The sequence below is a fragment of the Myxocyprinus asiaticus genome, chromosome 18, assembly GCF_019703515.2.
Source record: "Myxocyprinus asiaticus isolate MX2 ecotype Aquarium Trade chromosome 18, UBuf_Myxa_2, whole genome shotgun sequence".
Taxonomy (NCBI): Eukaryota; Metazoa; Chordata; class Actinopteri; order Cypriniformes; family Catostomidae; genus Myxocyprinus; species Myxocyprinus asiaticus.
Window position 1 is genome coordinate 15,509,477 of NC_059361.1, and position 70,524 is coordinate 15,580,000.

Sequence of the window (70,524 nt, forward strand, 5' to 3'; positions counted from 1 at the left end):
TTGAATGACTCACTGCCAGTGCTGTGGCATGGTGAGTTGTGCCAGCAAGAGGCTCTCTAGAGACAGCTGGACTCTGATTAAGAAGTGGCATGTGTTCTGTATCTCCTCTCTGTTTTTAGCAATAAGAGCTTTAGATACGTTTCTATGTTAGATCACATTATATTTATAACAGGAGTCATAGAACAGTTACCGGTACTTGAAAGTGAACAGGTCTCTGTGGCTAAAGATCATTTGCATAAATTGTGTATTTACAGCATCTGAGAGTTTTTCTTCGGGCGATTCTAGGATTTCAGCCTTTATCTGTGTCCAAACCAGACATGCTGTGACAAGTTTCCACACTTTAAAAAGTGCTTAATGTGCAATTGTTTCCTTATATTTATCTCAACCTCTTGCAACCCTGCGTCCACATGGCCTCGCTATATGCAACGCATGATTTAAATTAATTTAAACCGACTGATCTCAGTTCAGGAGACTCTGTGCTGTCAGTCAAGGGTTGAACTTTCGACGTATGGAGTCATGTGACAAAACAACATGCTGCAGATCACAGTGAAGTTTGTCTTTGGGAGAAACATCAACAAAACTACACCTGGTAAGAAACCTAATTAATTGTTTATATCAAAACCTGTTTGAGTCTACACAAAGATTAAAGTCTCTGAGCAATTGTGAGCAATGTGAGCGATTTATCACAAAACGTCACACTCCTAAAAACAATGTACATTATAGTGGACAATAGCGCTAGTTAGAAATCCTATATTTACTGTGCATTTTCACATTGAGAAAAAAAAATGCTTTTAGGCTTTGTATGGAGTTAGGATGAAAATAAGGTGCATTTTGAACTTTTCTGAGACCAGTGCAGACAGACAGCACGCTGGAGGTTAAGTCATTCACAACTAAGGGGCAAGGGAGCATGCTATAGCTTTCCTATGCAGCCAAGTGCATTCACTCCTAACGTTCAACCAAAAGTTAAGTTTCAGGCTTCAGATGATGTTTGTTTGGCAGACATGGGACAATGGTAATAAATACATTCAGATGCAACCGGTTCAGAATTTATCATGTATAATTGTATTTTAACATGGTTGGCAGTGATTGGATTATGATGGCCATTAATTTGAATCAGAATTATTTATGCTACTTTCTGGTTGGTAAAATGCTTCAGCACTGGCTATTACTGATTTGCTAGACAGAGCAAAGAGAGAACATTGAGATTTTATTGCCAAAGTAAAAAAAAAAAAAACATTGTAACACAAAAGTCAAATCAAGTCAAATTATTTTTATTTGTATAGTTTTTTTGTGCTTTTTCCAGTAGACATTGTTCAAAAGCAGTTTTATAGAAATTCAGCTGTAATGTCTGTAACGTCGCAAAAACATAAATAACCAACACTCCTTGAAACATAATAAACAATTTGATTTAAAAAATAATCTGACTTTCTATAGCTTGGTATTGTTTAAAATTTCCCAAATTAGTCTTGCTGTCCCCATATGAGGACATTTTTATTTTATTTGCTCTAGAAAAAAAACAACATTTTGGCATGTTTATTAGATGCTACTGCTTACAAATCAAAAAGGGAAATGGAAAGTGCAAACAGCAATCAGGTTCGGGTCTCAGGAGGTTAAAATTACATTAGTTGGTGTAACCTATAGTCAAACTGATTTAGTAGATTAAGCAAGTTAATTTAACATGTTTGTCTTCAATAAAACTAGATTTAGCTCAAACACATTTTTATGTTTCAACAACAACTAATTTATCTGTCTAAATGTGGTAATGTTGCACAATGCAACACAATCATGGCCAGTAAGAAGATATTTTATGTTTAATTTACTGTTGTGAAAAGTGGGATTATTGACCAGTGGGATTTTGCAGTGGAGAAACCAAGCAATCGGGAAAACACTAAACGCTATCACTCTTCATTTGTCACAGTTAGGACAAAATAACAGATTTAAATGAGAGATATCACTTGCAGCTTATTCTTCATGCTCGATTCTGATTAGCCTACTAATAGTCTATTGACACTTTTTTAACACAGAGATTTCTCGCACACATGCAACTGCATTATGCATTAATGTGTGTTATGCTAGTGATGGAGTGGTCGATCAGATTGATCTTGGGGTGAGAGAGAGCCCCAAAGCTCTGACTTTCAAAAAAAATAAAAAATAAAAAATAAAAAATAAAAAATAAATAAATAAATAAATAAAATGAAATAGCTACACAAACAACTGCTTTCATTTTTAAAAAAAATAACAACTGATATTCAGTATTGCAAAAACTGGGTTATTTAGTGTTATTTTGTATACCTGAGGCTCTCATATACTAATAATGAAGATGCCAGAAGAAAATTGCTTCTTGTTTGTTTTATGGATTACTCTCTGGGTTTCGGTAGACACCTCTGCATCTTTTGCTTACAGCAGGTAGAAAATTTTACTTGGACCATTTCTTAAAAAAAAAAAAAAACTTTTGTGGATTTGAGATGATATATGTCACTCTCTCTATCTATTTCTCTGTGAATTTCTTCAGGTACAGAAATAGCTCCATTAATGACAAGTGGAGAGGAACATATGGTGTCCAAGTTCACAGTGTCACAGTGTAGCAGATAGCATTTTCCACCGTTATTCAAACTGCTGTGGAGATGGAGAGAGTTACCATGGTGATTCAAAACAGGAAGCAGCTGGTAATCTGAAGCCCTTAGAGCGCATGACAAATTTAATTTTGTTCTACCTGTGCAACAGACAGAGCTCACTCCATACCTAACACAGGGCCAAGCACAAACCTCAAGAGAATCTGGCAGAACCGTCAGTTATGACTACATTTTGGTACTCTTTGTTAGTATTGTAAACTCTTAAAAAGTGCTCTATTTGCATACATTTTTGAAGGGGCTCTAAACAGTCCATTAAGTGGCTCACTGCAGGGTAGCTACTAATGAGATGAAAATCATTTGCACAAGCTATCACTCTGAAGTTAAACACCAGAGGTCTGTTTTAACAAACCTATTATCATTCACAGCAAGACTTATGGACAAATTGTTTAACAAACATGGCAAAATGGGCTTTTTTACTCTTGCCGAGGTGAGATACATTTTAAGACTGGACACCTTCCAGAAGCTAAGGAAACAGGCAGGTAATTCACCTCAAGATTGAAAAGACAAAGTAGTCAGAGTGACTTGAAGGATAAAACACAATGTAACTCAACTGAAGGACGATACCTGAGTCTCAATGCCAGGCTTTAATACCATACCCTAATTGGATCAATAAGTTCAAAATTATGTCAAGATCAAGACTGACAGAAATTTGCAGCACACATTAGAATCTGTGGTGTAATTTATACCTTTCTGTACTGAGGACAGCCAAAATCTTTAGAATCCCTAACCATAAAGTGATAAGGATAGTCCATCCAAAAATGAAAATTATATCATCATTCTGTGGAAAACAAAGGTACATATTAGGCAGAATGTTACAGACTTCAGTTTCATTGTTTGGAAATAAGATGCAATGAAAGTGTGTGAGGCTTTTAAGCCTCAACATTCTACCTAATACACTATCTCCTTTTGTGTTCCACACAGGAAACTCAAATGGGTTTGAAACAACATGAGGGTAAATGATAACAGAATTTTCATTTTTAGGTGAACTATCCCTTTAATTTCACTGTCGTATGCTAGTGACAATGATATGCGGATGAAATAATTTCTGATCCTTTCAACCCCCAAGTTCATACAGGGTTCAGTTGACTCAAATTCTCTGAGGAGACCATTCCTCTGCTAATCTATTTCCTCATTAAATTATTTGCTTCTCCATCTGCTTGCATGAACTTCAACAAACCAGGGATTGAGATTTTGACTTTGTCATTACATTTTATACTGCAATTTCTCTTGTGAGTGTTTTACATTAGATGGAATTATTGACAGTTTAATTATATAATTGTTTTATATATAATATTGTCCTATAATATTGGCTGCTACTATTGGACTTATAAAGATGCAGACACTATTGAACCATCTGAGCTTCGGAGATTCTTAAAATGTCCATAATATTTTCTGTATGGTGGACTGAGTGTGACTTTAGTTCAGTTTTGAACATTATAAAACATGTACAGCTGGTCATTGGTATTTTGTCCCCTTTCCTTAAAATGATTTACATACAACATGTCCCAGGAACAACATTATTTATCTTCGATTGCAACACATTACAACGACTGTCCACTGATTTTAGCATTAGGGCTATGATTTCTTGCAACAAATGCTGTTCTAGAAACAGCACATGAGATTAATCCAGGAGAATGTCCCACTTGTATAAATCATTCTTATACTCTGTTTAAAAATGATTTCATTTTACATTCTCTTTTAAGACTTCTATTCCCTGTCTTTGACCCCTACTTCCATCATGCCAGTCCTTGTAAAAATGCACTTACCCAGCACTAACTGTCTCCATATAGGGATTCTGTCACCTTTTTAACAAAGATAAATTACCTTTGTGAATCCAAGTAATGTGTAAAAATTTTACTGGTTGTATTAGAATTTCTAATAACCTCTTGTTGATTCTGAATGTTCTGCATGATTGTGGTGAATATGACAATAAAATGTTGTGCTGAATTCTCTCTCGAAATGGAAGGCCGTAAAATACTTCATGAAGTCTTTCTAGAACACCCTTAAGATTAAAGATTTTGAACTTCATCACTGGATATTTCCAGCTGTGATAGAACTGATTTGTTTTATAAGAGCGTCATTTAATTCAGAACAAAGGAAGCAAAGAAACCAAAACAGTGAAATTCGTATTTAACCTTAAAATGCAACTGTGTCATTTTATGGTAAAATATTTTCTTCTATCCCAGCTAAATTAGCAGGGACAACTGTAAGTAAGCCATTTGCTGATTAATTTTCCCAAAAAGTGAAAACATTGTGGCTCTGTGATGCTCTCAAAATAGCAGAACAACATTGGCTCAACCAATAGCGTGAGTTTGGGGTGGGACTATCTATTTTTTCTGCAGAACAAAAATGGGCTTTTCCCAATCAGTGGGCATTTTCAAACCAGAATGGGCATTTTTCAATCACTTTACATGATTTGCCTACTACACTGAGATAACCAAATTTCATTGGATAGTTGAGCAACATCCATTTTAGTTTAGAAATGCCCTCTGATTACTACTGTACATTGAGATTCCCTACTTTAATGAGATAGTTGAAAAATGCTCATCCTAGTTTGAAAATGCCCACAGATTGGGAAACACCAATTAATGAGGAAGGAGGGAGCTATAAGAGATCTGTCTTAAATGAACGGATGGGGGCGTACGAATATTTTTAAAATAGAAATTGAGGGGGTAACCCACCCCACCATCAACATTACACATTCATCTCACTCTGACAGGCAGGATGCTATTAGAGAGTGTGGTTAAACTGAGCCAATTTTATATGTCTGTCTGCATGTTTGTCAAATAATCTCTCTTACTTTCAATTACCATTTAAATCAAGTCAATACAACCCTCATGCAACAAATAATTTGGACAGGAAATGAATGACTCATAAACACCTCACACAATTATCACTGCCACTATACATTGGATGGGCCAGGCTCCCTCTGTGGAGTCGGGCCTGACCCTAGTGAAAAAATTATATACTTAAGAACACTTTATTCATGGGTGCTTCAGTATACTAAAGTGTATTGGTGGAAGGCTATAAATTGGTATACTTAAAGTCTGGAACAACTAATTTTGAACTTAATGCACTTTAGTTTGCTGAAAGCAGTGCTGTGGTGTAACTAAAGATGTGTAATTTGGTTGTGCTAAAATGGAACTATTTCAAGTATACTTAAGTACACTTTAAATATCTACCCTTGTATTTAATTTTTGAAATACACAGAATTGACTCAGTGTAAGCTTATAATTTATTTTGGTGACATTACAATTGCAACATTACACTGTTAGAGCGCTGGACATCCATTAATGTTATACTGATAATACACTGCTGGCCCATACCACAACTGAATTTTGTCTGGCATTAATATATTGACTTGTGGTGATTGCATTCAAAGTATTACAGAATGGGTATTACTGGGGAAAAAAAGATTCAGCACAAAGCATAGTGAGTTTTAAACCACTGTTAAGTAAAGAATATAAAAAACTAAAAAATTGAATCAAATCTTTCCTTACGTCAGACAGCATCAAACTTATCTCAAAGCAACACTAATCTTACCCAGGGTAATCAAAAAAAAAAAAAAAAAAAATAACCCCTTTTCATAACATAACACAACATATTTATCATTAAGCTAAAATCGAAACAACTATAACCCCAAATTACTTTTAAATGCTAGTTAATAAAACCCCCAAACAGTCCCCAAAACCTAAACAGACCTGCCTCATTAATTATGCAAACACAACAGCCAATAGCAAGTCCCCAAGCAGAAACATCAACAGACATTACATTTTATTTCTGGAAAGGACTATAAACTTATGTCGTTTTAACACATAGTATGTTTATATAGATAGTTATAACTTATATGATATGAATTGTGTGATAGTTGTAGAATGACCATATGCTGTTAGCACAACGTTAATAAGCAAATTAACAGTTTTACATTACATTTACTGTTGGTTTTGTGTTTATTCTTCTTTCAAGAGGGAAATTTGTCTTAATTCAAAGTAAGACAAGATTGAACAGACAAGCAGCATTAGACAAAGTAAGTTAATGAAAAGATATTGCTTTGTAACCTTGGGGATGAGGAAATTACTTTAATCCTTACCTCTTCGAGTCACACAATATCGAATGCAATATGCTGCTTTAAAAATGGAAAAATCACAGGGCATACTGTACTTGTGTAATGTTGTTGAATGCAGTCACAAACAACAAAAGACAGTCTAATTTAGACTTTAATATATACATAAAGAGGAGGAACCCATCCACAAGATTCCGCAGTTGAACCAATTCAGTGTTCCAGTAGTATCATCATCGATGGCTTAACAGACAGCATTTCGTTTTGTTGAAAAAAATAAAAAATAAAATGTTGAGCAGTGGTTTTTGTGAACTGATAATAATAAGCACATAGCCAGTCTCTCTCTGCGGAAGCAGATTTAAATCTTTTTAGTTTGATTGCATCAACATTCAAACTGTGTAAGTGGACAGTTTTTGACTAATATTTACATAGATAAATAACTAATCACCATGGTTTTGACAATTTTGGAAGCAGGTCTGGTATTAATTGAGTGTACAACACACTTTGCATACGGACTACTTAATGTTGTTGTGATGATGTCACAACCAGCCCCCCCACTTCAAAACTGGTTCTGGCACGTGACTGTTGTACACCCATGTAAATTTAGTATCAGTCTTGTGTGTAGTAATGTGCATTGTGCAATTTAAAAAAGTACTCAAAATAATGTTTTAATTATCATTTTTAAATTACTAGGTTCCCGGCATTAGTAACCTCTTGTTATATAAGACATCCGAGTTATAAGACAGACAAATAAAGAGTTTGTTCTCTGTTACTATGATAACAGTATGTTGAAATGCAAATGAAATATGCACTCTTAAAAGTTCTCAGAACAGACATGGCATAATTTAAAATATACAGTATACAGTATATATGTTGGGAAAATATTTTTAAATCATATTACTAATATTTATTTGTGCTTGAAGAACATTATTGTCAGTTGCTTTTAACACAGTTCAATCAAGTTGTAGAATCATGAGATGGAAACAAGTACCTAACCAGTGTACTTTCTTAAAGTACACTATATTTGAACTTTATGTATACTTCCCCTAATTGAATTTATTAAAGCTATACTACTTTACCACTTCATTTGTTGTGTAAAGTCTATTACCAATGAAGATGGCGCCAGCGTGTTTCTCGGCAAGCCGTCAGCTTCTGTCTGTGTTACCTGTTGTGTGTCTCCGCGTCCTGTTCATGTGTTTGCCGGTACAAAAAGTCACTTCAGCTCTTGTTTATGATCGACAAATTCTGCTTGACATTCAGGCTTCTGTTGTAGATCTCTGCACTTGAAACCCAGGGGGGCAAAAGTTCTCTGATCCTCCACTTCATTCGCTGCTACCGGCAGGGATGCTATAGAAAACAGGGCAAGCGAGATGGAGTTTTAGTCCGATTGAGGAAGCGCTTTAGCAACTCAGAGACTCTCGACTACGGAGCATTTTAGTTCCCGCCATCTAAACGGTTGGCCCTCTTCTCAACGTTCATTACACCCAAGGCATTCCTAGCTTGTTCCAGTTTTTCCGGAGTCGTCAAATTCGACATTCACCTGTATATTAAAAAAGTAATAATTTTAAAAAATCATTTTAAATGTCAATCGTTATCTGCAGAGAGCTTTACTAGTATTGAGGTGCAGTTGTGTAGGTAATTTTGAGTAATCCTGTTTTCTGTGCTCTCATCTATATACCTATAGATAGTTTTTCTTAAAGAATTTTCAGATTTTTTATCTTCAGTTGTGCCAAATGTTGATAGACTTTTAGTTCTTGGTGATTTTAATATTCATGTTTGCTTTTCTGATAAGCCATTAGTTTCAGAATTTTTACAAATTGTTGATTCTTTTAATCTTACTCAGTCTGTCATGAGCGCTACACATATGCAAGGCCAAACAATTGATTTGTTCTGTCTTTTGGATTTCCTCTACATAATGTTCAGATTGAAGATCTCTGTTTGTCTGATCACAAGCCGATTACTTTTAACACCTCTCTGTCCTAGCCAGTGAATCCAAGGCCATCCAGCCATTGTATTCGCTCTTTTAATTCAGTGACACCTATGCAGTTTACTGATACTTTTGTCTCTTCTCAACTTACTAGTAATTTTGAGTCTCTCTCCTCTAGTTTGGACTCAGAAGAGTTGGTTTCCCATTTGAATCATATTTGTGGTAATATTCTGGAATCTATTGCTCCTTTTAAAATGAAATATCCTAAACCTTGAGTTCAGCCCTGGCTCAATAGTGACACTCGTGTTTTAAGACAAAAATGCAGGAAGGCCAAGAGAAAATGGAAAAAGGATAGCTATTCTAAGAGATTGTATGGCTACCTATCAGCATTCTGTTAAGCTGTTATACAAAATATTTCTCTGACCTCATTTCTAATAATGCCAGTAGACCAAAAATCTTATTTAGCACTATTAATAAAGTACTAAACCCTATTATCATCACATTTCCTGATGCATCTCCCACAGTTTGTGATGATTTTTTTAAGAGTTTTTTATCAGTAAGATCTATAATATTACTAATGGCTCTGTTCCGTCCTGTTTTAAACATGCAGTAGTGCAGCCCTTGCTTAAAAAGTCCAACCTTGATCCGTAAGTTTTAGCCAATTATCGTCCTATTTCTAAACTTCCTTTTCTCTCCAAGGTATTGGAGAAAGTTGTTTTCTATCAACTTTCTTGTTTTTTGAAGGAGAATGATATTTTGGATAGGTACCAGTCTGGATTTAGTGTACAACATTGCACAGAATCTTCTCTTCTGAAAGTATTAAATGATCTGTTGCTATTTGCTGACTCTGGGAATTGTGTTATTTTAGTTCTTCTGGATCTCAGTGCGGCATTTGACACTATTGATCATTTAATTCTGTTGAAACGCCTTGAGCAGTGGGTTGGTATTAGGGAATTTGCATTAAATTGATTCACATCCAGTCTCAAGGGGAGAACTTTCTCAGTAGACACTGGAATTTTCTCCTCTTCATCAGAAGCCATCAACTGTGGGGTGCCGCAAGGTTCTATTTTGGGCCCTGTTTTGTTTTCTTTGTATATGCTCCCATTAGCCACCATTTTTCAAAAATATCAGATTTCCTACCATAGTTATGCAGATGATACCCAGCTTTATCATCCGTTAAAATCATGTGATAGCACTGCCCTGCAATCACTGTTCGACTGTCTTAGAGATGTCAAAAGTTGGATGCCGGACAATTTTCTTCATACAGTTCACTCGGACAAATGAAAATACAAGGTTCCTTTCAAATGAATTGGCATGGACCTCATCAGACCATTTGAACGGACAGCACGTGGGCATTGTTTGCATTAGTCCTGGTGGATTAAGCAATGCGATATCCGGAAGCAGTACCGCTGTGCAACATCTCAGCAAGTAGCTTGCGGAGGCACACTTCAAAATTATCTCCCGAGTGGGGATTCTGAAAGAAATCCTCACTGATCAGGGCATGGCTTTTATGTCACGTACACTACGCGAGCTGAATTATTGGGTATTAAATCGATTCAGACAAGCGTGTACCATCCACAAACAAATGGCTTTGTCGAACGATTTAATAAGACCTTAAAGAATATGATTCATAAGTTCATGCACGAAGATGCTTGGAACTTTGATAAGTGGCTCGAACCCCGGTTATTTGCAGTGCGAGAGGTCCCACAAGCCTTCACAGGGTTTTCCCCATTTTAATTGTTATATGGGTGTAAGCCCTGTGGCATGTCAGATGTAATGAAGGAAAATTGGAAGGAGAGAACTTCACAGAGCAAAAATGAAATTCAATATGTTCTTGACCTGAGAGCAAAACTCCACATACTGGGGCGACTATCACAGGAGAATTTGCTACAGGCACAAGAATGTCAGTCCCAGCTGTATAACATGCTCGATATGGGGGTAATAGAAGAATCCCACAGTGATTGGGCCAGCCCGGTGGTTCTGGTACCTAAGAGCGATGGCTCGGTCTGGTTCTGTGTGGATTACAGGAAAGTTAACACGGTGGCGAAACTTGATGCTTATCCAATGCCTCGTGTTGACAAACTGCTCGATCGGTTGGGCATGGCTTGCTTTTATTCAACATCAGATTTAACAAAGGGATATTGGCAGAGTCCCTTAACGCAGATGTCCAGTGAAAAAAATGGACTTCTCCACACCATTTGGTTTACACCAATTTGTGACCCTTCCATTCGGTTTGTTTGGGGCCCCGGCTATGTTTTAGCGTGTTATGGACAGGGTCCTCAGACCGCACACTGCATATGCTGCTGCCTATTTGGATGGCCGTTCTGAGATCACTGCGATGAGCGGGGCTCACAGCAAACCCGAATCAGTGCGCAATTGGGCGGGTGGAGGTATGGTATCTGGGGTTCCACTTTGGTCATGGTCAGGTGCAGCGCCAAATTGATAAAACCACAGTGATTGCGACCTGCCCGAGACCCAAGACCAAAAAGGAGGTGAGACAGTTCCTGGAGCTGGCTGGCTATTATCAAAGGTTTGTGCCTAATTATTCGGATGTCACTAGCCCACTGACTGATCTCACTAAAAAGGGTGCTCCAGACCCGGTCCAGTGGATGGAGCCGTGCCAAAGCATTCATGCAGGTAAAAGATGCACTTTGTGGCGGGCCGCTTCTGTATTCCCCTGGCTTCTCTATTCCTTTTGTTTTGCAGACAGACGCATCGCACAGGAGGCTGGGTGCGGTACTGTCCCAAGTGGTAGAGGGGGAGGAGCACCCGGTGCTGTACATTAGTTGGAAGCTCTCTGTGAGGGAGACGGAGTACAGCACCATAGAGAAGGAGTGCTTGGCCATTAAGTGGGCAGTCCTCACTACTATTTGTTGGTATGATCATTCACCCTCTGTTCGGACCATGCCCCGCATCAATGGCTCCACCGCATGAAGGATACCAATGCCCAGATCACCCGTTGGTATCTGGCACTCCAGATGTATAAGTTCGAGGTGATCCACAGGCCGGAGGTGCAGATGGCTGTCACGGATGTCCTCTCCAGAAAGTGTGGGGGGGGGGGGGGGGGGTGAGTGGGAAGGCCAGACAGTTCCCCCTGCCTGAGTCGGGCGGTTGGGGTATGTGGAGGCAAGGGCGTGGTTGAGCGCTTGTTTGGGGGAGAGAGGAAGTGGTGAGGGTTTTCACCTGAGATGAATTGCTGGTAATTGCTAATTCTTTGTTCACAGTAAGAGACGGGGGAAATAAAAAGGGGCCAGACCTCAGAGTGAGAGTGAGAGAGAGAGCCCAGCTGAAGTTTCAAGTGTGTTGGCAGCTGCCAGACCCACTAAATATAGCATTTGAGAGTTTATATGAAGCTTTACCGTTACGCAGTCAAGCGAACGTGTTTTTGTGTGAAGAAAAAAATTACCTTTGAGTTGGATTCACCATCTCCTGCTTCCTCATTCCTCGAACCTGTTACATATACTTATCATGAAATAAATATATTTTAAATACAATTTGGTATATTACATTTTCACGAAGGAAATATTGTCTTTATTGATCAGATAATCTATTTTCTCTTCATAAACACTGTCACATCATCTACTACCCTTAATTTCTTCCCCTCTCCTTGAGAGTCATAAAGTTCTGTATGCACACAGAGACAGTCAAGATCCTCTGTACGTGTCTAGTCCATACTGTGAGTGGATACTCCTCTCCATGTGCAGATGCTCAGGGTAGAATCAATAGCTCAGTATATGCCTGCTGCCTCTCTGCTATAGGAGCCAAGCACTTGAGGTAATGAACTGCCCATTTGATATATCTACCCCTGAATGTCGACACAGCAACATAGCTCTGCGACAGCAGCAGTTTTTGATTAGTTATTTCTCTTCCATCACCCTCCATCCATTCTTCTATAATCCCTCCATCCCAAATCACACATTGCAAAATCACATGAGCAGCTCTGATGTACAGTACACACACAGGATATGGGTGGACCTTGAATTTGGTGTTGTGAAGGGTACTTGAGCCTTACTGATAAGGCTGTGAGGCTAAATAAGACAAGGAAAAAGTTGGAAACACTGGTCTAAAAATATAAATAACCAGCATGTAAGTATAAACATTGGATTGATTTGTTGTGCCATTTTGTTGATCAATGGAAAAAATGTGCTTCATGTGGTAAAATCTATTTTAACTGTTTAACTGTATTCAAGTCAAACTTTAACATGATTTAACAAAATTGATCTTACCTGAATATGTTAAGTTACACCTAGCCATTTTAAGGGTTAGATCAGGTAGAAATAGCTCATTAAGGTTACAATTACCACTTTTTACAGTGTGGAACTTTAGGATGTTTGTGTTGGACTAGGCAATAATTTGTGATCTAAATAATTTATAAACAATATAAAATCCAGAAAAAACTACTAGACATAAATTATGAACAACAGAGGAAACAATACACCCTTCCATGACTTCTGAATTTCCATGTCTAAAATGGCAGCTAAAATTAATAGGATGGCACAGCGTTGTATTTGACAAGAAATAATTATGTATAAATAAGGAAAGTAAGCATATTTTTCCCAGACACAGCAAAATGCTCAATGGGGAAAAAAAAAATGTTTTAAGAAATAAAATCCTGCTTTACCTAAAGAGGTACTCATGGACAGAGCACTATACATCTTGGCACAGTCTTTGAGTCTTGGCTGATTCAATACGCAAGGCAAGGTTCATCTGCACTATGGACCTCGAGAAGCTGTATTGGCAGGTGCGCCTCAGTCCCTATGCCAGAAATGATGCCATTTAGTTTATGTGGGCACCTTCGACTTTCCGGCATATTCTCATGCAATCATACCATCAGTTAGCCAGCAATGCCAGCAAACCACAACAAATAAACAATTAATAATGGCAAAAGCACTTGCTTTCCACCATCTTTCTTGTGCACACACTCTTCCAACATCACAACTCGACAACTCATCAAAAAGATGAGAGGAAAAAAATTGCACGTGTTTGAAATGAGTTTTCTTAACTTTATTTTTTGTTTTTATTTTTTGGATTTTTCCCCTTTTTCACCCAATTTGGAATGCCCCATCAACCTGCGCATCTTATCACGTGGCTTGTTGAGCGTGTCGCCATGGAGACATAGCACGTGTGGTGGATCCACTGCGGCATCCACGTTCAACTTACCACGCGCCCCACCGAGAATGAACCACATTATAGCGACCACGAGGAGGTTACCCCATGTGACTCTACCCTCCCTAGCAACCGGGCCAATTTGGTTGCTTAGGAGACCTGGCTGGAGTCACTCAGCATGCCCTGGGATTTGAACTAGCGAACTCCAGGGGTGGTAGCCAGTGTCATTTACCACTGAGCTACCCAGGCCCAAGTTTTCTTAACTTAAAATTACTGTGTAATCTCAACACAAACACTTTGTTTATAAAGAACCTGGCTCTATTGGGTAAACCCACCAAAATTAGATGTCAATGAAACTCAAATAAATCTCTTCTTTATGTACTAAATTAATGCTGGTTGGCAGCTTTTCAGAGTGTAGTTTAGTAACTATAGTAGAACAGCAATTACTCAACGAAGCAAGCAATCAATTTTATGTGTGACATCTAATGTACCTGCCCTCATCATTAGCTTAAGCTCCACTTTTCACCGTAATGGTAACCCCAAAACTCCAACATAACAGAAACTTATCTAAATCTCAATATAACAAAACATTAAACACTAACAAGTATTCCCCTTTATATTCAGCTTACAAAAAAAAACATATAAAATAACTATTAATTTGATCATTTTCCCTCCCTATCGAGTCCCATGCAAAGCATGCTGTGAAATGGAAATCCCCTGCCCAGTTTCATCAATGCTACATTAACTCCACAAAAAGTATTCATGTAGTCCCAACTCAAATGTTTTAAGTAAGCTTCCATTTTACAAATTTACGTAAATGGATAGAATGCAATGAAATCAAGTTGTAACAAAATGTTCTAGAATTGCATTGCTTTCATCATTTTGATAAAGTAAATGGCACAAACAGCAAAAATTATCTTTTTGGGTGAAGTAAATGTTGCTTTGCTTGTTCATTCATGTGCACATGTACACAACTCATAATTATATTTCCAACTCCATTTGAAAGCCACATTTCTTCATGGTTGAAGGTTCAGTCTGATCACTTTTCTGGATAATTATGGTTTCTTGTGCCCCAGAGACTACTTCTTTATGTTTAAATACTCAGCAGGAATAGTCAACTGCAATGCAGACAAACTAAAGGAATGCCAGGTCTATTCCAATATATCAGGTCTTGCGAGAACATTGCACTTATGCATAGTCTGTGCATCATCCCTCCACCTGAAATGAGAGATTACAGTATTCTAGGAAAACATCTCATAACACTCTATAACAGCAACACATTCCATTATTCTCCAACAACTAAAATGTCTACCAAAATGACCCTGTTTAAAGCCAATTCCACCCATTTTTTAACTCACCAAATTTTCACATTTCTCTATGTAAATACAAAGCTTAATCTGTACATTTAAGAGTTAACTCACTGAAGTATTATATAGAGATAATTCCAAATGTTTGAAAAATGTCAAGAAATAGTAATATACAGTAAGTTATGTATCTTAGCGAACACATGCACCTGATTCAAATTAAAGAACCGATGTGTTCACAAATACACAGTAGTTATCTCACATACTCTTAATCTAAAAACATGCTCTCTTAATTAAAAATCAGTAGCAGCCCCATCACATACAGTTGAAGAGCATCTACTCTTAGGTTAATAAACTACCCCCATTAACAGTTAATGTGGCACTTTTTATTGACTCAAACTGACTACATGGGATTTATGCTACAATTACTCTTACCCAAAACATAACTCTAAAGAAATACACTCTCTTTGGTGTTTTTAATTTCTAAATCAAGATGGGAAAATCCGTGGTACCGACACATTGACTAAACCACCTCAGAATCTGAGGTTTTTAACTAATGTCCATTTTAAATGATGACTAAAGGTACGGTCACAAAGTAGCATTCAAGTTGAAGTGTGTAATTTCTGCACTCCTAGAGTCACCAAACAGAATTGGAAAAATAAACAGACTCTTTTCAAACAGGTTTCCTGAACACTCCCCCCATATGCCAATGATTAGACAAACAGATAGTCCCACCCAAACTCACACCATTGGTTGATCCAGTGTTACTGTGTCAGGCTGGTCATATGTTCAAACAGAGCACCAGTGTTTACACTTTTCGAGGGAACCAACGAATGGCTTAATTTTTTGACTCTGCATATTAAGCAGGGATATGAGAATGTATTTTAATATAAAAAAAGACTAATTTTACCTTTAAGTATGCAAAATCACGTCTGACCCCGCAACGAATATGGGCAACAGGTTTTAATTTTTAATATATATTAATTTATAAATATAATTAGAATTAATATAATAAGTTATAAATAACAAATTATAAACTAATTAAAAAAAATTATCAACTCCACATTTAGATCTAATGGTAAAATGTATTTTCACTCTACAATTATGCACGTTCACTAAACTACACCTTTTGGTACTTGCATGAATGGAAATGGAACAGTCTATATTGACCACACCTTAATTCATGTCAGTGCAGTAGATCAGGATATTATCAAATGTCTGAAAATACCTTACTATTATTTGGGAGAGTGAGGGAAGGTATCAGAGGCAGAGAACAAGATTTATATAGACTAATTAAACTGCAGTTGTTTACACATATCCTGCTTCAAACTTGCCTGTTTTGCTCATCCCCTCCACCACTGATTCAATTATGTTTCTTAAAGGTGTGGTGGAGTGATAAATCAGTGTCTCTGTGATTGGATGGTGACAGAGTTGTTTAAATCTCGCTGCACCACAAACACAGATATTTATCACAGACAAGACCTTGGGAGTGTCCTTGTAGACCCAACAGCCTGACCCTGTAAATTATCTGGCTCATTATGGGTACAGGATTGGATGAAGAGGTTGGATTGCTTAGACAGCAATCAAAGAGAGAAGATAATTAGCAGTGATTATATGAGGTGATCTTGAGGCTGTGATCTGTGGCAAAGGAACAGAGAAAAAAAGGAAGAGATTATACAAATTTATATGTAACCTCCTTTAAAACAGAGAATGTTTCTGAGTTCAAGAGCCCCCAAGTGGAGAGTCAAGTTTATGGATCTGAACACAGAAAGAGAATACTTACAAGCGGCATCTAGACATTTTTGCATCAGTTCAAATGTGTTTACTTTTTCATGTGATGTGATTAATAGCCATGACGAGCACGATTCTAAGGTTGCATTTTTTCTGCTAACATTTTTACTCCAACTTCAGTGATGGTTAGGATTATGGTTGGAATTTGGGGGTAAAGTTAGTAAAATATGCATTTCTGTTGACTGTATTACATCATTTACAGCTAAAAACTCACATTTGGCACCACTCTCTGGCCATTTGACTCAGAATCTGCAGCTCACATTTGCCCATACGTTCAAAAACACTTTCCTCTTCGGCCACTAAGGGCAGTGCTTTGAATCTCAGCAAGCAAAGGCCGATTTCTGATGAAGAATTTTTGACCCATTGTCACCGAATTCACAGGTTAGTCTGGAATGTTAAGGACTTATAGTGTCACTAATTGTTGAAGTAGGATCCAAACCCAGGAGGCAAGTGAAAAAGGGCTTTATTTAAAATAATGAAAAAACAGAAACGCTCTCACAAGGGGGAAAATAACACAAACAGGATAAATCAAAAGAAAGACAAGGACTGACCAAGGAGTACCAGAACCGACTGAAAACCCAGAGCGGCAAACTCATGAACACACAAAACAATCTAGCAGAGACATGAGGAAAGAGGGCACAATATATAGAAGGAACACACATGAGGAACAGGTGAAACTAATTAACATAACAAGGACTAAACAAGGGAGAGTGATGAGGAAATGAGGAGGCGGAGTCAGGGACGCACATAGCAATAAAAACACAAAGCCATGCGCAAACATACAAGACTTAACAGACACAAGTGCACATGGTGATGAAGAATCAAACACAGCCATGTGCACTCACAACACACAAGACATGCACAAATATAACCAATGGGTGGAGGAGACTGTCATGATCCCGCCACAACCAGAATAAACTAAGACTAAAGTAGCAGAATCATGACACATAGCCTCAGTCACCATTTAATTTCATTGCATCTCAGTCACCATTTACTTTCACTGCATCTTTGTTCCATCCAATAAAAGCGAATGGCGACTGAAATGAAAGCCTAACATCTACCTAACATCTTTTGTGTACCACAGAATAAAGTGTTTAGGAAACTTTTTGGACCCCCTTGCGAACAGCTATTTTTACACCGATAAAATGGGATGCATTTGACCAAAATTCCATTATCTTCAGCAAGCTAACACTACACTACAGCTGAGGAATATAGTTAAAAAGCTTAGCTTTACTGTTCATCTCTGCTTGGGATTCGCGACAGACGCAGGTAATCGCATACGCTCAATCTCTCTCTCTCTCTCTCTCAAACATACAAATATACACACACACATCCATGTTTCTCCAATAACTTGTTAGAAACAGCCCAAGCCTACATGACTAGTTCTAAAGTGACATTTTTGAATTAGTAACGGAGGCTTGGGCGCATCTTTTGAACTAGCAACGGCAGATCCTGATCTGTGGTGTAAGTACTTCCATCCTGTTTTTTTCTGTGACATTCCTTAGTTTTTCCTCATTTTTTAAATGTATTTCTTCATTGAACTGTTGTATAAAAGCAATATCACACTCCCATAAATCAGCACGGCTGTGATTACCTATGGCTGAATCACACAGCAGTGCTGATAAAGCACCATACAGCACTCTTGCTTGTGTGATATTGCTTTAATAAATTTACTTAGTCCAATTAAATTTTATAGTCACCCACCATCATTTAAATTCTGTTAAGTAACATTAGTTTATTTCAGTTATTTCTTCTGTTTTGCTTTTGTTCCAGAGACTAGAATTAAAACGCGATCTCAGACAGTGGGATAGTTATGGAAAGGGAGGGAAGTGATAAAGAAAACAGACAGGCGTGATATATGGAGGTCAGACTGAGTGCACTGCCCTCACACCCTGTGCCTTGACCTGTCCTGACACCACTCACTGCCATATGCTCTTAGAGTGCAACACACACATGTTCCCGATTATTGCCGTAAAACATCAGCTCTGATCAGGGCAAGATTTGCGGGACAGATTTAAGGTGTGAAGTAGATTTGGTTAAGACTACAAGTGTTTGTTTAAACTATAGAGACACACGTATTACTTTGCTCATGTTATAACTGTGGTGCGAGGCGCAGTGCGATGCGTAAGTTGCGAGGCGCTGTGCGTAATTTGCGGTGCGTTGCGTAAATTGCGAGGCCCGGCGCGAGCGTGAGGCGAAAGTGCTTGCGCAAGGCGATAGCTGTGTTCCGCGACTGCTACCGGGTCCTTGAATAACTTTGAACGTGCGAGTAAGGGCAGGGGGCAACCAATAATCCTCTCAGGAGGATTAATAGGCTATGGTATTCACTTTTTAGTTATATTTTAGTAAAAGATTAAGGGTAAACAAGGGAACATAAACTTCAAAACAAGGTTTTTCATAAATGTCAGTCCAGGGCAGGTTAATTCCTGTGGTTTTAAGTCAAGTCAAGTCATTTTTATTTGTATAGCGCTTTTCTCAACACACATCGTTTCAAAGCAGCTTGACAGGAAATCATGCATTAAAAAATAAAAATAAAAAAATAAAAATAACTGTAATATCTATAAAGTATTAAGTTTTAAATGCTGAAATTGTACAAAGTTAATTTCTGTTAGCCAAAACAATACGTTTATATGTGTATATGGTACTGACATTTTTGCAGTTTCATGAATTGTGCTTCATAATTGTTTATCTGTTTAAATTTAGCTAAATATGCTATTTAATGGTTCCCATTTGAACAATTTACCTCAGTGTGACAACTTAATTTGACCTTGTATATTCAGAAATTGACTTTCCAAGACAATCCTACCCTGTGGAATATTCGCTGGTGTCTCAACTAACCCGGTTTCACCTCAGAGGAACAGAAGTATTGAAGAGGAAACGCATGGCGGTGAGTGAGTGTCTATGCCGGTAGAAGAGGAGGGGGAGTCGCTGGATACTTCGCTCGTTTAACGCTCGCACAAGGGAGACGCTGCGCGTTGCAGAGGCGGCAAGTGCGACGCTCATCACTGAATTAACAACACTCCCGTTACCTCTTCTGAACTAGCGGACTGAGTTCCCGTCAGGTACAGGTTCTGCACGGCGATGCGTTGAGGCGTTATGGGACTGGAGAGGACGCTTGTACACAAGCTTGACCATGAAACGGACACTGACCATTCTCGTTTGCGTTTTTACTCTCGTCCAAAGTAAGTGAAATAACTATTAACCCGCTATCGTTATTTTAGCTTTCATGCTTTACTTCGTGGAAAAACGTAAATTAAAAGGCAAAGTTTAAAGTTGAAATTTAGAACTGCCGTTTGTTGGTTATCTGATGTAGTTTTGCCGTTGAAATCTGGAACAACCTGATGGCTGATGTGAGACTGTGAGGCATTTAAATGACTGTCCCGTATTAGAATTCAAACCGTTAATAAATGAATGTTACCTAATCAAAGGCTTCTTTTTAGGCTACTTACAAATTACACAGTCTTCTATGTTTATTTGACTAGCTGCATTACCTACAAACCTTTACATGGCTGAACAATTTTATATGTCAGTGACACCAACTACTAAGGCACTAATGCATGAAAGTAAGAGAGCCATTCATTCATCACACGTTTTGTCCATTCACTGTTCACTGGCCATTTGAGGCGATGTCTTTGTGTGGGTGCAGTCCCTGTTCTAAAGCACAAGACAGCCTGTGGTCAACAAAACACTTTTTTTTTTCTTTCTTTTTTTTTTTTTTTAAACAACAAACAGATCACATAATGGTACAAGGCACAGCCAGGGGCTAAAAATAAAATAACAATAAAAATAACAATAATAACAATAAAAATAAATAAAGATAAGCAATATAAAAAACAATAAAATAAGAATGAAATAAAAAAATAATAAATAACTGAAAATCTTCAATAAAGACAAGTGTTTTCAGAATACTGTTTAAATTAGTTAAGAAACGCTAAAAAATATGGTTGGTGATTTAAGATTAACACTTATGTATATGAAACTTGACTAAAAGTAATAAAAGATTAATGAAATAAAACTGTTTTTCATTTTCTTTATCTTTTTATTTTAGATACTGTAAAAACCAAACAGCACATCTTTCCAGCATAATGAAAATTGAGGGTACGCATGATCACTGTCTCAATGTAAAATTTGCATTTCTTTAGGAAACTATTTGCTGGGTAGAATCTGTGGACTAATTTGAAATACACTTCGGTCAACAAAGCACTTAATTGTTCTTACAGTGGGTCAATTACACTAGCTTCTTTTTGAAAGGAACCACAAAGAATGTGTGGATTCACATCTAGTTTATCATTGTGCCTTGGCAATGGTTGTTGTTGGTTTGAACCAGGCCTGTAACCATTATAGATAGTATTTGTCCTCCACCCAACCACCCTTTCCAGTCCTGAAAATATGGTTACACACTTGGTCTAAACTGGTGATAAATAAACTCAGCAAAAAAAGAAACGTCCTCTCACTTTCAACTGCTTTTATTTTCAGCAAACTTAACATGTGTAAATATTTGTATGAACATAAAAAGATTCAACAACTAAGACATAATCTGAACAAGTTTCACAGATATGTCACTTACAGAAATGGAATAATGTGTCCCTGAACAAAAAGGGGGGGGGAGGGGGGGTCAAAATCAGAAGTAACAGTCAGTATCTGGTGTGGTCACCAGCTGCATTAAGTACTGCAGTGCATCTCCTCTTCATGGACTGCACCAGATTTGCCAGTTCTTGCTGTGAGAAGTTACCCCACTCGTCCACCAAGGCACTTACAAGTTCCTGGACATTTCTGGGGGGAATGGCCCTAGCCCTCACCCTCCAATCCAACGGCTCTTCGGGCTCTTTACTGGCCATGGCAGAACACTGACATTCCTGTCTTGCAGGAAATCACGTACAGAACGAGCAGTATGGCTGGTGACATTGTCATGCTGGAGGTTCATGTCAGGATGAGCCTGCAAGAAGAGCACCACATGAGGGAGGAGGATTCTTTCCTGTAATGCACAGCATTGAGATTGCCTGCAATGACAACACACTCAGTCCGATGATGCTGTGACACACCGCCCCAGACCATGACGGACCCGCCACCTCCAAATCGATCCCACTCCAGAGTACAGGCCTCAGTGTAACGCTCATTCCTTCGACGATAAACGCGAGTCCGACCATCACCTCTGGTGAGACAAAACCGTGACTCATCAGTGAAGAGCACTTTTTGCCAGTCCCATCTGGTCCAGCGAAGGTGGGTTTGTGCCCATATGCGACGTTGTTGCCGGTGATGTCTGTTAAGGACCTGTTTTACAACAGGCCTACAAGCCCTCAGTCCAGCCTCTCTTTGTTTAAACACTTCACAACAAAGATCTGTAAAGTTATTTGGATTTTTACAAAATTATCTTTAAAATACAGTGTCCTGAAAAAGGGATGTTTCTTTTTTTGCTGAGTTTATAAATTAGTAAATTGGTTCTGTAATCTGAGCACAATAAGTTGTGTACAACATAGTACATGCATGCATGACATTGCCAATGACAGTGCCCTGTGGTTGCTCATGGGAAGATGGAACAGCCAGTAGGATCTCTTTCATCCTGAGCTGTCCTTCACCTCCTGGTAAGGAGAATAGATTTTGACAGGTAAGACCCAGTATGTTGTCTGTGTACCATCTGCTATAGTAAGATGGGTAAAGTTCTCTTCTTTAGAGATTGCACTGCTAATTGACCAACAGCGGGCTTTCCCATCAGGCTTGAATTCATGGTTCAAGGTGACTCTGGATGGAAATGAAAAGCTAGAGAGAAGCAATTGATCCCAATTAGGTATGTGACGGTATCAAATTTTTACATCACGATAACTGCTGAAACTTTTATCAGGGTATACAGTATTATCATGTTATTGAATAACTTTACAAAAACGGGTTGAATGATAAACTAACTTTATTGTTGTTCTCTTTAAAACAAGTTTATTTACTTTTTCAGTACCAAACTGGCCTTTTTAAATTGACAGATAAAAAAGAACTTTGAAAAGAACCCTGAACATTAAAAAACTGTGAACAACACAAAATTGGCTACATTAATAGTATGCATATTTTTTTCTGAATACCAAGCCACTAGCTAATATATAGCTAAGCGCTTGCTACAAATTTTATAACCGCAAATTCACTAACACTCTATGGCAACGTACGCTTGCATTGCGTTCCAACTTGAACTTAATATTGAAATCATCCATATGCTACATTGCCATTATTAATTACAGTACTTAGTATTAGCTGATTACAACTGCATTTTAGCTGTTACTACAAAACGCAAACGTTACTGTGTAGCTAGCGGAGTTTTAGCGAACCGCTCTTTGGCCAATTGAAAGCAAGCTACACATTCTGCAAATGGCAACAACAGTTCACCTTCTTTGTCGTCTTAGTTGTCACATAATGTAGCTAGTTGTTTCTTAGAGTTTTGTCTCTCAGTTTTCAAAAAGAGTTTTAAAAACAAGCAGAACTTTCACAAGTTACCTTAAACGGGTAGTTCACCCAAAAATGAACATTCTCTTATTATTCACTTACCTTGATGCCAGGAGTTGTGTGGATTACTTTATTGCTGCCTAAATATAACTTTTGGACTGTCAAAGTGCTGGCACCCATGTACATCAATTATAAGGACCTGACAGAGCTCTATTTTCTTCTAAAAATCTTAATTTGTGTTCTGGTGAAGAAAGACAGTCACACATCTGGGATGGCATCAGGGTAAGTGAATAATGAGAGAATTTTCATTTTGGGGTGAACTATTCCTTTAATTTTGCTGAATTGCTCGGGATGATTGTCACGCAGATGAGCCAACATGTTGGAGGTGTTAGTTTTTCACCGCCAATATTCTGCCACGTGTTTTACACAAAGCAAAACCATATTCAACCAAAAATCCCTCTGCATTTTTATGGAACACAAAATACTTCCACACTTCCAACTTAACCATTTTAGAAGGCAGATGAAGGGCCAGCTGCATTTCTCCTTCAGCCGGCTTCTCATCCACGTTGGTTTTGTTTACATCAGAGTGCGCATGTGTCATTTGTGCCGCATACATTTCGATTTGTTGATGGAAAAAAAATACTGTGTTATCAGAAAAATCTTTGGCTAAAAGGTTATCTAGAATTATTTAGGTATTTTGAAGTGCCCACGATAACAATATTGTGCATGTTAATTACAGTGATATACTGTATTACCGAATACTGACAAATGCCTAATTCCAATTGGGTCACTGGAGTATGAGCAGTATAACCTGTATCTATATTTTACATGCATGTTTATTTATTTGGGAGCATGCATGGATCAATTCACACCCATTTTCAATCACAGCAAGCTAGTCACCCTGTCACCAGTGCATGACCACCTACGGTCAGTTTTTTTTTTTTTTTTTATTGATGGCAATTCAAAAGTAGCCCTGTTTTCAGATTTTTATTTTATTTATTTATTTATTTGCAAGCAACATAGTAATGACGTTTTTTTTCATTATATTATAGTACATGTTTTACCTTGGACTTGCTGCCTTTGACAACACAGCTCAGTATAGTCGCTAGTGAAGGGCTTGGGTCTGTGCATGTACTTGTTGTGCCATCAGCCAATCAGTGTTGTCAGAACGTAATTTCTCTGTGACTTAAGAGTATTTGGTGAAATTACATTCTGTCTCAGGTGATTGGATCTAAAACATGTTTCCGGAACTAAGTGCCTATAAAGCAAATATAGCAGCATGCAGGTCAGGTACTTCAGGAACTGCATACACATTAGCCGAGCACCTGCTATTGACATGATTGGAAATGCTAAAAGATCTATTTAGCTATTACAGACCTCCTGGATGACCACCCAGAGATGAAAAAGTCTCAATGAATAATCTCTGTCATCCCATATGTGTCAAGTCTTTGTTCACAAGTGATAATTACTGACCTAATTAAGTGCAAGTGTTTCTTGTTGCATTCAGTTTCTCCTAGTGCTGAATACCATCTTCTTGAGTGCCAAAGTTCTATGCTGCCTGTTTATTCCTTAGGGCTTAGTGTTAATTTGTTATGCCCTGTATATCTTCAATCAGTATTACGAAAGGAGTGCTTACAGTGTAGCTCTGGGTGTCTCTAATTAACGCTGATCAGTGCTCATTACTCATCATGGTTTGTTTATTTTTCTCTATCGTAATACAAGTTGTATGTTTTTGTATGAACAAACTCATAAGATTTCTCATGATTTTGCCATCTCGTTTATTATTTTGTATTACTTACTCTTACTTGTTATTAGACTGGGTTGGCCATTCTCACTCTATGGTAGCTCTCTCCTCAACTGCTCATGTTGAGAGCTGGCTGGCTGATGAACTCTGAAAGCAACTCTGTTTTGAAGTACACAGGTGCTGACTCAGCAACAAGTCTTCCAGCAGGGTAATAAACTATAGGCTATGCTTCTACAATCAACACAGACAAAAAAGGCAAGGTAGAGTTCTCTAAAACCATGAGACGAGACCTAAGCTGTCAGCAAGGCACTAACAGAAAAATTCTAATGAATGCTTGTTTTCTCTTTTCATATCATCAGGATTTTAATGTTTTTGATGGACAGAATGCTTTACCATTATTGTATTTTTAGGAATTACATGTTGCTTACATGATAATAATTGTAATTATTATTATTGTACTTAAAGCTGAAGTATGTAATTTATGCGACACTAGTGCCACTGAATGTATTTGCAAAAATAAACGTTTTCAAAACAGCTTTCTGAATACGACCCTTGTCTGCTGTTGTCCAAACCGTCAGATAGTCCCACCCCCAACTCACACCATTGATTGAGTAACGTTGTTGGGGCGGGTCTAAGTGGGCCCCTCAAAACAAACAGAGGAATTAACCTTTGAAAACACAGTGTTTACAGTTTTCGAGAAAATTAACCTATGCATGGTTTACTTATAGTTGTCTTTGCATATTAAGCTGAGATAAAAGAAAGTATTTTAACGGTCAAAAGATTACATACTTCAGCTTTAAATTAAAAGCTGCCATTCTTTGGGTTTGTAACAAGGTTTAAAATGGGCAAGGCGGGAACCGGACAAACCATCAAAATAATGTTTAATGAAAACTTAAAAAGACACAAACATAAACACAAACGGCAGCTGCGTGTGGCTCTCTCTCTCCCGAACTGCCACATCCGGCTCGGCCTTATCCCTCTTATCCCTCTCCTCGGCTGATTAGCCCGATTGGGGGCTGGCCATGCGGACTCACGGCCCGGCCCCACCTTCCTCCTCATCACAGGGTTTTTTTGAGCACTTTTGGTGCAAAATGCAATGTTTCTTCCAAATCATTAAAACCCTTAGCTTTACCAATATTAAAGGTAAGAGTACCTGTTCGTTACCTTCAGTGTTAAACAGTACATATTTGTTATGAATCATAGACATAGACCTTGTTATTTCGCACATTTAGCATTAGAATCTTTTATATCCACACAACCCGGGCTGTTGGAATTTATTAGCCGTAAATTTCACACAATGTCATCATTGAACGTCAATGAATTTATGACAGGGACAATCACCCAGGCTTACTCAAGGTTCAGTGGTGATGGCTTCTGTCTCATTTCTTGTGGGCCTCAAACCAGCAACCTTCTTGTTGCCGATCGTAATCCAGCAGGATTACTGCAACGCCTTATAAGTGGGTTTGTCTCAGTCTTTTTTTTCATGTCTGCAAGTAGTCCAAAATGCAGCAGCTAGACTTCTAACGGGTACTGAGAAAAGAGAGCATATGACCCCTGTTCACGCTTCCCTACATTGGCTTCCAGTTAGTTACAGAGTTAAATTTAAGGTTCTGCTGTATGTTTTAAGGCCTTGCATGGTCTAGCCCCTCAGTACATTGCTGATCTACTTCAACCACATTCTGCACCTAGGTCTCTTCGATCATCAAATCAGTTACTCCTCTCTGTTCCTCGTTCCCTTTTGAAAACCAAAGGTGATTGGGTGTTTGTAGTTGCGGCCCCCAGGATGTGGAATGCACTTCCATTTGTTGTTAGGTCTTCTTCCTCATTGGCCATATTTAAATCTAGATTGTAGACACATTTTTTCTCTATAGCCTATGACGTTGTTTGAGAAGTATAGGGGTTTTTATTTGTATGTTTTACAAAGTTTTTATTAGTTTGTTCTTTTAACACTTTGAAAATTCTATTTAATTCTGGTATTAATGTTTTTTTATTTTTTATGTTTTATTTATTTTTTTTATTGTACAGCACTTTGGTTACAACATTTGTTGTTTTCAAATGTGCTTTATAAATAAACTTGAACTTGAACTTGAACTTAACTACTACACAACGCAACCCCTCATTAAAGGTTCTGAACTTATTTAAGACATGCTATTAGTAATGATCAACTATTGCCTTCAAGTGAAAGTCAGTGTCCAATACTCCTGAATAATGTCCCCATCTTTATGAGAAACAAAACTAATTGCTGAAGCTTTGATTCAGATATTAATGATTATAGTCTTACTGGTCTGATCTTTCTTTTTTGCACATCTGCAGGTGGGGTCTGTGCAGACTCAGAAGAGCGCTTGATGAATTGGCTTCTTGGTAAACAGCGCTATAATAAGCTTATCAGGCCGGCTGTGAACAGGACGGAGAGAGTGACGGTTGTCCTACAGGTTTCTCTGGCCCAGCTGATCAGCGTGGTGAGTGAAAACTTTTGTCATTGGACCTGTACCTGTATTGAGTCCAAGATTTAAAAAACATACCACCATCTTACTTTGGCAGTGCTTAATGTAGTCTATTTTAATTGGCAATGACTTCACGGTTCAAAGTTGCGTCAGAGGTTTAAAAAAAAAAAAACAGCAGTTTTCAAGAAGATGTGTTGTGAGCTCTGTACAGATAGAGATTTACATTTTTGTCTACATTACAAACTAGACACTAAAAATAATGATATCTGACAAATAAAGGGCACTTTTCAGACCACAGTATTATTGAATATCTCCCTTGAAATGTCATATTGTGTTTGTAAGATTATCAGTCACTCTGAGAATAATCCTAACTGTATACTGACATACCTGTTTATGCTGTATTGCACCTCTCTGACAAACCTGAGATTATACTTATTGAATTTAAAAGTGTTGCTCTAGGATCAATATTTGCTTTTCATAACCCAATAATTACATTTACAAGGACACAGTGGAGTTTATCTTGCACAAGCATTATAACTCAGAAAAATTTCATTCATACTGGCCCTTGAATTACTTTAGTGTTAAAGGCTGTCATAAACATGCACTGTTATAGTATTCAGAGCCCCTCTGCTAATACATAGATGCTCATACTGTACATATTGGTGTCCACAGAGGAACATTGCTGTGAAATTGTTTTTCACAACCATCATCTGACAAACCTGAACCGAGTGTGCAAAGCTAGTATATACTTAAAGGTGAAGTGTGTAGTTACTGCGGCACTGCTATCACCAAATGCAACTCCAAAAATATTGGTTGTTTTCAAACAGGTTTCCAGAATACTCCCCTAACTTCCATTGGTCAATTAACAGATAGTCCCACACCCAACTCCCATCATTGGTTGAGCCAATGCTGCTGTGTTTGGCTGGTTGGGATTTGATTATGAGTATTTTAAAGGGATAGTTCACCCAAAAATAAATATTCTCTCAACATTTACTCATCCTCATGTCATCCCAGATGTGTATGACTTTCTTTATTCTGCTGAACACAAATTAAATTTTTATAAGAATATCTCAGCTCTGTAGGTCCTTACAATGCAAGTGAATGGTGGCCAGACCTATGAAGCTCCAAAAATCACATAAAGGAAACATACAAGTAATCCATATGACTCCAGTGGTTAAATCCATATCTTCAGAAGCGATATGAAAGGTTTATATTTTGTTTAAATAAAATCATTTATTTATCTCATTCCTGCAAATTGTGTGACAATAATATGCTCCTGTTACCCTCTGTTATTATATTTTATGATGAATTGTGTGAAAAGAATCCACGTTATGATCATGAAAAAGGTTTTTTTCTAGATCACTTGCCCACTGTCTCAGACACTCATTTTTTCTACTCCAATAACAGAACTAGTAAAGGAAGTATGGGCTGTTTCTATGAAGCATGCTTAAACAGTGGTATAAAAGTTGTTCTACACATAACAGAGTTTTATGGGCAAAACCCTGAAAACTGTTTGAATTAAAACCATGTAGATGTTGTACACTCATCATAGCAGTATCTTACCTTCTGTTCTCTTTTAAAAAAAAGATAAAATATTTTCTTGAACTGATCTCTTGGTCATTTTTGAAAGTGCACAGAACTTTTGAAAACTTGTCTTACCTTCAGTGGTGTAAGTTTCATATGAACACTAGGAAGGACATGTCAACCCATCGCTAAACTCCGACATACCTATTTAGCAGTGTTTTCAGAAAACCAGCAACTTTTTGAAGAGGAGAGAGAGCTTGCTTGCTCAAGGTTGCCAGATTGCATGACTAAAGTGTCTCCCTGGCAGAATATTTCCAAACTGTACAACTGTCCAGATCTAATTGGGGGACTTCACCTATAGAAATCTGGCAACCCCTCACGTTGAAATCTAATTCTGACCGGCAAATGGCCCTTATTTAAAATCTGTTATTTATCAAACTTAGAAAATTTCATATTTTATTTGCATGATTAGTTCTAAGTAATCCATGACACAATTGATCTAAACGGGATGGTAAGGGTGGATGGTGGTTTTAAAAGGGGGATGCTTTTTGGTATTTCTTGCCACAAGAGCGATGGCATCCCCTCGCATCCCCCCTCAACTCGAGCCCTACCCACACCTATAATATTGCTTCTGAAGATATAGATTTAACCACTGAATTCATAAGGATTACTTTTATGTTTAATAAAGTGTTTGTTCGTTTTTGGAGCTACAAAGGGCTGGTCACAATTCATTTGCAACTAAAGGACCTACAGAGCTGAGATATTCTTCTAAAAATCTTTGTGTTCTGCTGAAGAAAGAAACTCATACACATCTGGGATGGCATGAGGGTGAGTAAATGATGAGAGAATTTTCATTTTGGGTGAACTATCCCTTTAACATTGAAAAAATTTAACATTTTACCTAACAAAAGATCTTTTTATAATTTTTATTAATTTACTATAACATACATACAATAATTTATAACTAGTCAATAAAACATAAAACAATATATTTTGCCATTCAGTGCATAAAAATGAAAAGTCACAGACAAGTAAATTTCAATGTAAGATTTGTAATTCAGTAAAATGAGAAAATGAGCCCTTATTGCTCTCCATTTGCCATCTAATTTCTTTTTCAATCATCAATTTGTTGCAAAGCAGGTAGCAATGACCTGTAAAGTCTTTAAATGCTTTACTACTATGTTGACTGGCAGTTTGCTTAACTGAGTCAAAAAGGTAATTATTTTTGTCCTGTTGTTGTGAAAAATACATTTCTATATAATTTGAAAATATCTACAATCTCATTCTTAACAATTACTGTGTGTGTGCATTTCTCTTTGCTTCCAGAACGAAAGAGAACAGATCATGACAACAAACGTCTGGCTCACTCAGGTAAGCGTAAATGGCCTATCACATTCCAATTATTACAAAATTAAGACCAACATCAACTCTGATGTCCTTGCAGTTGATCTTGAATTTACCCATAGACTGTCCTCTACAGTAATCAGTGCCACTCACTTCCATTCATTAGACTGGTAATGAAGTGTGTAATTGTGGGAAGTCTGACTGCACGAAAGCTCATATTTGAAATGAAAAGACAATTGCAATTTTATATGCAGAACTGGAATGATTATAGACTATCCTGGGATCCAGCCGAGTATGAGGGGATTGACAAGCTCCGGATTCCCTCCAGACACATCTGGCTGCCTGATATTGTGCTGTACAACAAGTGAGTGGAGTGAAATTCATGTTTTACAATATTTTGAGAAGAGTAACCCAGACAGTGCATGCTGTGATTGAAGTGGTTGTCGTGGCTGAATCTCATAGCCAGAAACTGGAAGGTTGCTGGTTCAAGAAACGAACTGTCACTATTGTGCCCTTGAGCAAAGAACCCAAGCACCCCAGATGCTCCAGGTAATAAGGGTAATATAGTTTTGGATTAAAGTGTCTACTAAATGGCTACTTACCTACAATGCATTGAATCTCCATTCACAGATTGATGTTATACAGTATCTAAGAAGAAATGGGTGATTGTTGTGCTTATTATAAAAATAAATAAATTAACCCTATGTTCTTTTGAGATTGACTTTACTCTTTTCCCACTGAACCCAATGATGTACATGTAATGGTAGTTTTGAAATTAACCTCTTATTTTCCTTAAAATTATATTCATAACTTTATCTGACCTAATCAAAACCCATTTGATACATTTTATTGAAGCTTCTCTCTGTTTTTTGAAAAAGTAGAAAAACTTTCAGAAAATATCCATTCTTTAACATTGTTTCTGTTTGGAGTCAGTTTGAAAAATGCAATCAAAAGGAAATAAACATAAACTGCTAGCAGGATTGTATCCTCTTTTTACCTCAAGGACCTATTTCTACTTGACCCATAAAGATTACTTTAGTTGGTGTAACCTAACTTTTTTTGTTGGTAAATTTAGTCCAATTAAATAACATTTTAAGTTAGATTTTAACAAATTAAGCAAATGTTTTACATTGAAAAAACAACTGCATCTGAAAGCTGTAAAATGCTGCCTCCAGAGGCTGTATACAGAGATAGGATGAAAACAACTTGCCTTTCTGAGACCAGTTTCCTTGAATGGTCCATTCATACAAAAACGCTGTTGGTTAAGCCAAGGGTTTTCAAACTGGGGTCTGGGGACTCCCAGGAGGCCACAGTGGGGTTCTAGGGGGTACACAAAAATAATATTTTAAATATCTTTTGGCTTAGGTACAATGACAATATAAAAGCTAATTATTTATTTTCACTAACATGTTTTCTTTATAACATCATACAAACTATTGAGTCTTTATACATAAAAATATAAAGCTGCCTTTTTAATTTTAGAAAGGGGTCCCTCGCAAGAATATCATCATATTTTGGGGTCCTTAGCATCGCAAGTTTGAAAACCACAGGGTTAAGCCATTAACTAATTAGGCAAAAAAGGCACCAAGTCAGCTGCCTTAGCTTCCGAATGCATCCATGTGCTTTATGTGGTAACATCTAAATTAACTAGTTTGGTTTGATTAAAGTCAAAAATATAATTCAACATCACTGAATCAACCTGAATACATTGGGCTACACCAACAAAACTAATTTTAAGGATATTTATTTCTATCAATCAGATAGAAATAGCTCCATGAGGTTATTATTGTAGGTTACCCGACAGTTCTTTTTTACAGTGTACATTGTGTACACCAGTCAGAGAATCAGAGAGCATGTGAAAATGAATTGCATTTTTTTCCATGTTTTATATGTGGAGTCTTTTATAAGTGTAGTACCCCAAACATTAGTAATGTACAATAACATTGTACATGGAGGACAGCTAAATCTTTTGAGTTTTGTTTATAATCCGTTCTCATAATATTCAGAAAAGTCATGAAGTAGCAGCTAGATACTTCAATGTCACATGTATTTTGTTAATAATAGCCATTCATTTGGCCTGAACATGAGGGTTGATAATACATTGTTGGCACAAATACCTTATAATAACATGGAACATTCTATCTACTCCATAGTGCTGATGGTACATATGAGGTAACAGTCTTCACCAATGCCATTGTCCTGTTTAATGGAAGCATTGCCTGGCTCCCCCCTGCCATATATAAGAGCGCCTGTAAGATTGAGGTCAAACACTTCCCCTTCGACCAGCAGAACTGCACGCTTAAATTCCGCTCCTGGACATACGATCACACTGAGATTGACCTTGTGTTAAAATCAGAGGTGGCCAGCATGGATGACTTCACTCCCAGTGGTGAATGGGACATCTTAGCTCTTCCAGGGAGGAGGACGGTCAACCCTCTTGACCCCACTTATGTTGACCTGACATATGACTTCATAATCAAACGCAAACCGCTGTTCTACACCATAAATCTCATCATACCCTGCGTGCTCATCACCTCACTGGCCATTCTGGTCTTCTATCTACCTTCAGACTGTGGCGAGAAGATGACTCTATGTATTTCTGTTCTTCTCGCACTCACTGTCTTCCTTCTTCTGATTTCTAAGATTGTGCCACCCACTTCATTGGATGTACCCCTGATTGGAAAGTACCTGATGTTTACCATGGTGTTGGTAACATTTTCCATCATCACAAGTGTGTGTGTGCTCAACGTGCACCATCGCTCTCCCAGTACACACACCATGCCGGCTTGGGTGAAACTAGTTTTCCTTGTAAAACTTCCAGCATTGCTTTTCATGCAAAGGCCTCAAGGGAACTCGGCTAGACAGCGGCTGCGACAGAAAAGGCGTTTCCGTGACCCAAGGTTACTGTTGGACCTTGGTTACTCAGCTCCTCACAAATCCACAATCTCCTCCTCTGCCTCTGTACTGCTGGCTGCATCGTCAGCTTCCGCTCTCTCTTCACCAGGACACTTTTACAACAGGGGAGCACCTCTCAACCTCAGCTACGGCTCTCGGAAAGGAGATTTGCGTCCCACAGAATTCCTGCCCAATGGCCAAAACTCAACTCAGGACCTGAGGGGGTGCAGGCGGGCCTCAGACTGGGGTGCTGACATTCATGAGGCTGTGGATGGCGTTCGCTATGTAGCCGACCACATGATGGGGAATGATGATGATCAAAGTGTGAGTGAAATTACTGTATATGTGCTTTATGGCTGTAAAAATTATTTGAGGCGCCATTTGGGGTTCCTCAGATTCCACACAGGTGGAACACTCTGGAGATCCTCCAGACACCATTTAAAGGAGCCTCAAATATCCTACTTATGTACTTCCAAGAGCCTCAAAGCCTTTTCCATATGATGGGGTTACTGAAGGAACCGTTCACAGTTTTAAGAGTTTTTTAAAGTTCTTGCAAAAATTTAAGAGTTAGGTCACATTCACACTAATCCCTTTTTATTTGAAAACACATTGATTTTACTGTTTATGCCTGCACCAACTTTAAAAAAAATGCTTTCCAAAACCACATACATTGGTAAATGATGGTGTTAAAGGAATATTCAGGGTTCAATACAAGTTAAGCTCAATCCACAGCATTTGCGGCATAATGTTGATATCCAGAAAAAAATAATTTCGACTCATTTCTCCTTTTCTTAAAAAAAAAAAGCAAAAATCAAGATTACAGTGAGGCACTTACAATGGAAGTGAATGGGGCCAATTTTTGGAGGGCTTAAAGGCAGAAATCTGAAGCTTATAATTTTATATAAGCATTTACATTAATTCTTCTGTTAAAAGTTGTGTATAATTTGAGCATTAAATTTGTTTAAATTGTGATTTTTTTTTTAGTCATTTTAGGGTTTAAGGGTTTATGGCATTACGTCATCATGGCAACGAAGCTGTAAAATTTACACAAAATGTACACTTTACACAAAAAAGATTAGTAAGTGATTTTATCAGACTAAATCATGTTAACACGCATATTGTTTAAGTTTTGTGCCTATACTTTTGAAACAGTAAGCATTTTAACATTTACAGATTGGCCCTAATAACTTCCATTGCTTTTTTTTTTTTTTTGTTAAGAAATTTTATTTTTATACTTTATAATTTAGGCAATGCCTTAAATTCCCAGATATGAAACCAAGTCCCAATCTAAATGGGATATCAAAGCAGAAGACCAGTATAATTCAAGATTTGGCTTAATTGACTTGGAATCTGGCCATGTGTCAGATAGGTTAACACAAATTAAAAGTAGTTTCAAGCCATCCGAAAAGTCTTAAGTGGATTAATGGCACAAAGGCTTATAGAACTTAGACTTTTATGGTTTCACTAGTAAATCACAAGTCATAACTCCTATAACCATTAACAATAAGATGTGGAATAAGATCATCCTTACATTTCTGTATCTAGTAATCTAGTTAAATACTAACTGGACCTTATTGTCCATGGGTTCAAAGCATGTTAGATTTAACTAGATAGGTACATTTCCTTAAGAAAATGTGAGTGGTGCTTGGCGTGACAAATTTCATCACCACAATGTTCCACCAACAGCCCCAAGTTGAAAGAGGCCACCCCCACGACTGTAAGATGTTTTGGTGCAGAGATATTGGTGTTGTTCCACAGTTTTTAGGGAGTTCCATCTGGTTGCTAGGCAGTTGCCAGGATAATAATAAAAAGGCTGCTTTCTATCTCGAGTCAAATGAGACTACCCGGAAGTCTCTACAATGTTCTGGTGCAGAGATATGTGTTTTGCTACTCAGTTGCTAGGGTGACCCCTTCTGGTTGCTAGACAGTTACCAGGGTTATACTAGCAAGGCTCCTTGCTAGCATGAGTCAAATGAGCCAAACTGGAAGTCTGTACGATGTTCTGGCGCAGAGATATTTGTTTTGCTACTTGGTTGCTACGGTGAGCTCATTTGGTTGCTAGGCAATTACCAGGGTGACACTCAAAAGTCTACTTGCTAGCCTGAGTCATATGAGCCAACCCAGAAGTCTCTATGATGTTCTGGTGCAGACATATATCTTTTGCTACTTGGTTGCTAGGGTGAGCTCGTTTGGTTGCTAGGCAGTTGCCAGGGTGATACTATCAAGGCTGCTTGTTAGTATCACCCTGGTGAGACATATGAGCCAACAATGAAGTCTCTATGACATTCAGATCTGGAGATATCCTTCTATGGAAGACAATGGGGTTGGTTGCTAGGGTTTTATAAATGGTTGCTAGGGCATGGCTAAGTAGTTTCCAAGGGGATACTCGAAGACTGCTTGCTTACCCAAGTAAAACAAGCCAACTCTCATGTCTCGATGACATTCTAATCCGAAGATATCCCTCTAAGCCATTCTGAATGGAAGTCAGTTGGGTTTGTTGCTAGGGTGCTCTAAATGGTTAATAGGGTGTGGCTAAGTAGTTTACAAGGGGATATTCAAAGACTGCTTGCTAACCCGAGTAAAACAAACCAACCCCGAAATCTCTACAATCAATGTAGTCAATGGGATTTTTGGGGGCCGTTTTTTGCCCCAGGGTTACATCATACCCCCAATCGCTTAGAAAATTTATAGCACACATCTCCTCAATAAGCTGGTCGAATTGACACCTCACTGAAGGGTGTACGACAAACGGTGCAGGATGAGTTAGGTGCCAAAGTTTTGTCCGGAAGAATAATAATAAGTATGTGAGATAATAATAGTGATGCCTTGCTACGCAAGCACCAATAATTAAACAGTAAAACAATCTAAAAATATAAGGTAAATGTAAATCTAAATTTAACAAAAAACATTAGCATTTTTCAAGTAGACACACAATTAGGAAACAGGTGATATAAAGAGGAGGTTACATTTACACTTAGCCAAATTACACTGTAAGACTAGCGGTTGTTTGCTTAAATCAGTGTTGGAGGAGAGGGAGCAGTGCTGAATAATGGTGGCTATCAAAAAGTGCAGAGGACAGCAGTTTTAAAGATGGTGTGGGAACATGGTCAATAGCTGTTGTTCAGCACTTGTTAATCTGAAAATTGTTTACACTGTGTTCAAACCCACTCTCCCACTGCACTTTTGATTTTGTTTCTCACTAAATACACTGTCCATTAGTGGCCTGCTAACAGGTCAGTAGATTTTGTAAAGGGGTAAATCTCATGAAACCTGTCAAGAACATGCCTGGGTATTACTGTATTTTGCCCCAAACACCCCTAAAGTAATAGGAAATGATATTTTGTTGTTCTCTGCAATTCATCTCCCTACTTAGGTCATCGAAGACTGGAAGTATGTTGCCATGGTGGTGGACCGGTTGTTTCTGTGGATCTTTGTGATTGTGTGTGTTGTGGGCACCCTGGGACTTTTTCTCCAGCCACTATTCCAGAGCCAGACAGTTCCTGTCCAACAGCCCAGCACAGAGTCATCAAGACGGGACTGAATGTGAGGCTATGTGGAAGGTCTACCCTCGAGCCAGAGCCACCAACACCGGCTTCCAATAACTGAACTGCTACTCTATATAATCTAACCCGAAGACATCATGCTCTGACTGATTATCTGAGCATGCAACACCACTGTAATGTGATACTGTAATAGCAGCTGTAAACTGTGATCCAAACTGATGCAGGCAGATACATAGACATTGTAACAATAATGTAATATATCAAAGCAGTCCAGGCCTAATGTAGAGCTTTTTCCACAGATCAGAAATAATTTGACCCAGAATATGACTGCAAACTTTAATCTTGATAAGTAAATGTTTGAATTTGAAAGAATGTGCTGTATAATCTGCTCTGCAGTTATTTATGTCAATTTTGAGAAAGTCTTAATCTTGAAAACAGATAACTGTCTTGACTGATAGTTTCTTAAACTTTCCTGGATGTGTTATTTCGATTTGAAGCAGTAAAGGGTCATCTTAATTTTTTTTTAAGCTCCTTTTCGTCGGTCTTCTGTTAAATGCCTTGTGTTATATGTTTGAACACAAGCGTTTGTCAGCTGAGTTTATTTATGATCCTAATAATCATTTTTCACCCTCCGCATCTCCACGTGCCAACTTGAAATACATTCACAGCTGACCTGAAATGGACTAATTTGTGGCATTACTTCAAAGTTACTTTATGTAGTGTGCCACCTGCTGGTTATAGCATGCTATTACTTAGACTCTCTCTCTCTCTCGCTCTCTCTCTCTCTCTCTCTCTCTCTCTCTCTCTTTATCGTTCACACATACACTGTGGTGAGAATCCTGCAATTGCTGAATCTGATGTATTTAGTTATGTCTAATCCAGATTACAATGATCACTCTGATTCACAGTGCAAAATATCTTGTGTTTTAGTTTACCCATTTCCACAGTGCCTATAGTCAAAGTTGTTACATTCCAAAATTATAACTTTTTTTCTTGTTTTTATTTTTTTATTTCTTAAAGCACGTTATAAAATTATACATTTGGCAAGCTTTGCATAACTGATTAAACTGTGTGAATTACAGGATGCCTTTAGATCATGTGAATGCATCAATGCAGCACTGTATGTTCAGTTCCTTAAGGTAAACAGAAGGTTTTTCAGACAAATATAGCCATTAATTTGGACCTTATTTGGACAGTTATTTAGTCTGAGGTATAAACTCTCCAATCTCAACCACTATTAAATGTGGTCTTCATGGTAAAAGTAAAGAATCATCATGTGCTTTCATGTACAGTTTTTCATTGTCGCATTGTTGGGTGTAATCCAATTACTAAGTAATTAGTTTTTAGTCAAAAAGTAGTGTAATGCACTACATTTTAAAATCTTTAAAATGACAGATTACAGCCACTGACTTTCAGATAATTACTTTTTAGTACATTATAGCGTTATGATAATTTGTTATATATTATGTATGGAGAATACATGAATTGTGGCCCCATAATGAGTTATTGTGAAGGTGAAATGTGTGGTGATGAGTGTATGACTAAGTAACTAAGGAAGAAATATAGACATTATTTTGAATTTGTTGAGCGGAAAAATGTTTAGAAAGTAACTTAAATGTAAAGTAATTAGTAATGTGAATACTTTTTAAGTAATTAGTAAAGTAATCTGATTACATTTTTAGAGAAATAATTAGTAATTTGTAGTGGATTACTATTTTCTAAGTAATTTACTTACTGGTCATATCAGGGTATTTTTCAGCATTCTTTTTTTTTTTTTTTTTTTTAGCGTATTTTAAGTTAAAAGTAGTTCAAATTTAAAAAACGCATCTCGAGACCCTTTCTTTCTGTTACATCGCCATTTTTTAACGCAAGATGTCCTATCTGTCCCTTAATCGTTCGCTGTTCGCTGTCTGTGGTTCTGAATTTTAAGATGTGACTCTTTATTGTGCGTGGGGCAAACTGTACAGGGGAAAAAAAAACATTTAGCCTATTTTGTCATTATGCGAATTAAACCAACTGCTTAACCACTAATATTAGGTTTTTTTTCTTTTACCTTACCGAAGTAGGTTTGCTCTTTTTGCGCCTTATGTCTTCCGTTTAAGGAAATGCGTAGGCTATTGATTACCTGTGAACGAATGTCATTGTTACCGGTGCATACAATCAAGATCATTTCCATCCTTCACATTGATTGGCGCTGGCGCTCTCTCTCTCTCTCTCTCTCTCTCTCTCTCTCTCTCTCTCTCTCTCTCTCTCTCTCTCTGTCCGCGCACGGCATGATTCCTATCTGTGCTTTGTCGCTCACCGGTGCGCTCTTGCTTGTCCTCCGTCCACGTTTGGACGCTTTTGGATTAATTCAAGATAAATTCTTTGGATTTTACGATGAGAGTCAGAACTCTTCTCGTTTTCTACACCTGCCACTTTCTGTTTTTTCTCCTGTCGGGTGAGTAGAAGAACACTGATAGTTTTACACTGATCTGAAGCTTCGGCTACTTGTTGCAATTTATTTAAATGTTTTATGTATGTCGTTTATAATATTATAACTACTTAATATTAAGCTTTTCTAAGGGGCAACGAGCAAGACAGATCATTTATAAATTAAACGAATAATTGACCACATATTCAGACAGTGTTAGCCTATTAGAGTGTGTTCCGTAGTTTTGTGGCATGGATTGCTCTTGAATGAAGGGGAATTGAAGGATATTGATTTGATGCTCTGTAGTGATGGTCTTTTCAGAAAAAAATAAAAAAAAATAAATAAATAAATAAACCTGCAATATTTGTATGTTTTACATTTAATGTACAACACAATCTTTTCAACGCAATAAAGAGTAGCTTTAACCGCATAAAAGAGATAGTCTTTACTGCTCTGGTGCTTATATTCAACCCTGTTTAATTCTCTTCCTCTCTCAGCATGTAGTAACTGAAAATCCTAGTGTATCAGTAATATACATTAATTATCCAGTTTAATAACCTCTGGTGGCAAATGTTTGCATTTATGCTTCTAATTAGTGTGTAAAAACCACAGTCCACAGTCATGCATTGTCTGTAAATTTGTTATTCCTTCTGATTTAGGGGTTACTTGTTCTGAGGCAGAGCACAGGTTGTTTTCTGTGATCTTCTCCAGTTATAACCAGTACATCAGACCTGTGGAGAATGTGTCTGACCCAATCATAGTTCAGTTTGAAGTGTCCATGTCACAACTGGTCAAAGTGGTGAGTGCCTGTCAAGAATGGAACGCAGAGTTTTACATTAGATTTTATGATAGCATATGGTATTTCAGTGTTACTGTGTACAGTTGTGACAGATCCTTTTATTCTTTTTTCTTTTATGTGTGTAAGAGAGAGAGAGGGAACCGTCTGTGTCTCATTAGCTATATTTTGAGGACAAAATTATCCCCAGAAGTAAGATTAGTTTGACAAAGCCTCCATTTGGGGACATCGTTATTGGAAAAATTTGTAGTAAATAAGGTAAATAATGTTTGTTTTTATTCTAAAAATGCAAAGGTTTTCTTTTAGGGGTAGTGTTTGGGTTAGTCTGCAGTAATTATAATTAGCTTTATATAAAAACAATATAAGTCTAGGGTACAGTATGTACTTATTTAGATAGCTAAGTAAGTGTGTGAAAGTTTGTGTTTATCCTTGCCCAGGTACTCTCTAAACACTCTTTTCTGCATGCACATCACACAGTTCACTATTTTCCATGTTTCCATCAGTCATCTATTAGCTGCATGATATGTCTGGGTCATCTTCAAAGAGGATGTGTATTTCACTCCAGCATGCTTAAGCTTCATTGGTTGTAGCTTTAAAGGCTCAACACAGTCAGGCTGTTCCTGTCTTTCTCTGAGCTCTGATCTAAGACATAAATGGATCTGTCATTGTGAATGACTGTGTATGCGTATGATTTGCCAATATGCTCATTTTCATTTTTCTTCTGATCTCCCTCCATCTATCTCCCCTGTATTTCTCAATGACTTTTAATATGAGTTCTTTCATTCTTTCTTACCTTGTATCATTTAATTCAACTGATTGCATGGTTTAGATGGAAGAGAATGGAGTGAGCAAGAAAAAGAAAAGCTGATACTGTAGAATTAGTCATCTGACCATGTCTGTTTGTGACACTTTAAAGAGGAAGCGCAGACTTGGTCTAAAACAAACAAATCACCCAACAAACATAAAACCAACAATTACAAGGAACAATTTGAGAAAGATATTGCAGAGGAATTTTAAATATGAAGTAAACCATGTTTGTGCATACAATCCTTCCCTTTCTCTGCAGACATCTTTAGTGGGCTTATTTAAATTTTGATACTTTGGATTAAAAATGTTATCTCATTGTTACTGATGACCCTTATCCTTTGCAATGGATAAGGGTCCAAGGGTCTATCTCCCTCTCATGCATCTAGAAACATGCTTTCAACAGCAAACTTTAATATTAATTTATGCGTATATTTATTAAGATACCTTGAAATGCTAAACAAGATCCTTAGATAAAATGTTTCACATGATACTAACGAAAGCTTTCGATATTTGACTATCAGTTGTAACATCTGTACTGCTAAAACATGGAGCCAAATGTCCTGTATAGAATGTGATCAGAGCCTTTATAACAAACATGTTTTATACAAGCAGTGCATGAGCATTACTTTCTGACCGTGGTTGGCAAACTAGGGACTGTAATGAAATCCTCAACTACAGATATAGCACTTCAAATGATAATCTAAAACGGCCAAGTTGACACAGCTAGCTGTTTTGCTAGCATATTTGCGAACACCCTTTAGGTCCCTGTGTGCTTCATGGAGTGCCTTTAGGCAATAGGACTCAGGTGGTCCTAAGTCTCTGTCGGAGCTCAGCCCATCTGTGAAATTTGGAGGTCGACGCTGGCCCGCCTCAGACTGATGCCTGGAGAATGATCGCTTATGACAGCATGTTTCTTCTTAAAGCTCTGAAATATTCATTTAGGGCAGGGTGGTATTCCTCCACAGTTGATCTAGCTGCCCCTCTTACAGACTCTCTCCGTCCCTTTTTCTCCAGGATGAAGTGAACCAGATTATGGAGACTAATCTTTGGCTGCGACATGTAAGCTCATACATTGTTCATGCATGTCCAAAAGTTAATGATTCAATTAGATACTTGCACCCAATGAATGTTTTTGAACCGTGAATAAATTTGATCAGAAACAAGGTTTAAAGACCTCTAGTGCTTAACATTTTTTTCTTTGGCATAACAGTTTAAAACAATTGGTGCAGCATGTGGATATCACAACAGTGGAATACAGATGTGTTCTTCCTGTAAAACCCCATTCGAGTTAAAACTGTTTTACCTGTTATAAACAAAGCCCTTTATGCAGCTTTATAATATATAAAGATATAGATAGTTAAGATGCTATGGATGGTATTGAAACAATATGAGAAGCTTAAAAGTTAGTTTAAAGGCTTTTTTTTTAGGGAGTTCACCCAAAAATGATAATTTAATAATAATTTTAACTCATGCTTTCTCAATCTCATATAACTTTCTTCTGTGGAACAAAGATATTTAGAAGGATGTATAATGTGTTTTTGTCCATACAATGTAAGTCAATGGGGTCCAAAACTTTCAAGCTCCAAAAAGGACATAAAGACAACATAAAAGTAATACTCTTGAGTTGTTTAATCCATGCCTCTGAAGCGATATAATAGCTCTGGATGAGAAACCAAGCAAAAGTCCTTACTAAGCAAAAAGCTTCACTTCCGCTCAGCTCTCCTATGCACATTCTTGTTCTCACAATAACTTCCAGTTGTATCGCGCAAACATCAGAATTATAATTTTTGGGTGAACTATCCCTTTAATGTTGCTTAACAACAAACTTTAACATGACACTAAGAGCAGCTGTAATCATTTGCATGTTAGCTGGTTTGGCCATGTAAGGACATCAGTGTAAGGGGCAACATTGAGATCAATAAAATACAATAAATTTACCCTGATTAATTATCTAAAAATGCTTCTATTTGAAACTTCAATGGTCCGCACCTTCACAGCCCCACAAAGAAGGGGTTAAATAAACAAAGATCAAATGCAGTGGCTGTAATATAGAAGGGGTACCCGGTATGGACAGCATGCCACTACTATTAAATGCTTCCGATATGGCTCTGTTACAGTGCACCAGTTGAAAGTAAAGTTCTAGGTAAACCTATGAGGGTTATGTGCTTGCTCAAAGGCACAATGATGATATCTTTGTGGAATCAGTCCACAATTTTTAGAACCATTATGTATTATCACTACACACACTTTGTCATATTTACATTGGAAATGCTTGAGAATTATATTGATATTACTATTGGAAACCAATCAAGATAATACATGAAATAAACGAAGTGTATCTCATAATTTGTTTTGAGGGTAAGGAAAAAATTATAAGGCAACAGCTTAATCAAGTTTAATCAAGCTAATCAAGTTTAATGGCTAATCAATTGACCTAGAAGTAAAAAATAAATATTTAATCAACTGATCTGGACACCAGACAACAGAAAAATATCAGGATCTATTGACAATGTCAGTTAGAAGTGACATTGCCTGCCTAAAATATATTGAGGAGGAAGAGCTGGATCTGTCTGTCCTGCTCATTGTCCTGTCCTTTCTGCAATAACAAAGCTTTGCTGTTGTTTTGTCAGTCTGTGGGCAGACTTAATGGCCAGATTCAACATGAGACAGCCTGGAGAATAACAAATGAGAGCATGGCTTAAAGCCATGACTTTGAAAGATACACATTAACTTGTAATTTGTTAAATGTTTGTGTTCGTGCTTGCTGTAATCTTTAAATAGCAAATGTAATTGAACATTAAACATGATTCAGCATACGGAGATCTTAAATGAAGGTTTATGAGGAGCTTGCTCATCAAATCTGCCAATCAATCTGCAGAATATAAACCGCCGCTTAGCAAAAGTCTTTCCGGCATCCCTCCACCTCTACATCTCCATCCACAATCTTCTAAGAGGTCCTGCCCTATATCTTCCTCCATTAAGCAGTCTCTTAGGGGGGTAAATTAGAGCTTGAGTTAAGCCTCATCCTTGAGCCCCTCCTTTGTGGACAGCAAGCCAAATACGTTTACCCTTTTTACCAAAAGATTATATGGGCAGGCGAATTCGTGAAACCCAAATTAATCTTCTTGTTGTGCGAATTCATATCCTCTTAACTTTGTCCATTTTTCATAGATATGGAATGATTATAAACTCAGGTGGGATCCCAAAAATTTTGGAGGGGTTGAATTTATCCGTGTGCCCTCTAACAAGATCTGGAAGCCAGACATTGTGTTGTACAACAAGTAAGTCTGCAGGTCTGCTCTATTAAGCTAAAGACACTTCTTTTACTATCATGGGCATTTAAGTGTTGGCAGGTTATTTTCCTGAGCTCAAACAAATCATGCATGATCTATTTCTATTTCTGAACCACAGTGCAGTTGGAGACTTCCAGGTGGATGATAAAACTAAAGCTCTTCTACGCTACAATGGAGATGTAACCTGGATTCCACCAGCCATCTTCAAGAGCTCTTGCAAGATCGATGTTACTTATTTCCCTTTTGACTACCAGAACTGCACCATGAAGTTTGGCTCGTGGACTTACGACAAGGCCAAAATCGACCTAGTGCTGATTGGTTCCACTATAAACCTTAAGGATTTCTGGGAAAGTGGAGAGTGGACAATAATTGATGCTCCTGGGTATAAGCATGATATCAAATACAACTGTTGTGAGGAGATCTACACTGATATTACTTATTCTCTCTACATTCGCCGCTTGCCTCTTTTCTACACCATAAATATGATAATTCCCTGTCTTCTCATCTCCTTCCTGACTGTTCTAGTATTCTATCTCCCTTCTGATTGTGGTGAGAAGGTGACGTTGTGTATTTCAGTTCTTCTCTCCCTTACGGTTTTCCTCCTTGTCATCACAGAGACAATCCCATCAACCTCTCTCGTCATCCCTCTGATTGGAGAATATCTTCTTTTCACCATGATATTCGTCACTCTCTCCATCGTTATTACAGTCTTTGTACTCAATGTACATTACCGCACCCCTAAAACACACACCATGCCATGTTGGGTGCGGCATGTCTTCCTTAGTATGCTCCCTCGGGTTATGTTCATGACCCGGCCTGTGAAAGATCCAGAGAGACCGGGCTGTGTGGGAGCCCCTCCACGACCTTGCACTCTTCAGGCTCCAGGGTCCATTCCCCAACACCTCCCTAAGCAACAGAGTCTCGCAGGAATCCTGCCACCACGCCCTCATCTCCTCCTGTGCACAGAGCTCAACAACCTGAGCGAGGCGTCCAAGACAGGGTCTAGTTTCATGTGTAGAGAAGGGCGATGTACATTCTGCTGGAAGCAACATGGCAACAAACTGTCCAAGGAAGGGGGAGCTAGTGGCATCATGGGAAGTGGAGAAGAAGGAGAGAGTACCTGCTCCAGCTCAGAATCCATGGAAGCAGGGTTTTTGTGTATGTCAACACTCTCACCTGAAGTGAGAGAGGCCATCGAGAATGTAAAGTACATTGCTGAAAACATGAGATTACAAAATGAGGCCAAGGAGGTATGACAGTTAAATTCCTTCAGAATTAGTTAATCGTAATTTTCATTTGAATGATTTGCTCAACCAAAACACATCTGTGAGACGCTGACTGAACTGCCGCTATTTTTAAAAAGCAAGTATTAGCACTTGTTCTACAAATCAATATCAAATACTTGTAAATAGTAAAAATTATCTTAACAACAAAACTGCAACAAAATAAATATGGAATATAATATAGCAATTTTAAGATGTATTGCAGGTATTGATGGAATATAAAGATTTGTAGATTTTTAAAAAGCTCAAATTTGACCAAAATGAATCAAGAGCTTGTGAATTAGAATCGAATCGGAAAATCAGTATCAATAGCCAGCCTTACTATTCATCAGGGTAAATTTTGGCAAATTATTTTTTAAATTGCTTTTTTGTTTATCTAGTATTTCCTTTCATTTTCTTAAGCTACAATCTTAAAGGAACAGTTTACCAAAAAATGAAAATGAAAATTCTGTCATCATTTACTCATCAATCCTTATGTTGTTACAAGCCCATATGACTCTTTTTCCCATGGAACACAAAAGCAGATGTTGGGTACCAACACCAATCACTAGTCACCAATTACTATCTTTTTTTCTGTACAATAAAAGTAAATGGTGACAAGGGCTAATATTCTATGTTCCACCGAAGAAATTAAGTCATACAGGGTTGGAACAACATGAGGATGAGTAAATCATTACAGAATCTTAATTTTTAGGTAGAGTATCCCTTAAAAAAAAAAAAAAAAAAAAAAAAAAAAAAAATATATATATATATATATATATATATATATATATATATATATATATATATATATATATATATATATATATATATATATATATATATCAGTATATATATTTGGGAAGAATTTAATTCACGGCTTCTCATGTTTTAGTCTTTGAAATGCTGAACTAAGTGGATCGAGGTGTTTTTTCTTTTTCATACACTCTCACTCTCTGAATGTTTTGCTTTTCTAACCCTTGTCTTCAAAGGTCCAGGATGACTGGAAGTATGTTGCCATGGTGATTGATAGGATCTTCCTGTGGGTGTTTGTCCTTGTGTGCATTCTGGGTACAGCTGGACTCTTCTTGCAGCCACTGCTGTTGGGCGATGACATGTGATACCCTCACAGACATTGAGACATTTTAACAGAATCTGAATGTAACTTCAAACTGAATTTGAGAACCCTTACTAAGCATTATGGTATTTAAGTATTCATATCAGGTTTTGTTCAGAAAAAGGTTTTTATCAGATCTGAATTAAAATAAATCAGTTTACAGGATTGGTGACTCTGGGACCTCTGAGGGTTAAAATGGAGCAGCCAAAATGATGGCCTACATCACTGATTTTCAAGAAGATTTCGAAGGACCCTAATGGGGAAAAAAGTCCTTTTAAATTAATGTTCTAGGTTCAGTACAAGTTAAGCTCTGTAGTGGCTTTTTGTTGCATTAAGTTTATTACAATATATACTGTATATATACACTAAATGGCCAAAGGTTTGTGGACACCATATGTGCTTGATGAACATTTGATTTCAAAATCTTAGGCATACATTTCCCCCTTTGCTGTAATATCAGCTTCCACTCTTTTGGGAAGGCTTTCCACTATACTGTATGTAGTAACATGGCTGCAGGGATTTGCTCTCATTCAGACACAAGGCTATCAGTGAGGTCAGGAACTGATGTTGGTCGATGGGGCCTGACTTACAGTTGCTGTTCCAGTTCACCCCAAAAGTGATCAGTGGGGTTCAGGTCTGGGCTTTGTGCAGGCCAGTCAATTTCTTCCACGCCAGACACAGTAAACCATTTCTTTATGGACCTCACTTTGTTCACAGGGGCATTGTCATGCTGGAACAGAAAAGGGCTATCCCCAAACTGTTGCCACAAATTTGGAAGCACACAAAGCCCAAGCCATTACATAAAGAAACATTAAGATTTTTAGAGTAACCAAATGTGTTAATTAGAAGGGGGTGTCCACAAACTTTTGGCCATACAGTGTGTGTGTGTGTGTGTGTGTGTGTGTGTGTGTGTGTGTGTGATATATATATATATATATATATATATCGTTATCATTGTATTTGTATTAAATAACTAAATAAATCATGTGTAGGCCTACAGTATGGCACTTACAATAGAAGTTAAAGGAATGTTCCGGGTTTAATACAAGTTAAGCTCAATCGACAGCAATTGTAGCATAATATTGATTATGAAGGAAAAAAAGAAAAAATCTGGGTTACAGTGAGGCACTTACAATAGAAGTGCATGAGGACAATTTGTTTGAGTTAAAAGACTCAAAAAATACATGAGTATTAATAGAAGAATTAATGTAAGTGCTTTTATAAAAGTATAAGCTACACATTTCTGGTTTTAAACCCTCCAAATATTGGCCACATTCACTTTCATTGTCCCCATTCACTTCCATTGTAAGTGCCACACTGTAACCTCGATATTTGCTTTTTTTAAAGAAAAGGCGGGACGAGTCGAAATTATATATATTTTTTGGTAATCAACATTATGTTAAAAATGCTGTCAATTGAGCTTAACTTGTTTGAACCCAGAACATTCCTTTAAATTTGTCAGTAAGGGGTCAGTAAGGGTCTTATCTGTGTAAAGTTATATACAATTTCAACTCTGTCTTGGCAACATAACGTCGGTAAAGTCTGTAATGACGGCAATTTTTGCATAACGTCCACAGCAGGATATCATGATGGGAGATGATGTAACTTCCTTGTTTATATGGCGCTGAAGCTGATCAAACAGTATGCAAGTCCATTGTCTTTAATCAGAAGAACATAAACGTGTGTCCTTCATATATCTGCAGACGTTACTTCCATTGTAAGCAGTGCGTGGTCCTGGTCCTCCCCATACGCATACTTGCGGCGTAGGGCCCCCATGCTATCAAAGATGTTTAAAGTAGCACAGGTAAATACATAATAAGTAGATATGCCCTGCATTCCAAACGGCCTAAATAATGCCTTCAGAGGGCACTTCTAAGGGATTACAATAATTAACACCATTCTGTAAGATCATTCCAAACTGAATTTCTAATAAAAATTGCTCTAAAATTGAGTTTCAAATTAGCGTTATTTTTGAGCCCCACTCTTTTCAGCACTCCATAGCTCTCACGGTGGATGGTAAAGTCTTCGAAGGTTATAGGTCCTAGGGATGATCACTTCTGAATGGAACGCACCCATGGCTATAGCTGTGTCCCAAACGACACACAATACACTATGCACTTACAAAATGTACAATGCACTATGCCATGTAGTGTATGAATTTTCACAGTGTAGTATCATCCCAAATGGAACACTTAATGTTTTTTTTTACTACATGGAAGTGTTCGCCGTTTAACAGCTGACGGAAGAGATGTTTCAAACCCAAGCGTTGCCACTAGCTTATCCACCCTCAGATCAACACTTATATCTCAATAATATACATATTCACATAGCGTGGTATGATGGTAAAGCATTTAACTCACTTTTGTAAGGTGCTGTCTTCACAGAAGTTTCGCTAGTTGTCATATTCTCCAATATTTACAATTGTTTTGCCAGATCACCATCACTGCCGGTAACTCCGCTATGTATGGCAAGCAGTGTGCACTGAGTGCACGAAGTGTCCAACATTCCACACTCCATTTTGATGGTTGAAATAGTGCATCATCTGGGTATTCGTAGTACACTTCTTTTTGTTGCATTTTCAGTGTAAACATACTCCTCGCACTACTTACACTTCAAAATTACTTAAAATAGTGCAGAAGTGCGCAGTTTGGGATGCACTACACTACATGCACTTGCACTACAAAATGGTGTAGAATAGTGCAAAAGAGTGCGGTTTGGGACAAACCTTATGGTTTTGAAGCTACATGTCAGTCAGGAGCAGAGAAAAGGAGAAAAACGCGCCAGGAATGTGAGAACATGAAGGTATGTAATATTTGTATGGATATTTTATAAATTTTTAAGGCATAATTTTCAATTAGTTTTTTTTTTTTCTTTTTTTTGTTAAATTATGAAAATGCAACAAGTAGCATTTAGACATTAGCCACTGCAGACATTAACATAATTGTCTGCAAAGCTGCTTTGAAACGATGTGTACTGTGAAAAGCACTATACAAATAAAAATGACTACTTATCATATTTAAAATTCTTATTTAATATTTACAATATCATTGTATTACATTATCATATTGCAATGGGCAATCCAAAGTAATTTCTTAATTTGTATCAGGAGTCAAAGCATGAAAAATCAAAATGCATATTTGTTTTAGAATGTAATAGAAGCACGTGTTTAACCATGCTTCAGGTGCATGCTGTCTGTGCTTCAATAAACAATAACTATTTGAACCTTTAGTGAAAAGTTTGCACATTTAGAGAAATATTGATGGATCCTTGTGGGTTTACTTCATATTTCTTGAGAAAAAAAGTAAAAAAAAAAAAAGAAAAAAAAAAATATATATATATATATATATATATATATATATATATATATATATATATATATATATATATATATATATATATATATATATATATATGTATATAGAACCCTTGGTTTTGGGGGTTACGAAACAAAGTTTTGCCTAGGGCCCCCAAGAGGCTAGGACCAGCACTAAATGCCCTTATCTAACCCTGATTTCTGCCTTCAAATTAAGGGACAATTCTATGCTTCAATTGTATTGAACACAGAACAATCCAGACCACAGCCACAATTGTTTCAACAACTTATCAACTGCACCATCTTGTGGGTACTTTGAGCAAGTTCCCTCTAACCAGTCATTTCACTGGCACATTACAGACACTCCGTCTAGCAGCTGCCCAGACTAACCCAGTACATGCTTTGTAATTCAGCTATAATGGATAACTTAAACAGTCAATGTATTTAACCAGCTTAATTAACTATTTAGTAAGTGTAAAATTCATGATAATACATAATCAGTTCTAAAAACTGAACAAAACCTCACAGAGCTCATAACTTGTCTCCAACTTACACCTTGCATTAACATGCATTTTTGTTGAGTGGATGAAAGGCATGAATCGCTATCGGATTGCACTTGAATACAATTTTAAATACGTATTCCCGTTACATGTATTTCGTTACTCCCCATCCCTGCTCACAAGACTACTAAATGTAAGATATAATCTTCACACTGACCTTTTCGCTTTATTAGGTATACGTAAATGGCAAGGAGTACTACATGTTTAAGCAATGTATACCTCTGGAAAAAGTGTCAGCTTTAAATATCAATGGAAATGTTGCTGTAAACCAGGGGTTCTCACTGGGGGCGTTCAAAGGATGCCAGGGGGCGTTGAGAGCAAATTAGTAGAGAGAGGGGCATTAGGTTACAAATGGGGGGCGTTTAACAGTCATAATAATCAAATCTATCAAGTTCCTCGTCAATTTCCTCTTTGCATTAAAAGGTTTATCTAGACTTGGAGTATACCAGTTGGTTCTCAATTATACGGGTTGGTACGCATTTGTACCGCGGTTCATCTGATTCTGAAGTCTAGCGACGCATCTGAAGTATCTGGTTTAGCAGCGTCAAATACACAGATGGAGGCACAAGCTCAGCTAATGCACCTGTATGGCTCTGTAGATGGATACGGCTTAGTGGACAGAGCAGCGTGAGTGCAAATCTCTTAAAGCTCGAGCTCTTAAGCTTGCAGCTTTGCTAGAATCAGTGAGAAGCAAGGTGCGAGAAGCGGAAACTATATGAATTCGGCACAGAATTCTACATCACCATCCCTGAGTTTACTATAGTAACACTAACTGTACTTTAGGCAGAAAAAGATTGCTAATAAATATTATCATATCTCTACTTCAGGGAATGAAGTAGGGGGGCGTTCATCAAAAAAAGGTTGCTGTAAACCTTTTTGGCTTCATAGAAGTAAAATTTTGATGCATTTGATTCAATGCAATATTGGATCATAAATGATAATATTTCAGAATCCAGTGACAACGAAGTGGAGAGTAAAGAGCTGTCTAAATACACACTCTCTCTCTCTCTTCCTCTTTTTAAAACTGGAGCACACCTTCATTTACTAAGGAAGGTAAGAGAACAATCACCAGTCTGAGCAGCTCAGTCTTGAGTCTTTCCACCATACAGTCAGAAGTCTTAATCCAGTCCAAAATCCTGTAAGTGACAAATACTTTCAGTGACTTTTCCGTGTGCAATAAAGTGCAAGAAGCAGTGCTGCCTGAAAATTTTCAAAAATAGTACTGATGCATATATCTTTTGCTCACTGCATGCCCTTCCCTATGTGGGTCCAATTTCTGGGGGACTAAGAGCAGGGATGGGCTTGTGCTTGCAGGGAGTTGTTGCTAGTAATGCTGACCAGTAAGCAGTTCATTTGTTGGACATATGTATGCAACCATACTAGACAGGACCATCAGGACTTCTCAGTTTAGTCAGAAAAAGATTGTATCCTCTAATATGCACTGAATATTAAACAGGTCATGATATGAAATGTAGTTCTTTTATGGTGGAAGAATTTATCATGGGGCTGGAAAGATTTAAAAAAATGTTTACTTTAATTTGGATTTAGTTGCTTTCACATGTTTTTGACTTTCACGCAGGTTTGCAGTAAATGTCAAGACTGGACAGTCTGACAAGGATGACATTGCTTTCCACTTCAGCCGCTGAATGGGCAGCAAGGTGGTCATGAACAGCTTCCAGAATGGATAATGGCAAACTGAGGAATATGCCCCTAATAACCCCTTCAAAAAGAAACAAGCATTTTAGATTCTCATTGTCATCACATCCGATGGATACAAGGTGTGTATTGTATATCGATACATTGACAAGCAGTTTACACAAATCTGATGGCCTTTCTGGAAATGGACCCTTTTCACATTTCTGGTTTTGGAGGGTGGCAGTAAACTGTAGCGGGGTACACTTCTATAGAGGTACATGTGAGACCATGGCAAATATTATTTTTGTGTTCCCATTTGCTCTAACAGCAAAAGAAAAAAATTATTATTACTTTTCCATGACTTTCCTAAACATAAAAAAACAGAGATATGGATTACCGCAGTCAGAAGTGAGAAATATGCCAAATTTTGTGTGCTTTGTTCTGGGATTACACACCCAAAACACTTTTGAAATATGATTATTTACTGTACACCATACTGTCAAACATACAGTGAAAACATTGTATCAATTGGAAAGTTCTATCATGCAGGGGGACAGTCTTTGATTACAAAACTTTTGGCGTAGCCTGTGGCGTAGTTTAGATGCAGCAGTTTGAATCAGAGTCACTTTCTCAGCAAATTAGCCATAGTGTCATTGAGTTCACCACTTGGAGCGCAGACATTCAAAATAAGAGTCTTTATAATTAAATGTCCCACATTGTGTATCACTTTTTTCTTCTGGTAATTATTGATTGGGATTGGAGTAGCACAAAAAACTGCATCTGAGATTTCATTCAATTTGCACTCTTGCAGTTTCTGTGTCTGGTTCATAGGTAGCAGTAAAGAAGGACTAAGGCAATATTTTAAAACAATTTAAATTTTATATATGAGATCCAGATTTTGACACTTAGGACAATTGAGGGACTTGTACACAACTATTACACAAGGTGCAAACATTAATTGATGCTCAAGAAGGAAACACACTACAATATGCATACTATACTTTGTCAGTATCTGTAATGTAGATTCTGAAGGGCAGTACTTAATTAAAAAAAAAAAATGTATCTCTTGTATTTGTATAAATTATGAAAGGGGTGTGAACATTTATGAGACAAAAGAGAAATCCAAACTTATCTTCTGAATTATACATACTGTATATTAAACCTCAGATTAATGGGTTATTATCAGCAGTTTTCCTTTTCTTCAGCTTTGTATCTTGTTTCTGAAAAGCAATCTACAGGTGCATCTCAATAAATTAGAATGTCGTGAAAAAGTTCATTTATTTCAGTAATTCAACTCAAATTGTGAAACTCGTGTATTAAATAAATTCAATGCACACAGACTGAAGTAGTTTAAGTCTTTGGTTCTTTTAATTGTGATGATTTTGGCTCACATTTAACAAAAACCCACCAATTCACTATCTCAAAAAATTAGAATATGGTGACATGCCAATCAGCTAATCAACTCAAAACACCTGCAAAGGTTTCCTGAGCCTTCAAAATGGTCTCTCAGTTTGGTTCACTAGGCTACACAATCATGGGGAAGACTGCTGATCTGACAGTTGTCCAGAAGACAATCATTGACACCCTTCACAAGGAGGGTAAGCCACAAACATTCATTGCCAAAGAAGCTGGCTGTTCACAGAGTGCTGTATCAAAGCGTGTTAACAGAAAGTTGAGTGGAAGGAAAAAGTGTGGAAGAAAAAGATGCACAACCAACCGAGAGAACCGCAGCCTTACGATTGTCAAGCAAAATCGATTCAAGAATTTGGGTGAACTTCACAAGGAATGGACTGAGGCTGGGGTCAAGGCATCAAGAGCCACCACACACAGACACTACAGTTGTCGTATTCCTCTTGTTAAGCCACTCCTGAACCACAGACAACGTCAGAGGCGTCTTACCTGGGCTAAGGAGAAGAAGAACTGGACTGTTGCCCAGTGGTCCTAAGTCCTCTTTTCAGATGAGAGCAAGTTTTGTATTTCATTTGGAAACCAAGGTCCTAGAGTCTGGAGGAAGGGTGGAGAAGCTCATAGTCCAAGTTGCTTGAAGTCCAGTGTTAAGTTTCCACAGTCTGTGATGATTTGAGGTACAATGTCATCTGCTGGTGTTGGTCCATTGTGTTTTTTGAAAACCAAAGTCACTGCACCCATTTACCAAGAAATTTTGGAGCACTTCATGCTTCCTTCTGCTGACCAGCTTTTTAAAGATGCTGATTTCATTTTCCAGCAGGATTTGGCACCTGCCCACACTGCCAAAAGCACCAAAAGTTGGTTAAATGACCATGGTGTTGGTGTGCTTGACTGGCCAGCAAACTCACCAGACCTGAACCCCATAGAGAATCTATGGGGTATTGTCAAGAGGAAAATGAGAAACAAGAGACCAAAAAATGCAGATGAGCTGAAGGCCACTGTCAAAGAAACCTGGGCTTCCATACCACCTCAGCAGTGCCACAAACTGATCACCTCCATGCCACGCTGAATTGAGGCAGTAATTAAAGCAAAAAGGAGCCCCTACCAAGTATTGAGTACATATACAGTAAATGAACATACTTTCCAGAAGGCCAACAATTCACTAAAAAAGTTTTTTTATTGGTCTTATGATGTATTCTAATTTTTTGAGATAGTGAATTGGTGGGTTTTTGTTAAATGTGAGCCAAAATCATCACAATTAAAAGAACCAAAGACTTAAACTACTTCAGTCTGAGTGCACTGAATTTATTTAATACACGAGTTTCACAATTTGAGTTGAATTACTGAAATAAATGAACTTTTCCACGACATTCTAATTTATTGAGATGCACCTGTAAATCAAGCAATTCTGTGATTTGGCGACTAAAAACAGCCATTTGGTTCCTAAGTCATTTTTTTTTAGTCTGGAGCCCTGCTGGTATATATGTGTTTTACTGTGCTTTTATGTTTCTTTTTGCAATAACTATGTCATAGTGTAGGAAGCTTGGACAGAAGTTTATTTTGTCAGAACAGAGAAAAGTTTGGAAAACTTTATAGGAAAAATAATATAAAATGGAAAACGGGCTGTTCCTGTGCGTGTGAATTCATGCAATATACTGTGATTGCGCTTTGTCTTCTGAAGCAAGGGATCAGCCGAGCAAAAGCAAAATCTCAGGCAGCATTTTCACATTGTCATAGTCTGTCTCCCTCATTTTCTTCAAGGACTCTTATTTGGGGCAGTGGTGGCTCAGTGGTTAAGGCCCCAGCACCGCCAAGATGCCACTGTTGGACCCTTGAGCAAGGCCCTTGACCCTATCTGCTCCAGGGGCGCCGTATCATGGCTGACCCTGCACTCTGACCCCAGCTTAGCTGGGATATGTGAAAAAAAAAAAGAATTTCACTGTATATGTGCAAATGTGTGATAAATTAAAATTATAAAATTATAATTAATTAATTATATAAAAAACATATTTTGAAGTTTTCCCCTGCACTACGTTTCCCAGAATTCACTGCCCTAATCACTTCCATCTGTTCATTGTCATCCTCACCTGCCTTCCATTCCCTCATTAGTTTTCTGTGTATAAATACCCTCTAGTTTTGTTCATTTGTCAGTCTTTGAAGTGTTGCATTGAGTTTATGAAGTATATTGCTATATTGATAGAGTGTTTCCCTGTTTCGTGAGGTTAGCTCTATCATTTGTTCTACTCCAACATTTGTTCCACTCCAGCATTTATGATTTAAAGATTTTACTCCTGCGTCTCCCCTCTTCCACTCCTAGACACCAACGTTACAGAAGGACTGATCTACAAAAATACAGATATACTTCCCTGTTCCTCCTAACGTCTTCTCTACTCCAGCGACCCCTCTAATCCTCCTCTCCTACAAAGCCTCACCTCGATGAGCACATCACTGAGCATGGAGCCAACAGAGTTATTCTTGGAGCTGTTCAATCAGGCTCTTCCCCTCTTGGAATACACAACCAAGTTCCTTCACCTCGCTGCTTCGACCTCAATACTGGATATATACCTCAAGGCCATTTATGGAATGGGATTAAACTTCCACAGACCTACAGCACTTCCGGAGGTGGAAAATCTTCCCTTAGCGAATTACATCCTAGCCACCCTGAATATGCATAACCCTTCACTCACATCATGTCTAATACAGAAATTGACTTCTTCCACTACTCCTCCCTCTGACTTCCATTGCCCCTGCCTCCATGCCTTCCACGCCCCCTGTCTCCAAGGTAACTTCTCTCCATACAATTCCCCTAAAAAACATTTTTTGGGGGGGGGGGCTCATCCCCTCCAGGTTCTGGTGGTTGATTCCCTGCCGCAGTTAGCGGTAGCGGCCACGGAAGTTGCATTTTTTCCCCCCCATATTCTGTGAATTATGGCGGGAACCCCGGGCCAAAACCTGTGCCCATGACTGCCACGGTTAACGAGCCAGTGCCTGTAGCCTCGACCATCCCCGTAACTATGCTCCCTGCTGGCCGGAGAAGGAAAGGGACACCTTCTCCCCAGACTCTACCCGTGCTCTCGACCGCAGAGGTCGATCCCCAGTATCAGCCTGTACTCTCTACCACAGCTCTCAGCCCCGAGCCTTCCATGGACTCTTCCCTCAGGACTCTGCATCCCATGGCTCTGCCACTCGAGCCTTCCTCGGCTCCACCAACTTCCTTGAATCTGCCTTCCACGGCTCTGCCTGCTTCCCCAGAGTCTTCTCCTCCGGCGGTTCCACCTCCTGACCCAGTCCCTGCCCTGTGGCAGCCTCCCAGGCCCCCGGATCCATTCCCAGCCCTGAAGCTGGCCCCCAGATCCTTTTCCAGCCCTGAAGCTGCCCCCTAGGTCTCCGGATCATCCTCCTTGGAGCCTTCATCTTCTGTGTCATCATACCCTCATCCGTCGTTGGGTGCCAGGAGTTGCCCTTTTAAGGAGGGAGGGAGGGAGTAATGTCACAGTCTGTCTGTCTCATTTTCTTCAAGGACTCTTATTTTGAAGTTTTCCCCTGCACTAAGTTTCCCAGAATTCACTGCCCTAATCATTTCCATCTGTTCATCGTCATCCTCACCTGCCTTCCATTCCCTCATTAGTTTTCTGTGTATAAATACCCTCTAGTTTTGTTCAGCCATTTGTCAGTCCTTGAAGTGTTGTGTTTGAGTTTATGAAGTATATTGATAAAGTATTTCCTTGTTGTGAAGTTAGCTCTATCGTTTGTTCCACTCCAGCGTTTATAATTAAAAGATTTAAAGATTCTACTCCTGCGTCTCCCCTCTTCCACTCCTAGACACCAACGTTCCACACAAGGTTGGCATTAACATGAAATTATGATTTACAACCGATGATTAACTTATTTAGCTACTTAGCAACAAAACCTCTTTGGAACGCTCATGTTTATAACCTAACTGTAACAAATGGATGCCCCTTAATGCCCAGAAAATAAAAACTCCTTGGATCTACACAAATGTATTCATATTTATTAAAAATGCTAAATTGAAACGAAAGGTAAGCAGTTCCCATCTTTCACTTTGTGCCATTGTTCTAATCATTCGAACATCTAATGTTAGCATCTTCTCCATCTTGTCAGCAATGCAATTCTTCAGTGCAGCAATTAGTTATAAACAAATGAATGATCAAATCACATTAAATTTAGGTTGTCTTTATTATACCATGAATATCTGTAATGTGTACTATATACAAACCTTGGCTTTTCTCTGTCAATGTTTTAAATCTTCTGAAGTGTCCGTCTCTGTGCATAGCCTAGTCATGTGGCACAACAAACTCCACTAGGAGTGATTGTTTTTTATTGAACCTCCTGAGGGCGCTATTATATTGTAGAATCAGTAGAACTGTAGAGTCTTGCAGTTACGCTTGTATCAGGAATACAGAGGGTGTAGCTGGTCAAGTTTGATAGTAAGGTGAAAGCACCCTGGTGATCCCCTGTAAGAGGCAATGGATCTGCCTCTTTGTATTTCCTGATTTCACCCTCATGCATTTATGAAGTGACACAGGTGAATACTGTCTTCTAGAAAGGAAAAATGCAACTCCACATAAATACACAATCACCCACATATTGCTTTCCCCATCTCTCCTGATAAAGCATTCTTTATTTCCCTGATCAGATGTGCAAAAACTATATATGCAATGCATAGGGGCACCACACAATGCATAGGGCTGCCATACAAAGGGGGGCGCAAACAGGTGCTAAGGGAGGGAGCAAAAAGACATACCACATCTATATCTCTTCAATATCTCTTAATAAAGTTTGAAAAATACTTCATGTTGCTTTGTACTCTAAAAAAACTCTTGACACTGCTAGAGCTGACACTTCACTCCATAGAGTTAAATGTACAGTATTAGGCAACACTGACGGAAGCCCCTTAATTGATACAGAAGCAGCTGCGTTGATATGCACATCAGCAAGGTGAACGTGACAATGTATCGTCGCATCGTTTTTTAAACACAGCCCTAATTTTTCCACCACTCTGTGCATCCCTCTCTTTTGGGCTCCAAGGTGGGTGGGGAGCAGAGATGATGAAACTGACAAACTAAAACATGGCTACAAAACACACCTCAAAAAAGCATTTTTTGGAGTTGGACACTGATAATACTTCAGAAAACAAATATGTCTCTATACCGAATAATGATGACTGGCCAACATTTATCATTATTGAAGCTGGTACTCCAGACTTTCCAATCAGCAAGCTTTCCCTTTTTGCTATACAAAAGGGTATTGCAGGAATTGCAGGTACAGTAAAAGAAGTGAAAAAGCTTTGATCTGGTCAAATTCTTGTGGAGTGCTGTAAAAAGGCCAATGCTGAAAATGTACTACATGCCAGCACATTAGCTGGAGTACAGATAAAGACCTTCCCTCATCCAACTCTGAATTACAGTAAAGGAATAATCCACACTAGAGAGCTGGATGACATGGATGAAGAAGAAATAACACATGAACTCAAGACTCAAGGAGTAACAAATGTTAAAAGAATAATAATCAAGAGAGAAGAGCGAACAATCAAAACTAGTATGTACATCCTCACTTTTAATAAACCGCTATTTCAAGAAGAAATTCGAATTGGATACCTAAGTGTTCCAGTGGACCTATTTGTACCCAACCCTCTGCTGTGTTTCAACTGTCAAAGGTATGGACATGGATCCAATGGCTGCAACTACAAACATACCTGTTGCAACTGTGGGGAGGAGGGCCATGACAAAGAGGATTGTGAAAAACCACCTAAATGTTGTAACTGCTCAGGTGACCACTCAGCTGCATCAAAACAGTGTCCCATGTGGATCAAAGAAAAAGAAATACAGAAGATCAGATGCACTAAGAGAATCAGTTATCTTGAAGCAAAGAAAATGGTGGCTGCTGTCCCTGTGTTTACTCTGAATAAAACCTTCAGCTCTGCTGCAAAAAAAGCTGTGAGAACAATAGATTGCCAGACAGATATTACCTGGATGCACAAAGATAAACCCCAAACTATAAATTATTGTAATACTCCCCCCAAAGACGAAGAATACAGGAACTCAGAGCGAAACTCTTCTAAATGACATCCATTCCAATCAGAGCTCAATAACAGAGAACAAAAAGCAAATAAAAACAATAGAAAGACAAGCTCTTCACAATCAAAAGCACCCAAGGATGAAACTTCAAAGACCAGGCAAACTAGAGATGAAAGTTTGAAAGAGAGGGAACATCATAATAGATGTCTGTCCCCTAAAGGCAAAATCAGATCAACTGTCCCTATTCTTCCTAACAGGTAATGGAGAATGTTATCATCCAATGGAACTGTCATGGTATCAGGGCTAATTTTATGGATCTACAACGTTTAATTGCAGTCACCAATCCTATAGCAATATGTCTTCAGGAAACACAATTACCATCAGATTGTACTCTCTCTTTTAAAAATGTTAAAATGTTTAATACCTTTGGTCCCAGTGACAAGCAGGCTTCCGGTGGTACAGCCATTTTAATAAGAAATTATGTGATCCAAAGTCATATAAATATTAAAAGCAACCTACAGGTGACACAGTACGACTGACTCTGCAGAAAACCATCACAGTTGTTTCTATCTACATTCCTCGAAACTCAAACTTGACACACATGGACCTAGATCACCTTGTTGCTCAGCAAACACCCCCCCCCCCCCCCCCTTTATTCTTATGGGTGATTTTAATAGTCACAACTTTCTGTGTGGCAACAATCATTGCAATACAAATGGTAAGAAGATTTAAGATTTTATAGATAACCATACTTTATGCCTTTTAAATAATGGATCAAATACCTACTTACACCTGGGACATGGAACATACTCTGCAATCGACTTAACAATTTGTCAGCCTGGATTATACTTGAACCTATCATGGAGAGTCTGGCATGACCTCTGTGGTAGTGACCACTTCCCAATCACTGTAACATCAGATAGAAACAAATGTACAAAGATGGCAAATTACAAAAGCTAATTGGTTTCAGTTTCAAACCCTCTGTTATGAGAGGCTTGCACAGTTTCCAGAAGACAGCCCTGATGCTATGCAGAATTTTACTAAAATGCTTATAGCTATAGCTAATGATACAATCCCAAGAACATCTTTAAATATGAAACGTAGGTGACTTCCATGGTTTCATAATAAATGTAAGGAAACCATAAAAGAGAGGAAGAAAGCTGAAAGGATTTTCTTTAGACACCCAGCAACTGACAATCTTATCAAACTCAAGATGAGTAGAGCACGAGCAAGAAGTAACATAAATGAAGTTAAAAGGAAAGCTGGAGAAGATTAGTTTCCAACTTGACAACAAGTACTTCATCAAACCAAATATGGAACTTGAGATGGGTAATGAAGGGAAAAAACAATGGCCCTCAAATACAACACATCAAACAGCATGGTATACTACTGACGTCAAAGCAAGAAACTGCAAACATTTTAGCAAGAACTTTTGAAAGCAATTCATATATTGAGAACTGTCTTCCTGCTTTTCGAATATATTTCATGCTTAACAAGAAATAGAGAAGATTAACTTTGGCTCTAGCAATGCAGAGCCCTACAACCAATCCTCCTCCATGAGCTACAGTGAGCTATAAAGTCCACTATCAATTCTTAAAGAATCTACCCCACCTCTTTCTGAAAATGCTCCTTAGAATTTTCAACTCCATCTGGATATCCGGAAAAATCCCACCCACTTGGCATGAAGCAGAAATAATACTCATTCCAAAGCCAGGAAAAGACCATAGTGATCCCATAAATTATCACCCTAAAGCCTTAACCAGCTGCTTATGTAAAACAATGGAGAGGATGGTCAATGATCGCCTGGTCTGGGTACTGGAATCTGAACATCACATAAATAATGCCCAATGTGGTTTCAGGAAAGGTAGAAGCACTACAGATCATCTTATTTGTCTTGAAAGCTATATTCGTGATGCTTTCATTAGAAAGGAGCATGTTGTAGCTGTCTTCTTTGATCTGGAGAAAGCCTACAACACGACGTGGAAACGGCATTTTAAAGGATCTGTATCAAATGAATTTTAGAGGTCATCTGCCAACCTTCATTGAAAATGTTTTATCGAACAGACTTTTTAGAGTAAAGATAGCAAACACTTTGTCCAATCTACATAAACAAGAACTTGGAGTACCTCAAGGTAGTATTCTATCAGTAACTAGTTTATATGTAGACGACATCTGCATTTGCTGCAGAAGCAAGCACATGCATACTATCGAGCGAAAAATCCAAATGAAGACAAACAAAATGCACTCCTGGTCAACTCAGAATGGTTTCAAGTTCTCACAAACAAAAACTGTCTGTACATCATTGCACAATGGACCAGAGCTGTTTATGTACAGAGTCCCCATCAAAGTCATTAAAGAGAACAGGTTTCTTGGTATCAACTTTGATAGCAAGCTGTCTTTTATCCCTCATATTAATTTACTGGAAAATAAATGTTTTAAAGCTATGAAACTTTTAAAGGTTTTATCCAAAACCAAATGGGGAGCAGACAGTTCAACTCTTATGAATCTGTACAGAACCTTGATTCGCTCAAAGCTGGACTATGGAAGCATCATTTATGGATCAGCCAGGAGATCATACATACAACTTCTAGATACTGTTCACCACCAATGTATTCGACTGGCCTTAGGAACATACAGAACATCACCAATTTAAAGTTTATATGTGGAAGCCAATGAACCTTCCTTGGAAATCAGACTCCTAAAGCTGACCCTACAATATGCAATCAAACTGAAAACAAATGAAGAAAATCCAGCCTATCCAGTAGTTTTCTCAACTCAACATTCAATACTATATGAAAGAAAAAAACAAGTCACATTCGTCCATTTGGCCTACGTGTAAAAACCCATCTGGAGAATCTGAAAGTGGATCTAAACATTCTGGAGCAGACACATTTTTGCGAAATACCCCCATGGGATCTCAAAAAGCCCAAAATCCATCTGGATTTAACAAGAAACCAAATATCAAAAACTCATCCGAATGAATTTTACCAACAATTCCTGGATATAACAGCAGTGTTCCCACAACATATCCCAATATGTACAGATGGATCCAAATCTGGAAATCAAGTGGCAGCAGCCTTTGCAACAAGTCAACTGTGTCAAGGCATCCGCATCCCCTACCAAAGTTCAGTTTTTACTGCAGAGGCAAATGCTTTATTACTAGCACTGAAGTTCATTGAGACTGTTCCACAGAAACCCTTTTTAATGATAACTGATTCTAAATCATGTCTGGAAGCATTGGAGTCTATAAGAACCGATCACCCAACAATCGTGAAGATTTTAATCAAAGTGTCATGTCTGGAATCAAAGGAATTTAGTATTATTTTCTGCTGGGTACCTGGCCACTCAGGAATCTCTGGAAATGAACACGCAGATAGAGCTGCCAAAGAAGCATTATCCTCAGAACCAGTGAAATGCTCTATTCCATTCACAGACCTAAAACCAACATTAAACGTATACACTAAAAACAAATGGCAGTCAGAATGGATCTATGTTTAACCAAAAAATTACGGTAAATAAATCCTGTTGTTGGGACAAGACACTTATTCCCTTTTAATAATCGTTGGGATCAAGTCACTTACACTTGATGCCGGATAGGACACGCAAGGCTCACGCACCAATTTTTACTATCTGGAGAAAATTCACCAAAGTGCCCATCCTGCCAGAGCCCACTATCCATTAAACATGTCTTAATGGACTGTAACACTTCTGCACACTTGAGGAACCTGTATTATTCTGTTGACACTTTTGAAAAGGTTTTTAACCAAGTAAGTCCAAATTTAGTTTAAGGTTTTTAGAAATAATTAATCTTAAACACCTTTTTTAGTTTTACTCTTGAATAACTAAACTGGCTCTCTCCAAGAATATAGCCATAGAAGCTGGCATGGCATTAAAAAAGGAAATAAAATATATATATACCGTTATGCTCAAAAGTTTGCATACCTTTGCAGAATTGGTAATATATGTACCATTTTTAAAGAAAACATGAGTGAGCAGGCAAAACACATTTCTTTTATTTCTCATGGGATTCATATTCAACTGTAGGTTATAACAGAATGGCACAATCATAAAACAAAACATGGCAACAATGAAAAAATGAAATGACCCCTGTTCAAAAGTCTGCATACCCTTAGTTCTTAATACTGTGTATTGCCCCCTTTAGCATCAATGACAGCGTGCAGTCTTTTGTAATAGTTGTCTATGAGGCCCCAAATTCTTTCAGGTAGTATATATTTTTGCTGCCCATTCTTCTTGGCAAAATGCCTCTAGGTCATGCAAAGTCTTTGGTCGTCTTGCATGAACCGCACGTTTGAGATCTCCCCAGAGTGGTTCGATGATATTAAGGTCAGGAGACTGTGATGGCCACTCCAGAACCTTCACCTTTTTCTGCTGTTACCACTGGAGGGTCAACTTGGCCTTGTACATAGGGTCATTGTCGTGCTGGAAAGTCCCATGCGCAGCTTTCGTGCAGAAGAATGCAAATTGTCTTCCAGTATTTTCTGATAACATGCTGTATTCATCTTGCCATCAATTTTCACAAGATTCCCCGTGCCTTTAGAGCTCACACACCCCCAAAACATCAGTGAGTCACCACCATGCTTCACAGTGGGGATGGTATTCTTTTCACTATAGGACTTGTTGACCCCTCTCCAAATATAGCGCTTATGGTTGTGACCATAAAGCTCTATTTTGGTCTCGTCACTCCAAATTACAGTGTGCCAGAAGCTGTGAGGCGTATCAAGGTGTTGTTGGGCATATTGTAACCGGGCTTTTTTGTGGCATTGGCGCAGTAAAGGCTTCTTTCTGGCAACTCGACCATGCAGCTCATTTTTTTTCAAGTACTGTGCTCCTTGAAACAACCACACCGTCTTTTTCCAGAGCAGCCTGTATTTCTCCTGAGGTTTCCTGTGGGTTTTTCTTTGTATCCCGAACATTTCCGGCAGTTGTGGCTGAAATCTTTCTTGGTCTACCTGACCTTGGCTTGGTGTCAAGAGATCCCTGAATTTTCCACTTCTTAATAAGTGATTGAACAGTACTGACTGGCATTTTCAAGGTTTTGGATATCTTTTTATATCCTTTTCCATCTTTATAAAGTTCCATTACCTTACGCAGGTCTTTTGACAGTTCTTTTCTGCTCCCCATGGCTCAGTATCTAGCCTGCTCTGTGCATCCATGTGAGAGCTAACAAACTCATTGACTAGTTATACACAGACACTAATTGCAATTTAAAAAGCCACAGGTGTGGGAAATTAACCTTTAATTGCCATTTAAACGTGTGTGTCACCTTGTGTGTCTGTAACAAGGCCAAACATTCAAGGGTATGTAAACTTTTGATCAGGGCCATTTCGGTGATTTCTGTCATCATTATGATTTTAAAAGGAGCTAAACAACTATGTGATAATAAATGGCTTCGTATGATCACTATCCTTAAATAAAAGACAGTTTTGTTTTTTTGGCATGATCAGTCATATTTTCAAAATCAATGCCAAAATTTTACAATTTCTGCCAGGGTATGCAAACTTTTGAGCACAACTGTATATATATATATATATATATATATATATATATATATATATATATATATATATATATATATCAAACCCTGGATTTAATTTGCCAGGTACATGTAACAGGCCAACAACGCTGCATGTTCAAGCACCGCATTCCTTTGGAAAAAGTAACTACACTTCACATCCATGGGAATATCTCTATCAGCTACTTTGGCTTTATCATGGTAAGTAATATCAGGCTTTTCATTCCCTGTATATCTACAATATACTGCAAATAAACATATACATGAATAAAAACAAACTTAGTATCACCTCTTTCTTTGCAGCTTTGATTTTATGTTTGCATCACCGTTTCTTCTGTTTTCACAGGGTATGTGAATGAAGGTCATTTTTGTGTCAAGTCATTTTCAAAGTCAAATCAAATGAGGGGAAAAAGTAAAAATCACGCATGTCCTTACCTTAATATGCACACATTAAGTATATAATTGGTCTCAACCAATATCCATGACATCACTGTCTGTAAAGAGAATGACAAAATGAAATAAACTTGATTTTCTTAAACCACATTGCTCTGCATTGCAAGTTAAGTTACTCCATACAAATACATTTAAGAGGCTCTGTCACCATATGGCTATACAGACACCTGTCATGCAAGCACAACATTGTTTCATTGCAGATGTTGTTGAAATGGTTTAAGGAAATCTTCAGCAAACTGAAATCAAATAGGGGATTTACGCTTATCTAGCATAGCATCATAAAAATAAACCTTGTGATTTAGAGAGAATACAAAACTAAAACTGAGCCTGTAAAGTTTAATTTCATAATTTTGAACAGCTTCATGAGCACATGTTTCAAAAAGTTGTTTGTCAAATCTGTTTTAAAAAAGCATGCTCACACAAAAACATACTACTTCTGAAGATTCTGTCCCAATTTCACCTATTTCACATTTAATCTATACAAAAAAATATTCAACGTCTTGACATGTATTAGAAAGTTTTTTTTATATAAATGGCCACAAGGTGGAACTCTTTGTACAGTAATATAGTCTGTGAACTATCACTGACTGTACACCCTTAAAACGGCGTCATCAGTTGGCTTTTGTCTGAATGCAGTAATGGTCTGAATACAATGCCCTTATTATAAGGCAAGTGTACTATCATCAACTCATTACTAAAATACAGAAAAATAATTCATTGTTCTCCCAGTAACATGTCAGTACAGCTAACAGACTAAAAGCAAAATAATTTACATTTGCCAAATAAGGATTAAATTGTATGTATAAGAGATGGAATCAATCATGTGGACAGATGAGTCCAAATTTGACCCTTCAGTATTTGTTCTCTTTTTCTTTCTCTGTCAAGAGTTTTAGCTATTTTAGAGTAGTATATTAGTGAGCAAGCTCTGATCCAATAATATCAGGTTTGCTTCTGTATCACAGTTTTTTATATGTGGCACAGTATTACACTTATTGCACATTTATTTGTGGAACAATTTATGTCTCAGAACTAAGGTACTGTATTTCACACAGTGGACTCAACTACCTTTGAAGACAAATGAAAAAGGAGGGGGAAAACAACATACATTTTTACAAGCTTAAAATTAATTTGGTAAAGAGACTTAATGCAAATCTGAAACATATATTTAAAGTAGACATAAAGCATTTCATTTTCATCTAAGGGGCAAGGCTATATAATTATATACAGTACTATTATGCCTGGTCTGGGTGGTAAGGGTGCATTAACAGGTTTTTGGTGGATTCCCGCCCTAGCCATCAGACCAAAGAGAGGTAACACAGGGTTATAGAGAAGTTCTGAATTTTATTTAAAAACTAAAAAATGTCTTCAGTGTGGCCAAAGTCAAAAAATTAAATAATAATAATAATAATAATAATTTAAAAAAAAATTATGATTACCTGCAGCACTCTGTAGCGGCAGAATCCCAGCCGTGCTGATATTTTGTAAAACTGCACACTTGCTTGGTGTGTGTGAGTGACATTGCTTTTATTCAACAGTTTTAAAACAAGTAATTCATATCCTCTAATAAATATGCAGTGCATTCAGAAAGTATTCAGACCCCTTCATTTATTTTAACATTTTGTTATGCTGCAGCCTTATGCTAACATATGTTGGGCCTCATGTATTCAGATAGAAGTCAAAGGCAGGCCTAACACAGTCGTAAAAAACCTAACTCAAGCCCCCACATACCAGGTCATAAATTATACTGATAAAAATCACGCCAAAATCAAACAAAGGGAGCCCAAAACAAACCACAAATCCCATGAAGCCTTGCGCACTAAAGGATCGAACTCTCAACTCCTATTGGATGAGGCACACCAGAACATCCCTAAAACCATGACATCATCAGGAGTAGAAATACCTCTGAAATGCTTCCGGGATTTGCTTCCAGCAACTTTGTTCGCCGAGTATAGACGTAGCTCATCGCTGCTCTCAGGTGCAACCTCGTGTCACAAGGAAGTAACGCCATACAATCTCCATCTCGATGGATGAGTTGAGATTACTCTGTGTTCAACCGAACACTCTAACGGATCCGAAGGAGACCGCTGAGCAGTCCGCATCTTCATCCGTTTGCCTGCAGAAGTGAAGAGATTAAAGATTTCTCTTCCATCTTCAATCAAGTCGACATTTCTGATTTCTCCACCAGCCCGCCGAGAAACAGTCAGCCGTACGCCTGCTGACAGAGTGAGGAAACGGCCTCCCGTCATCGCCCAAGCCTCAAGGAACGGGTCGGAATTAAAGGACGGATGAACACACATTCTGCATCCTCATGCGATTCAAGTAAGAGGTTTACGTCTGGGCAGAGATAGAATATTATAGGGTGTTATTCTTGTGTTTCAAGTTTTTTGCTTGTACAGTTTACGGACCGCCATGTCCGCTCATTATGAATACTCAGGGTATCATGAATCACGATTAATTATCATGAATCTGTTTTGCTGTGTGGTCCAACCTCGCCATCGCGGGTGAGACCGGCAAACTGAGTTTATCTACTAAAGAGTCAAAGAACGCGGGACTTGTACGAGCCGTCCACCGTGTCTCTGAGCGATAAACTAACAGCTGCTTTCTCTCCCACGATCGCGAAATCGGCTTTAGGGCCGTCACTTTATTCTCTCTCTCTCTCTCATACTAACCACACACACACACTCGCTCTCACACACACACACACACACACACACCCTCATGTGTTATAGGATTATTTTGATTTCCATATCTAATCATATCACTGTTTAGTTTGTAAGTCGGAAGTTTATTGACTGCATTGTATTAATTTTTAATTGATATTACTGCATAAATAAACTTTGTTATATTACAAAGAGAAGTGTTTTGGTTTGTTTTGCATACGCCTGTGTCATGCTGACGGGATGTCAGTGCTCGGATTCAAGCCTTCATTCATTGTTTTTTCCCGAAAATCGATATTCTTCGGATGTCAATTTTCCTAAGAAAACAATCCAATATTGAGACTGTTATACTATCTGGTTATTAGTCCCTGATTCCAGGGTGGTGCCCTGTCAATGTTAATCCTTATTAATATTCTGTTGATTTTTGATAATTGATAATTATCTTTGATGATTGTTGAATTTGAATGATCAATAAGCTAGTGTTAATTTTAATTAATGTTTCATCGATGTTAACCATTAACGATTATCTATTATAATTGTTGATTTAAAGGATTAAAAAAGCTAACATTGATTCTCATCAATGTTCTATTGATTTTAATAATTAATAATTATCTTTGAAAATTATTAATTATTGCTAATAACAAAACCCACTCCTAAACGTAGCACACTACATTTACTGGAGCCCCATATGAGGTTTTTATGAGTTAGATTCAATTAATTAATTTAAATATTAATTAACAACTAAAGAAATAATTATTAGTTATTTCTGATAGTAACACTGATCTAAACAACCAGTAAAGCCCTACACATGCTTTAAAAAAAAAATTCACATCAATCTATACTCCATACACCATAATGACAAAGCAAAAACCAGATTTTTGATAAGGTTGCAAATTTATTAAAAAGAAAATCTGAAATATTACATTGACAAGTATTCAGACCCTTAACTCAGTACTTAGTTGAAGCACTTTGGCAGCGATTACAGCTTCAAGTCTTTTCGGGTATGATATGACAAGCTTTGCACACCTAGATTTGGGGATTTTCTGCCATTCTTCTCTGCAGATCATCTCAAGCTCTGTCAGGTTGGATGGGTACCGTCAGTGGACAGCCATTTTCAGGTCTCTCTAGAAATATTCGATTGGGTTCAAGTCCGGGATCTGGCTGGGCCACTCAAGGACATTCACAGATTTGTCCCAAAGCCATTCCTGCATTGTCTTGGCTGTGTGCTTAGGGCCATTGTCCTGTTGGAAGGTGAACCTTTGGCCCAGTCTAAGGTCCTGAGCGCTCTGGACTAGGTTTGCATTAAGGATATATCTGTATTTTGCTGTGTTCAGCTTTCCTTCAACCCTTACCAGCCCCCAGTCCCTGCCGCTGAAAAAACACCCCCACAGCATAATGCTAACCACCATGCTTCACCGTTGGGATGGTAATGCGCAGGTGATGAGCAGTGCCTGGTTTCCTCCAGACATGGCATTTGAAATTGAGACCAAACAGTTCAATCTTCATTTCATCAGACCAGAGAATCTTGTTTCTCACACTGAGGAGAGGCTTCTGTCTGGCCACTCTGCCATAAAGCCCAGACCAGAGTGACTGTCGGGTTCTTGGTCACCTCTCTTACCAAGGCCCTTCTCCCCCGATTGCTCAGTTTGGCCGGGCAGCCAGCTCTAGGAAGAGTCCTGGTTGTTCCAAACTTCTTCCATTTAAGAATTATGGAGGCCACTGTGCTCTTGGAAACCTTCAATGCAGCTGAATTTTTTTGTAGCCTTCCCCAGATCTGTGCCTCAACACAATCCTGTCACTGAGCTCTGCAGGCAGTTCCTTTGACCTCATGGCTTTTTTGCTCTGATATGCATTTTCAGCTGTGAGACCTTATATAGACAGGTGTGTGCTTTTCCAAATCATGTCCAATCAATTGAATTTCCAACAAAGTAATTTTTATACCACGCTCAGTCGTTTTATATAGTCTTTGTATTTTTTTGGGTGTGTTGATTTTTTTAGCTTTCGTAATACAATGAAGAGATGATCAAAATTCCATTCCATTGATCAGATTATAACTAAACATTCCATTGATGATATATATTCTTTGGCATAGGACATCAACATAAATTCCAAATGTGAACACTAACATTGATTAATGACGTGTATACCTGATGTTTCAATGAAGGGATCTTTCACATTTAACTGTTCTCGTTTAGTGACATGTATAAAATCATGTATATTTTGCAATGCTTGTGTGTGACGTGGTGAATTTGTGAATTTGCATTCAGATGTATCTGAGTAAGTAAATTGTATTGAGAGTTAATTGTTTGTCTTTTATTGTTAGACCTGGTGATCGTTTAACTGATTCTATCTTGTGACAAAACATTATTGAATACATAAAGTCATGTGATGAATCTACAGAGATGTGGTTTGAATATAAAAAGAGGGTGAATATGATGATTGTTTTACACATTGAGGAAGGCCTGTGCGCCCGAAACGTCTGTGTCTATTTCCCCTTTAAAAGCCATGGAATAAAAACATTAACAGTTTACTATCAGAGTGC

General features: G+C 38.0%; 2 protein-coding genes across 2 annotated transcripts; both read left to right on the plus strand.

The window, feature by feature from the left end:
* Nucleotides 1–19,782: 19,782 nt before the first annotated feature.
* Nucleotides 19,783–37,032, plus strand: LOC127455804 (neuronal acetylcholine receptor subunit beta-4-like). Its single transcript, XM_051723941.1, has 6 exons — nucleotides 19,783–20,003; nucleotides 27,302–27,447; nucleotides 30,283–30,327; nucleotides 30,555–30,664; nucleotides 32,454–33,519; nucleotides 36,569–37,032. The coding sequence occupies exons 1-6, from the start codon at nucleotides 19,955–19,957 to the stop codon at nucleotides 36,734–36,736; spliced, it is 1,584 nt and encodes a 527-aa protein (XP_051579901.1). The 5' UTR covers nucleotides 19,783–19,954; the 3' UTR covers nucleotides 36,737–37,032.
* Nucleotides 37,033–38,993: 1,961 nt separating this feature from the next.
* Nucleotides 38,994–48,342, plus strand: LOC127455803 (neuronal acetylcholine receptor subunit alpha-3-like). The gene is made up of 6 exons (XM_051723940.1): nucleotides 38,994–39,138; nucleotides 39,771–39,910; nucleotides 41,729–41,773; nucleotides 43,886–43,995; nucleotides 44,126–45,257; nucleotides 46,262–48,342. The coding sequence occupies exons 1-6, from the start codon at nucleotides 39,078–39,080 to the stop codon at nucleotides 46,388–46,390; spliced, it is 1,617 nt and encodes a 538-aa protein (XP_051579900.1). The 5' UTR covers nucleotides 38,994–39,077; the 3' UTR covers nucleotides 46,391–48,342.
* The last annotated feature ends 22,182 nt before the right edge of the window (nucleotides 48,343–70,524 follow it).

Excerpts from the sequence above, each read along its gene's own strand:
- LOC127455804 (XM_051723941.1), top strand. The coding sequence starts at position 19,955 with ATGAAACGGACACTGACCATTCTCGTTTGCGTTTTTACTCTCGTCCAA. Across the intron at positions 27,448-30,282 it reads TGGCCCAGCTGATCAGCGTG|AACGAAAGAGAACAGATCAT; the intron begins GTGAGTGAAAAC and ends CTTTGCTTCCAG. Across the intron at positions 33,520-36,568 it reads GGAATGATGATGATCAAAGT|GTCATCGAAGACTGGAAGTA; the intron begins GTGAGTGAAATT and ends CTCCCTACTTAG.
- LOC127455803 (XM_051723940.1), top strand. The coding sequence starts at position 39,078 with ATGAGAGTCAGAACTCTTCTCGTTTTCTACACCTGCCACTTTCTGTTT. Across the intron at positions 39,139-39,770 it reads TCTGTTTTTTCTCCTGTCGG|GGGTTACTTGTTCTGAGGCA; the intron begins GTGAGTAGAAGA and ends CTTCTGATTTAG. Across the intron at positions 41,774-43,885 it reads CTAATCTTTGGCTGCGACAT|ATATGGAATGATTATAAACT; the intron begins GTAAGCTCATAC and ends CATTTTTCATAG.